General features: G+C 38.0%; 2 protein-coding genes, 1 long non-coding RNA gene and 1 other non-coding gene across 4 annotated transcripts; 2 read left to right on the top strand and 2 right to left on the bottom strand.

The window, feature by feature from the left end:
* Positions 1–35206: 35206 nt before the first annotated feature.
* LOC118487307 lies at positions 35207–36370 on the bottom strand. The gene is made up of 4 exons (XR_004881298.1): positions 36125–36370; positions 35782–35868; positions 35452–35601; positions 35207–35323 (listed from the first exon to the last, which is right to left on the bottom strand). It is a non-coding gene; the product is annotated as an uncharacterized LOC118487307 (long non-coding RNA).
* A 2853-nt stretch (positions 36371–39223) lies between these two features.
* LOC110911227 (monodehydroascorbate reductase 4, peroxisomal) lies at positions 39224–44120 on the top strand. The gene is made up of 7 exons (XM_022155828.2): positions 39224–39498; positions 39990–40041; positions 40425–40505; positions 40601–40719; positions 42095–42314; positions 42880–42998; positions 43209–44120. Exons 1-7 carry the CDS (start codon positions 39379–39381, stop codon positions 43947–43949), a joined length of 1452 nt encoding a protein of 483 aa, XP_022011520.1. The 5' UTR covers positions 39224–39378; the 3' UTR covers positions 43950–44120.
* Positions 44121–44123: 3 nt separating this feature from the next.
* Positions 44124–44195, top strand: TRNAP-UGG. Its single transcript has one exon. It is a non-coding gene; the product is annotated as a tRNA-Pro (tRNA).
* A 2154-nt stretch (positions 44196–46349) lies between these two features.
* LOC110911228 (cinnamoyl-CoA reductase-like SNL6) lies at positions 46350–50207 on the bottom strand. Its single transcript, XM_022155829.2, has 5 exons — positions 49767–50207; positions 48841–49037; positions 47701–47895; positions 46774–46927; positions 46350–46702 (listed from the first exon to the last, which is right to left on the bottom strand). The coding sequence occupies exons 1-5, from the start codon at positions 50029–50031 to the stop codon at positions 46419–46421; spliced, it is 1095 nt and encodes a 364-aa protein (XP_022011521.1). The 5' UTR covers positions 50032–50207; the 3' UTR covers positions 46350–46418.
* Positions 50208–72089: the final 21882 nt, after the last annotated feature.

Below are 72089 nucleotides of genomic sequence, written 5' to 3'. Positions count from 1 at the left end.
TTAAAGAAAGTTGGTTGCTGTCCAGGAAAGCTTCAGAGAGTCTTGAACCAAAGTCCTCAAAAGAGCAAATGAAATGGTCACCACCTCAAGCTCTTATATAGTGAACTAAATGGTCCAAGATCATGACAAGCAACTCTACAAAGGTTGGGGGATCACCCCAGGTGTCCCTAGAGGGCTAAATACTGCCTAGCAAGCCCCTGATTTCAAAAACCATCGTTTTAAGTCGGTGTAACGGGCTGGACAGACAGCTATCCATTTTCTGCTGCCAGCTACTGCCTTACGAACCGTAAGCTTAAGGCCTTGCGGTCCGTAAGCATCTCTTGCGGACCGTATGCTGAAAAGGCTACGGTCCGTAACCGACCCTTGCTGAAAGTGCCCAGGTACCCTCCTTACGGACCGTAAGCCTAGGGCCTTGCGGTCCGTAACCGATGGTTAGAGGACAAAAATTTTTAAAATCTTCAAGTCTTGACCATGCAACCTCGTGAATTCCGAACTTCATGTTAACTTTTCCAGATGTGGGACCATTTTGCTCAGCCATTGCATGCCCTGCATGCTCTTACAATTTTGGCTTCTTGCAAAGGTTTTAAATTGACGAAAATTTCAAAGTTCAAGTCTTTGGATCCTCTTAAGGTTTGAACAAACTACATAACCATTTTGATTCCTATTTACAAGGATTTTATTTAGTATTCTCAGTAGTAACAAGCCTATTAATCCGAAGTCCTTAATAAAGATTGAACTTTATTTATTTGGAAACAACCGGTTACCATATAAGATGATTATCAAATGATTTAAGGATCTTGGGATTTATAAAAATCCGGGTCGCTCAGAGGTGATTTATTAACATGTCGCCCTTGGGTCGTTCAGACGTATTTTAAATAACATGACGCCCTAAAAATCCTACCAAACATCTTTTATTTAAATCCGGTTTTTCTGACACGTCTGTCCCTCATGACACGTGTCTTTATTCTAATAGACAGGCATTTTCGAGGTGTTACATCCTCACCCCCTTAAAAGAAATCTCGACCTCGAGATTTACTGAAACAATTGAGGGTATTTCTCTTTCATTGTGGATTCTAACTCCCACGTATAATCAGGACCTCTGCGTCGCTCCCATTTGACCTTTACGATGGGGACATGCTTCCTTCGAAGCTTCTTTACCTGTCGGTCCTCAATTAACACAGGTTTTTCTACAAATTTTAAGCTCTCATCTATATGCACATCCGTGTGTGGTATGACTAGCGACTCGTCAGCTAGACATTTCCTCAAATTGCAGATGTGAAATACATTATGAATACCATCGAGCTCCTCAGGTAAGTTTAGCTTATAAGCCACTGATCCTACACATTCGATGATCTCGAATGGTCCTATATACCTTGGGCTTAACTTACCTTTCCTACCAAATCGCATCACCCCTTTCCAAGGTGACACCTTGAGCAAAACTTTATCGCCAACCTCAAACTTGAGAGGTCTTCGCCCTTTATCCGCATAGCTTTTCTGCCTGTCTCGAGCAGCTTTCAGGCGATCGCGAATTTGAACAATCTTGTCTGTTGTCTCGAAGACTAAGTCAGGACCTGATAATTGGGTATCTCCTACTTCTACCCAGCAGATGGGCGTTCGGCACTTTCTACCATATAGTGCCTCAAAAGGCGCAGCCTTAATGCTAGTATGGTAGTTGTTATTGTAGGAGAACTCGACCAACGGTAAATGCCTGTCCCAACTTCCTCCTAGATCAATTACACATGCACGCAACATGTCTTCCAATGTTTGAATAGTACGCTCACTCTGCCCATCCGTCTGAGGATGGTAAGCCGTACTGAAATTCAATTGAGTTCCCAGAGACTGTTGGAAACTCTTCCAGAAATGTGATGTGTATCTAGTATCCCGATCTGAGATAATAGATACTGGTACGCCATGTAAGGCCACAATCTTATCCATGTACAGTTGGGCTAGCATGTCAGAGCTGAAGGTTTCTTTAATGGGCAGGAAATGTGCTGACTTAGTCAGCCTATCAACTATGACCCATATAGTATCATTTCCCTTCGGTGTCTTAGGCAATTTGGTCATGAAATCCATCGTCACCATCTCCCATTTCCAAGTGGGAATCTTTGGCCGTTGAAGCAAACCAGACGGCTTCTGATGTTCGGCCTTGACTTTAGCACATGTCAAGCATTTAGCTACATAAGCAGCTATAGACTTTTTCAAGCCTATCCACCAATAATTCGCCTTTAAATCCTGGTACATTTTATCAGCTCCAGGATGGACGGAATACTTGGAACTGTGGGCTTCCTTGAGGATAACATCTCGAAGTCCTCCATATACAGGAACCCATATTCGTCCGTTCAATCTCAACATTCCGTTCTTATCGTAGGACAACTGTTCTTCAGTTACTCCTAGTTTTTCCTCAGGATAGTTAGCTTCCAACACAGCTTCCTTTTGTGCAGCCAACAACCTTTCATTCAAACTATTCTTAATTTCAATGCTCTTGGCATTGATCCTTATTGGTTTCACTCTTTCCTTCCTGCTCAAGGCATCTGCGACTACATTGGCCTTGCCTGGATGGTATCTTATTTCACAATCATAATCGTTTAAGGTTTCCATCCATCGTCGCTGCCTCATGTTCAAATCCTTCTGATTGAACAGGTGTTGAAGGCTCTTGTGATCAGAGTAGATTACACATTTAGTCCCATACAGGTAATGCCTCCAAAGCTTAAGTGCAAATACGACGGCACCCAATTCCAATTCATGGGTGGTGAAATTCTTCTCATGCACCTTTAGTTGACGTGAAGCGTAGGCAATGACCTTGCCCTTTTGCATTAACACACAACCCATTCCGGTGTGTGATGCATCACAGTACACCACAAATTCTTCAATCCCTTCAGGTAGGGTCAACACTGGAGCGTTACTTAACTTCTGCTTCAAGATATCAAAAGATTCTTACTGCTTAGGCCCCCAATTAAACTTAATGTTCTTACGTGTTAACGACGTTAAGGGTGCAGCAATTCTTGAGAAGTTTTCAATAAAACGCCTATAGTATCCAGCCAAACCTAGGAAGCTACGAATCTCTGAAGGTGTCCTTGGCTCTTGCCAGTTCATAATGGCTTCTATCTTCGCGGGATCCACTTGGATTCCACGTTCACTGACAACATGTCCAAGGAACTGGACTTCTCGAAGCCAAAATTCACACTTTGAAAACTTGGCATAGAGCTTCTCTTGATGGAGCAGCTTAAGAATGCACCGAAGATGCCTCTCATGGTCAGCTTGGTTCTTTGAGTAGATGAGGATGTCGTCAATGAATACGATGACAAATTTATCCAGATAAGGCTTACATACGCAATTCATGAGATCCATGAATGCGGCAGGTGCGTTAGTGAGCCCAAAAGGCATCACCAGGAACTCGTAGTGACCATAACGAGTCCTAAACGCGGTCTTATGTACATCCTCCTCCTTAACTTTCAATTGATGATAGCCTGACCTGAGATCTATCTTAGAGAAGTAACTCGCTCCCTGTAGCTGGTCGAATAGATCATCGATTCTAGGCAAAGGATATCTGTTCTTGATAGTAACCTTGTTTAGCTCACGGTAATCAATGCATAGACGCATTGATCCATCCTTCTTTTTAACAAACAGAATTGGTGCTCCCCATGGAGACGAACTAGGTCTAATAAAACCTTTAGCTAGTAAATCATCTAGCTATGTCCTTAATTCCTTCATCTCCGTGGGTGCTAATCTATATGGTGCTCTGGCCATTGGTGCAGCTCCGGGAATGATGTCAATCCTAAATTTCACTTGCCTGTCTGGTGGCAAACCAGGTAGTTCTTCTGGGAAAACCTCGGAAAGTTGGAAATGACTGGTATGTCTTCGATACTGGGCTTCTTCTCGTCAAGGGTCACTTGTGCCATGTAAATGACACAACCCTTATTCAGACATCTGGATGCTTTGAGCATAACCACTTGCTCAGGCAATCCATGTTGAGTATCTCCCTGAATAGTGAGTGGCTCACCTGATGGAGTCTTGATTATCACTTGCCTCCTATTACATACAATCTGGGCCTGGTTATGCGATAACCAATCCATGCCTAATACTATATCGAAACCGGCGAGCTTAAAGGGTAGCAGGGATAGAGGAAAAGAGTGGTTCCTAATGGATATGACACATCCATCTAATACAGTCGAGACGGGTTCTAAAGTTCCATCCGCTAACTCTACCTCATAATTTACATTCAAGGCTTTAACAGGCAATCTTAGCAATTCACAGAATTTATCATCTACGAAGGATTTATCTGCTCCGGAATCAAACAATACTCTTGCGTAAACGTCATTAATGAGAAACGTACCAGTTATAACGTTATCGTTCTGGATGGCCTCCTGTACATTCATCTGGAAGACCCTAGCGTTGGTCTTCTTTCCTTCTTCCGCCTTCTTTACTATCTTTGGGCAATTGGTCTTGATGTGCCCTTTTTCGTTACAACTGTAACAGGTTGCATCCTTCAACTTTTTGCACTCAAGAGTTCTGTGCTCAGTGGACTTACATATCCCACACGCCTTGGGTTGAGATTTCTGTTCGTACCTGCACCTCCCAAAGTGGTGCATCCTGCAAACCTTGCACTTGGGCCTATCGCCTGACTGTTGGTCATTCCTCCTGGCTTCAGACCCCTTCTTACTGTCACGGTTCCCCTTATGTTTCTTGCCTGAGCGACGTGAGTTGTCATCTTCACGTTTTCTCTTTTCAGAGTCCGCGTTTCTTAATGCTCTTTGTCTCACTGCATCTTGAGTGAGGGACAGAGACAAATCGGTTACAGATCTAAATGTGGTAGGTCGGGAGGCTTTTACGCTGGCTTTGATTTCCGGGGCCAAACCCCCAATGAAGCGCGCGATCCTCTTGGGTTCCGGGGTTACCAGGTAAGGAACCAACCTGGACAAGGTGTTGAAACTGGTGAGGTATGCCTGGCAGTCTAGGTTCTTCATAACCAGGGATAGAAAATCAGACTCTATCCGCTCAACCTCATGCTGAGGGCAGTAGTTATCCTTGATAAGAGCAACAAATTGCTCCCATGACATATTATACAAGGCAACCTTTCAAGAGGCCTGGATCAAAGCTCCCCACCAAGCTAGAGCCTCACCTTTGAAAGACTGGGATGCAAACTTAACCATATCCCTTTCAGCGCAACCACTGATGTCTACAACTGTCTCTATTTCATTAAGCCATGTCATACAGTCTACTGCTCCTTTTTCCCCAGTAAAATCCCGGGGTTTACAAGACACAAAATATTTATACGTGCAACCCTTAGCACGCGGAGCATCGTCAAACACAATCTTCTTGGGGTGAACACTGTTTTCATTTGAGGAAAGTCGGTCATCATCTTTCTTAGATTTGGGTGGAGTAGGTGGTGGTTTGTTGTGAGCCTCAGAATGATTCTTTGGTTTAGCATGCGGTGTAGGTAGGGTTCTACTACGGGTCTCACTGTACTCACTGTACTGTCGTTCCAAGGCTTTTGCAACCGCATCATTCACAATTGCTTTCAACTCAGCACCCGTTACTAAGAATTTAGCATCATCACGATTTCCTACCGGATGGCTATTGACTTCATCCGATCCAGCCATGTAGCTTCAATTGCTACATATAAATGATGGACAAGGTTTTTACTTAAAGGCTCTTACAGTATTTTATGTTTTATTAACCAAGGTTTTAAATTGCCATGTCAGGTTAATTTGTTAGAATCTTAGGATTTTGTCATCATCCTATGATACTCTATTGTTAGCACATAAGGCCTAGTCACAGGGACAGTTTTTAATAAACCAGGATTTTATAGTATCTAGGTGTTTTAGGTTTGAATCATAGTTCATTACCATTTATTAACAGGGAGTCATAAGTTACCACTGTCCTTAGTCACGGAGGACATTCAATTATTGCCCACAGGCACTTCGCCTCAAAGAAGTGGTTAAATAATTAAGGGAATTTAAAATTAACCCTTTAATAAGGATGGCCTGTGTGACTTTACTGATTCACAGTTTGCCTAAAAGGTTAACATACTAACAGATGTTAACAATAATTGGAATCTATTATGTGGGTTATACCATCTTGGCCATGTTTGCAACAATGCTAAGGCTACGTCTTACCCCTAAGATTCTCTTAATAATTAACGCGGAATAGTCCTAAATTGAGATGTTAATTATGGATCTTAACCTAATTATGGAACTACCATTTTGGCCTTGTTCTATTAATCAAATGGCTAGGTCTCTGTTCTCTTTAGATTTTACCAATTCAATATAACGGCAGATCTTTTTAAATTTTCACTTATTTTCAAGTTTTATGCATATAATTATCAATAATAAATAAAGATGAAAATTTAACTAGAACAACTCATAATTGTTTCAAACAAGTACAACATTTGCCCAAAACGGGACTTCTACGAAAATAAATGCCCACGCAGGGGCGGGGAATGAAACAAACCCACGCAGGGGTTAACTAACCAAACATGCTCACGCAGGAGCAGAGTACAAAATGACAAGCTCATGCAGGAGTTGAATACTGAAACAAAAAGTCCACGCAGGGACTGAATTACAACTAAATAAAAATAACAAGGATCTTCAATAGTCCCTCCTTTTGGACTTTCCCTTGATCAGATCTGATAGTCCTTTGAAGAATCCTCTGTTGTGTCTGTGCTCAGTCTGAATCTCCCGTTCACAACGGTCTAATCTCTCAAGGACTTCCTGCTGGCGCTCTGGAGGAATTATCTGTGGTTGCGGCGGCTTATACACAGGTGGAGGAGGCGGCGGATGCTGGTACCCATAAGTCGGGTAGCCAGTGGTCCATAGACCACCATAAGGCCCTTCTGGGTGACTAGCGTTGTAATCCCATGCTTCCTGATATGGATCCACACTAGCGTAGTTGTAGTTGTAGTGGGTATGCGCCGGCTGCTCAAAAGGATTATACGCCGCTGAACCGGCGTATGCAGGGATTGGGTTATCGAAACCCAACGGTGGTGCCGTAGGTACTGAGTTGATTTCTGGAATGGGGCTTGATGGACCTCCCATCTGTGGGTCTTCTTCCTCCTGTAGTGGCGGGTAATGGCTGCCACTTGAAGGCTGAGGAGTACTGATACGAACTCCTCCTCGCACAGACATTCGTGCATTCGACCTTCTCTGCCTCGGTGGCTCTGGAGGCGGTTGCTGCTCTACTGGCGGTGGTGGTGGCGGAGTGACTGCCACAAATCGTTGATCCTCAGAAGGATCCTGCTGCTGTTGTTGCTGCTGCTGCTGGTATGGGGACGAGTGCTCAGAAGGCGTGAAGTACCAGTCCCATTGCTTGAATCTCTCTTGATAACTGTCCGGACCGCGATACGGTGATCCGTGGAATGATGACCCATCTGAGATCTCGATAGGGTGGTTCGGCGTCCCTGTAGCAGGCTCCATGGGGTCAGTATCTTCGTCCATATCGTTTTCCCCAGAGAAGTGGTCTTCCGGTCCAAGTGGGTTAAAACCCATGGGTTTTGGAAGCATGTTGGCCGGGTTGAATCGGTTTTGGAAAACTGGGGTTGGGTCACCAAAGGAATGGTGGGAGTTGGATCTCTGCAAAGGTATGAAAGAGGGTGGTTGTTCGTTGGGCTCATTTTCCGATTGGGGCCCAAAGGAGTGCTGGTAAGAAGGTGAAGAGCTGAGGGACACTGATCGTCTTCCAGGTTCAACATAGAGCCTCCACGGCTCTTGTGGACTAGTGCTCATGGTGATGGACGGGGTGTGCCGGTGCGAAGGCCCGGCTTCGTGATCGTGACCCGTGACTGGTCCTTTGCCTCATCGCGAAGAAATCTTGGTGGCATGTTGACCTGCATACAAGTTTTAGATAACAACAACAACATATATAAAATAAACCCAAAATAAAATAAAACGAAACAGAGTTTGTCCTATGTTCTTTGCCTAGACTCGGAACTCGAAGAATGTGCAATTTGTGCACTGAGATTAAACACAAAAGGCTAGTGTTTAATTCACTCAGTGTTGGCTCTGATACCAACCTGTCACACCCCGAATTTCCACGTGTCACCGGTGGGCCCGGTTTGGGATTATCGTGACGTTGTTGATATCATCATTGTCAAACAACACAAATTATAATGCACAGCGGAAGCAATAAAATAGATTTACTTCAACCATCAAATGTAATATCTAAGTATCACAAGTAGTCGAAATAGATCCACAGGCGGATCGAAATAAAAAGGAGAAAATTGTTCAACAGATAAATGCATCCCAAAGTTTGCGAGACTCTATGATGCTAAGGAGAAGCCAGCCTATTCCGTGTAGATCCTGCACTTAATCTTTTTGGGGAAAATACGTCAGTTTGCACTGGTAAATACAATTTAACCGACTCATTTTGAAAAAAAAGTTTAAAAATTGATTTGAATGCACAAGGCACAAAACATTTTATAACTTGGGAATAATTAATCAAAGTTAAACTTGTAAAAGAATTACATGTTAGTTATGCGTTCAGTCGCCCGGGTCGTGTCGGGTTTAAGGTTAATTGACACACCACTCAGTATAAGTCCGCGGCGGGAAGCCAACGTCTATACCTTAATAAAAATGGACACATTACCGGGTGTACGTGTCACAGCCCCCGATCCCTATCTCCCGGGAACGGGCGGCCGTGAGCCAGTTTCGGTGGTATCACATTTTATTTATCCAATTTGGCAGCAGAAATTTTCATCAGGATCGTAGTTAGGAAATATTTTAATCAGAGTAAACCACCATGTTTATAACATTAAACATATGGGTAAAAACCCAAGTTTTCAATACACACGTTTCATAGGAATAAATCCTATTTATTTAATAAAAACATCCATTTTATTCTTAGGTAACTTTATTGCCACTTTTCCAAGCCTTCAGTGCTGTCCAGCTGGCTTTTATTTGGCTTTCACATTTTGTTACCTGAAACGCGTTTTAAAAACATTTTGTCAGTGGGAAATACTGGTGAGTGAATCCCAGTTTAATCAAGTTTAAGTAAAAACCAATTTGCAGTATTGAGGGCACATCCGCAATTACATTTGTATCCAAGACATCACAATTAACATCAGTGGTACGGTCATACTCAACTTATGGGATGTTACCACGCCAGTAACCAATTTTGTATACAAACCCCAACATAACCACTATAATTGTATTCTTCACAAATACTCAATAACTGCTTTATATATTTAATTAAGTGAGGTTTTGTAAAAACTGTTTATAAAAAGGAGATTACTCACAAAAATGAGTACATAAAAAGAAGGATCAACTCACTTTGCTGTTTTAGGTTTTTCGTAAGGGTTTCCTGGAGATAATCCATAAATTACACAAATGCACGTGTGTTAGTATAATAACCCATTTTAACATTAGTAATACCCTCCCCGAGACGGCATTCCAACGACTACGTCGGGCAGAACCACGACAGCCGTTACGGAACCCTAGATCAATCGGGCAGCGTATCTAATACGTCTCCAGGGGTTATAATACTTACATCGTAGCAGAACCTCGCTATTTTAGGGGGTATAATGCCCGGGTATAGTGTATACTACTTCAGAAATTTAGAAAGAAAGAAAGTTGTGAGCGACGAAAACCGAAAGCCCGTTGCCTTCTTATATAGGGCTGTAATTGGACTTCCTCGCGGCCCGCGTGAAGTTTGGGCCGGGTCTACGCGGCCCGCGTCAATGCTAGTCAACGGACTAGCTTGTCCGGCTCATCTACTAGACTCGCCACGATGATGACACGTGGCCGCACCGGGTCACGCCACAAATTGGGTCGCTCGCGGCCCGCATCAACTAAACTGAATAGGTACGCGGCCCGCTTGGGCTTATGGTTTGACGATATCTGGTTCTCCTACTCGCGCGGCCCGCATGGACTTGAGGTGAGGCCCTACGCGGCCCGCCTCAACTTAATAATTATTGTTTTTATTTATTTTATATAGTATAATCTATCTTGGGGCTCGGTTTTCACATACGGGGTGCATATAAAGACAAGTTGATATATTTACAATATATATTAGAGTGTCAGAAATATTATGAGGATGTCGGTTTTACCGAGGGTTGTTATATCCTCCCCACCTTGTTTTAGAGCTCGTCCTCGAGATCTACTGGAACAAGTGTGGATATTTCTTTTGCATTTCTGATTCTAGTTCCCACGTGTATTCAGGTCCTCTTTTGGAGTCCCATTTCACTTTGACCAGAACTAATCTCTTATGCTTGAGATTTTTAATTTTTCTATCTTCAATCTGTAGAGGCTTCTCTACAAATTTGAGTTGTTCATTAACTTCTATATCCTTAAGAGGTACTATGAGTGATTCATCAGCTAAACACTTTTTAAGATTGGATACATGAAACACATCATGTATTCCTGCCATTTCCTCTGGCAGTTGTAGCTGATAAGCTACAGGTCCTATTCTTCGGATAATTTCAAAAGGTCCAATATACCTGGGACTTAGCTTTCCTCTCTTGATGAATCTTACCACTCCTTTCCAGGGAGAGACTTTCAATAACACTTTATCTCCCACTTGAAATTCTAATGGTTTGCGTCTGTTATCAGCATAGCTCTTTTGGCGATCACGTGCTGTTTTCAGTCGTTCCTTGACTTGAATGATTTTATCAGTTGTTTCTTGTACTATCTCAGGTCCAGATAATTGTTTTTCCCCAATTTCTGCCCAACAGACTGGGGTTCTGCACTTTCGTCCATAAAGTGCTTCGAATGGTGCAGCATTGATACTTGTGTGATAACTGTTATTATAAGAAAATTCTATTAAAGGTAAGTGTTCGTCCCAGTTACCTCCAAAATCAATTACACAAGCTCTAAGCATGTCCTCCATTGTCTGAATTGTCCTTTCGCTTTGTCCGTCCGTTTGAGGATGATAAGCTGTGCTTAGATTTATCCTGGTTCCCATTGCTTTTTGGAAACTTGACCAAAAATGAGAAGTAAAACGGCTATCTCTATCAGAAACAATTGATAAAGGAATGCCATGTAATGAAACAATTTTATTTACATATAATTTGGCTAATTGTTCCATACTAAAGGTTTCCTTCATTGGTAAGAAATGAGCTGACTTGGTTAATCTATCTACAATCACCCAGATTGTATCATTACCTTTCCTTGTTTTAGGCAATTTGGTAACAAAATCCATTGTTATCCATTCCCATTTCCAAACTGGTATTTCTAATTGTTGTAACAATCCTGAGGGTTTCTGATGTTCAGCTTTAACTTGTGAGCAAGTTAAACATTTAGAAACATAAGCTGCTACGTCCTTTTTCATTCCTATCCACCAGAAATTTTTCCTTAAATCCTGGTACATTTTATCACTTCCTGGATGCATCGTATATTTAGACTTATGGGCTTCTTCTAATATACGGTGACGTAAATTTCCTAATTTAGGTATCCACATTCTCTTTTTATGGAACCTCCAAATTCCATCTGTTCCTTGTTCTAATTCCTTAATCATTCCTTTTAACTTTTCAGTATCTTCCTTGATTACTGATTTTTGTGCTTTTCTAATCTGATTGTTTAAATCTACTTGTAGATTTAATTTAAGAGAACGTACCCTTTTTGGTTTTTCGTGATATTTTCGACTTAAAGCATCAGCCACCACATTGGCTTTTCCTGCATGATACTGGATATCACAATCATAATCACTAAGCAATTCCATCCAGCGTCTCTGTCTCATATTCAACTCTTTTTGCCCGAAGACATATCTTAAACTCTTATGATCTGTGAATATGGTAAACTTACTACCATAAAGATAATGTCTCCAAATCTTAAGGGCAAAAATTATGGCTCCTAATTCCAAATCATGGGTTGAATAATTTCCTTCATGACTCTTAAGCTGTCTAGATGCATAAGCTATAACCTTTTGACGTTGCATCAATACGCATCCATAACCTAATTTAGAAGCGTCACAAAAGACTACAAAGTCTTCAGTTCCTTCTGGTAACGCTAGTATGGGTGTATGGGTTAATCTTTGCTTAAGGATTCTAAAGGCTTCTTCTTGTTTTGGTCCCCATTCAAACTTAACAGATTTACAGGTTAACTTAGTTAAAGGAATGGCTATTCTAGAAAAATCTCGAATAAATCTTCTATAATAACCGGCCAATCCTAAGAAACTTCTAACTTCAGTTGGTGATTCTGGGGTTTTCCATTTGGTAATTGCCTCGATTTTCGTTGGATCTACATGAATTCCTTCATGATTCACCAAATGTCCGAGAAATTGCACTTGTTCTAACCAAAATTCACACTTTGAAAATTTAGCATAAAGCTTCTATTTTCTCAATAAACTTAAAAGTAAGTGCAAGTGCTTTGCATGCTCATCTTTACTTTTAGAGTAAATTAGAATATCATCTATGAAGACAATTATGAATTTATCCAAATATGGCTTACATATTCGGTTCATCATGTCCATAAATGCGGCTGGGGCATTGGTTAAACCAAATGGCATGACAGTAAATTCATAATGACCATACCTTGTTCTGAATGCGGTTTTAGGAATATCCTCTTCCTGTACCTTTAATTAATGATATCCTGATCTTAAATCGATTTTAGAGAAAAATCGAGCTCCTTGAAGTTGATCAAACAAATCATCGATCCTCGGTAATGGGTACCGATTCTTAATCGTGACTTTGTTCAATTCACGGTAGTCAATGCACATACGCATTGATCCGTCCTTCTTTTTAACAAATAAAATCGGCGCTCCCCATGGCGATGAGCTTGGCTGTATGAATCCCTTTTCCAACAACTCGTCTAGTTGTTTCTTCAGTTCTTGCATTTCAGCGGGTGCTAAACGGTAAGGTGCTTTGGCAATCGGTGCTGTTCCGGGTAACAGATGAATTCTAAATTCAACTTCCCTGTCTGGCGGTAGTCCTGGCAATTCTTCTGGAAAGACATCTGAAAATTGGGACACTACTGGGATATCTTTTACTTCTTTTCCTTTAGTGTTAGTGATTATTGAAATCAAATACACTATAGATCCTTTTCTTATACAACTTGCAGTTTTCATCACAGAGATGAATTTAGTGGATCTAAAAGGTTTATCTCCTTTAATTGAGATCTTTTCACCTCTTGGTGATTTTATCTGTATTGACTTTTGATCACATAAGATATTGGCTTTATTGGCTATTAACCAATCCATTCCTAATACGACATCAAATCCTACCAGATTCATTGGGTAAAGGTTTGCCATAAATTTTTGATTAAAAATTTCTATTCTTGCTCCCTGCAAGATTTCAGAAATCTTAACAGTTTCTCCATTTGCGGTTTCCACTAGACATTCTTGTGGTAGTTTAGTTAATGATTGATTTAGGAGTTTGCAAAACGAAGTATTAATAAAACTTTGGTTTGCACCAGAGTCAAATAATACTTTAGCAAAAATATCATTAACTAAAAACGTACCAGCAATGACGTCTGGAATCATCCTGGCTTCCTCTGTAGTTAGCACGAATGCTCTGGCATTTTTAGGATTTTTGTTGGTTGCAGCTGGAGCCAATTTCGGACAGTTTGTCCTAATGTGACCTTTTTCCCCACAATTGAAACACATTCCATTACTGGATTTCTTCTTGCAATTCTCTTCCTTGTGTCCTGGGGCCTTGCAAAAATTACAGTAAGTAGAGCATCTTCCAGAATGCTTCTTTCTGCAGGCTTTGCAGTAGGGTGCAGAGGTAGAACCTACATTCCTACGATTGGAATTCCCAGAACGGAATTCTTGAGTAAGCCTTTGGGTTAGGTTTCTCCTCTGATCTTCTTCTCTAGTACGGATTAACTCATCTGTCAAGGTATTAGCTAGTTCTACAGCTTCCTCTATGGTTTGAGGTCTAGCTGCCTTGACTACATGTCTAATTTCTCCAATTAATCCCCAGATGTAACGGGAGATTAACACTGGTTCAGGTGATGCAAGGGTAGGTACTATTCTAGCATATTCAAAGAATGTGGTAGTGTAACCCTTACTATCTACCCCGGTCATTCTTAGATTCAGAAACTTATTTGCTATCTGTTCTTTTTCATTGGGAGGGCAGAATTTCCTTTCTACCATGTTCTTGAATTCTTCCCATTCCATATTATAAATCCTATCACTTCCTCTGGATTGGAGGATAGTGTTCCACCATTCTAAGGCTGCATTTTTAAACAGATTTGAAGCAAACATTATTTTATCTTCTTCAGCACACTTGCTTATTTTCAGAACTGCCTCAGTTTTCTCTATCCAGCGTAAAGCTGCAATGGGTCCTTCATTGCCCGAGAATTCTATTGGTTTGCAGGACCAGAATTCTTTGTAAGAACAACCATGTGGCATGGTTCTTCTTCTTTTGGGAACGGGCGCTTGAAGTATGGGTCCATTGTTCACGCTGTTTTCGGGTTCAGTTGGTCGCTTACTGCTATGCTTACTTTTATTATTCGCTTCCTGAACTGTTTGAATAATAAATGGCATCGCATCTATAATTCCCTGTGCCACAATATGCTGAACGGCACTATTATCCATTTGATTTCCGTTGTTATTATTGTCCGAATTCTCATTAACCACGTTAATGTTACTCTGGTTATCGTTATTCAGATTTTCTTGATTTCCCGCGTCGGCCATCTGAATTTTAGACATTTACCAAATATTAATATCACAAATAATATTTATATATAGCCAATCACATGACACGCACTTTTTAACCAAAAGCGTCGAGCATTGCGACTTTTACTCTTTTTATATAGTATGCATCAGTACACACCAGTACAGAAATAAAAATTTACAGTACCGACTGAAATGTAAAGCTACAATACTAATAGTATGCATCCGTAGTTTTTTTTTCTAACACATACACACATATATTATTTTATTATTATTATTATTACTGTTTCTACCATCACCTTCACTGATATGGATTCATCCAAAAATCCATATTACGCTCATCGTATTTCCATACGAGGCGTTCTCCCACCTGTCGCATTCTATCACTGCTTTCTAAAATTTCCTCCCCAAAAGTCCTAAGTTCCTGGACATTTTCTGCACTCATTGGGGGTGCAGGTTCTAGGACTGGGTTTGGAAACTGAGGTACGGGTTCCTGATACGGAGGCATAGGGGCTTGGTACGGGTATGGATTTTCTAAAATTTCCCTAACATATGCGTCACTAATGTTGTAGGGATCTTGAGGATCTAACCCTGGATAAGCTCCTAAGTTGGGTATTGGCACATTTTCTTGAATTGGGTTTTGTTGCACGTAGTCCCGAACATCGTCCCACCAGGGGTCGTAATTGTTTGGGTCTAAAAGATCAGGTGCAGGTACCCTAGGTATCTCCTCCGGGTTGTACTCAGGTATTTCTATCTGGTCTTCTATTTCCATGGGTTGATCAGGATTTTGTGGTTGTGGTGCTAGCATTTGTTCCAGGTTTGGGTCAGCAGCAGTGGTTGCTAAAATATGGATATTAGCGATACCCCTATTGAGCATATCCTGATTATAAGCATCAGTTTCTCTTTTTGCTGCGGCTAACACTCGCTGTTCCTGCAACTTTTTCATTCTTTTCCTACGCTCGTGTGCTCCCCTACTGAACCATCCCCTCTTTTTCTGAGGAAATGGCTCTTCAGACTGAGCCTTAAACACAAAGATCCCTTCTTCTGTGTCAGCAGAATACCCTGAGAGGGCAGGCTGAGAAGAGGAGGTGCCTTCGCTCCTAGGCGAACCAGACAGTTGACGATAGGCGTCAGAAGGTCCTTGGTCACTCATACTGTAAACTAACAAATAGTCAGATAACACATAGCAAGAAATACAATTATACACGTATTTCCATAATTTATTTCCTAACACTTTGAATTTTGATGTCAGCAGAACACTTCTGTGGCTGAATCAGTGGCATAGCTCTGATACCACCTTCTGTCACAGCCCCCGATCCCTATCTCCCGGGAACGGGCGGCCGTGAGCCAGTTTCGGTGGTATCACATTTTATTTATCCAATTTGGCAGCGGAAATTTTCATCAGGATCGTAGTTAGGAAATATTTTAATCAGAGTAAACCACCATGTTTATAACATTAAACATATGGGTAAAAACCCAAGTTTTCAATACACACGTTTCATAGGAATAAATCCTATTTATTTAATAAAAACATCCATTTTATTCTTAGGTAACTTTATTGCCACTTTTCCAAGCCTTCAGTGCTGTCCAGCTGGCTTTTATTTGGCTTTCACATTTTGTTACCTGAAACGCGTTTTAAAAACATTTTGTCAGTGGGAAATACTGGTGAGTGAATCCCAGTTTAATCAAGTTTAAGTAAAAACCAATTTGCAGTATTGAGGGCACATCCGCAATTACATTTGTATCCAAGACATCACAATTAACATCAGTGGTACGGTCATACTCAACTTATGGGATGTTACCACGCCAGTAACCAATTTTGTATACAAACCCCAACATAACCACTATAATTATATTCTTCACAAATACTCAATAACTGCTTTATATATTTAATTAAGTGAGGTTTTGTAAAAACTGTTTATAAAAAGGAGATTACTCACAAAATGAGTACATAAAAAGAAGGATCAACTCACTTTGCTGTTTTAGGTTTTTCGTAAGGGTTTCCTGGAGATAATCTATAAATTACACAAATGCACGTGTGTTAGTATAATAACCCATTTTAACATTACTAATACCCTCCCCGAGACGGCATTCCAACGACTACGTCGGGCAGAACCACGACAGCCGTTACGGAACCCTAGATCAATCGGGCAGCGTATCTAATACGTCTCCAGGGGTTATAATACTTACATCGTAGCAGAACCTCGCTATTTTAGGGGGTATAATGCCCGGGTATAGTGTATACTACTTCAGAAATTTAGAAAGAAAGAAAGTTGTGAGCGACGAAAACCGAAAGCCCGTTGCCTTCTTATATAGGGCTGTAATTGGACTTCCTCGCGGCCCGCGTGAAGTTTGGGCCGGGTCTACGCGGCCCGCGTCAATGCTAGTCAACGGACTAGCTTGTCCGGCTCATCTACTAGACTCGCCACGATGATGACACGTGGCCGCACCGGGTCACGCCACAAATTGGGTCGCTCGCGGCCCGCATCAACTAAACTGAATAGGTACGCGGCCCGCTTGGGCTTATGGTTTGACGATATCTGGTTCTCCTACTCGCGCGGCCCGCATGGACTTGAGGTGAGGCCCTACGCGGCCCGCCTCAACTTAATAATTATTGTTTTTATTTATTTTATATAGTATAATCTATCTTGGGGCTCGGTTTTCACATACGGGGTGCATATAAAGACAAGTTGATATATTTACAATATATATTAGAGTGTCAGAAATATTATGAGGATGTCGGTTTTACCGAGGGTTGTTATAGTATGCCTACACCCGGGTGTCAAGGTCGTGGCCATTTCTTAAAATGATGCCATGGATATCCGGGACATGGTCATTAAGCTCCCAAAGGCGTAAAACAAACAAAACCAGTTTTTCAAACGGGTCACATTGATAATACCCAACTACTAATGAGTTAGGGTCAATTGCCCGACCAAGCGGTATTTTATACACCGTACCCCCAAGCCCGTATAACGGAAAATAAGTTAAAAGTATTTACCTGAGCAAGTATAAACCACAAAAGCAAAATGCAAGTGTCTTTTACTGGGCCCCTATTCTGGAACGAAGGTTTTAATAATCTATTAGAATCCTAACGGGTCTTTTATCATAGCCTAAGCTCAGACCGGTTAGTTTCGAAGGATAAATATGGTTTAATCGCGAGGAAGGCGAAAACCGAAAAGGAATGTGACTTAGACCCTACAAGCTTAGATACTTGTATGATATGGGTAAACTAAACACATTCTGAATTTAGAGACTAAGATGATACGGTTTGACCCGCTTCGGCTAATGTGCATAAACTAGTCACATATGCCGATCCGAACGCGAAAGTGCGTAACGGGTAACCATATAAATCATATACAAGTTTCCTGAGATTATATGCACCAATTATGTTGTAATATCAGTAAGATATGTCCTATTATGCCCCAAATGATTTTGAACTCCAATTACGCCCCATAAGGGCATTTTGGTAATTTTACATAAGCTTAAAAGGTTAAAACCAGAAATCTGAGTTCTCAACTTTAGTTTACTGTTATAATATGAAATTTTACAAAATATATCAGTAGGTATTAGACCTTATGTATAAAAACTAGTTTTGACATATACTATGTCGTAAAAATGCCTAAAAAGGCGATTTGGAGCCATTTCCGGGTTTTAAAAGGAAAGCTGATATTTTTATAATTCCAGAAGGCTCAAAATAATATATTTAACAAAATAAATTGGTAGAAAAAGGTTTGGGGTCAAAAGGTTTTGTAAAACTCATTTTATAGCCGAAAAGGGCAAAACCGGCATAAGCCGAATTAAGCTTAAAACCTTATGTTATGCTTAGCCTAAAAATAAATAAAAATCTTTAAAATTCCCAAGATATTATTATATGACAGTGGGTATAAGGTTTTGATATAAAATTTGGGTCTAGGTAGGTTATATGCTAATTACGCTAACTATTTACTAAGAAAGCTTCCAATTACGCTAATGAGCATAACTCCTAATCTAGACCTCAAACTAATGTCAAATTTTGGGGACAAGTCTATAATTCAGTAACTAAGATGTCTACCCTTTTATATTTTCAAAATTTTGATTTTTGGACATTTGGGCATAATGGTCAACTTATGGGCATTTAACGGAAACATGCATGCGAACAAGATATCTAATGAACCAAGTTGTATAATCACAGGAGGATATACTAACATGTTATTATGTCCAAAAGAAGCTCTAAGGAAATCTTAATCTAGACTAAAACGGGTCAGAACTGAAAGTCAAAGCGAAAGTCAAACTATGCGACTTTCGGTTCCAAACCGGGTTTAAACAGAAAATTGTCGAGTTGAACATGTTGGAACATGTTCTTACATTATTTACCACGTTATATTAATGATAAAACAGGTTGCATGCATCCTACATTGCTAATTATAAGTTAATTTGAATTTAAGCGTTCTGTTGACTTTTTATAGTTAGCTTTGACTCGACAATTGACATGCTTAAAGTGGGAATCTGGAAATACCCTTTTAAGGGTTTGTTACCCACATAATTACCTACTTAAAGGTATCTTTAATTCGTGATTTGACAGAGCACATTTTAATTAATCATGAAGTCAAACCTTAATTACGACGGTTTGACTTTTAACTAATTAACTAAGCTAGAATGGATTAAGGGAGGTTAAGGTCACTTACAAGGATCCTAAATAGGATTAGAGACTTAAAGAAAGTTGGTTGCTGTCCAGGAAAGCTTCAGAGAGTCTTGAACCAAAGTCCTCAAAAGAGCAAATGAAATGGTCACCACCTCAAGCTCTTATATAGTGAACTAAATGGTCCAAGATCATGACAAGCAACTCTACAAAGGTTGGGGGATCACCCCAGGTGTCCCTAGAGGGCTAAATACTGCCTAGCAAGCCCCTGATTTCAAAAAACCATCGTTTTAAGTCGGTGTAACGGGCTGGACAGGCAGCTGTCCATTTTCTGCTGCCAGCGACTGCCTTACGGACCGTAAGATTAAGGCTTTGCGGTCCGTAAGCATCTCTTGCGGACCGTATGCTGAAAAGGCTACGGTCCGTAACCGACCCTTGCTGAAAGTGCCCAGGTACCCTCCTTACGGATCGTAAGCCTAGGGCCTTGCGGTCCGTAACCGATGGTCAGAGAACAAAAATTTTTAAAATCTTCAAGTCTTGACCATGCAACCTCGTGAATTCCGAACTTCATGTTAACTTTTCCAGATGTGGGACCATTTTGCTCAGCCATTGCATGCCTAGCATGCTCTTACAATTTTGGCCTCTTGCAAAGGTTTTAAATTGACGGAAATTTCAAAGTTCAAGTCTTTGGATCCTCTTAAGGTTTGAACAAACTAAATAACCATTTTGATTCCTATTTACAAGGATTTTATTTAGTATTCTCAGTAGTAACAAGCCTATTAATCCGAAGTCCTTAATAAAGATGGAACTTTATTTATTTGGAAACAAACGGTTACCATATAAGATGATTATCAAATGATTTAAGGATCTTGGGATTTATAAAAATTCGGGTCGCTCAGAGGTGATTTATTAACATGTCGCCCTTGGGTCGTTCAGAGGTATTTTAAATAACATGACGCCCTAAAAATCCTACCAAACATCTTTTATTTAAATCCGGTTTTTCTGACACGTCTGTCCCTCATGACACGTGTCTTTATTCTAATGGACAGGAATTTTCGAGGTGTTACACTACTAAACATTTAACAACTCACTTACCAGCCCAAACATAATAAATATTTCAATCATTCACACATCGCACTCATGTTATAACATAAAATGAATCGTGACAGCAAGTTATACATAGAAAAGGACCATGAGATTTCGGGTTGTCACAATCTGCCTAATGGCACTTGTCTTAAAACTGCCCCTTAACTACCATTATTTTGATGTTTCGAAATTATGGCATTTTCCAGAAAATAAAATTTTCTGATGCAATTTTATTATAGCAATTTAATTAATGTAAAATTTTTCCAAGCTCGACCCCAGCCAGGGGCTCTGCCCCTTGGACCCTGCTCCCATGGGCGCTGCCCCAAACCCCGCCAGGGGGCGTTGCCCCCTAGAACCCTCGTAGAATACGGGCTTCGCCCGTACACTTCGAATTATAATAACTCAAATAAGCGTGCACTCCCACACCTCCTAACTTGCTTGATGTGTATTATTATTCGCTTTGATCACCAAGTCAATCCCGATTACACTAAAATATCTAACAAAACAAAACATAAAAAAGGTAATGAATGAGGTTAGATAGTCCCGACGAATCTAATCTCTCATGCTTATATACGAGGACAAGATTGATTAATTCCATTATTTTAATAGACTACAATACTGCAAACACAATTTTTTCAGACAACAAACAAGGTATATGATAGAAGCCGATTTGAGATGGCTAATCTCCAAAGAAATTAGACAAGATGAGACACTTGTTTAGAGCAATTTTCTTATATTTCATTCATAACATTCAATCAAGTGGTTCAATCTTTTTAAAGGCTTACAATGTGATATAACCGAAAAGAACATGCACCGTACCACTAAATCTACTAATGCAGAAAAAGGAAAACAATGTACCTAGATAGTAAAAAGGAAAACATACAGAGAGCAAAAACATGCATGGCATCATGGAAACGTGGGTGGTGTGGTTATCAGGTTCGTATTAGTGTACGCTTGATCACTTGATGCGATTCTTAATAACATTTTTAGAGTATGAATTGTATAAGCACACCTCAAACTATATTAACATGCATTGTTTAGTGACTATATTGTAATTAAAATAAATGCCAATGAGGTGGTGATGGAGTGGTAAGGGAGAGACTTGGTGTTCTAAGGGACTCCTGTTCGATTCCTGCCCTCCCCATTATTTTCTGCACCACCTGGTGATGATGGGAGACTAGGTGAATAGGCGGAGATCGCTAGTTCGATCCTTGAACTGAGCTGGTTTTACCTAATAGCATTGTCGTGCTTTCGGGCGAGTGTTCACGGGCTTCGGCCCTAGGTAAGGGTTTTCCCCGGTTCGGAGGCGAGTATATCCCGATGTGGTGAATTTCGCCAGTAGCCCATTTGCAGGATTCATTAGTCGTTAAAAAAAAAGAAATATAAATGATCGAATTATTGGGAGTGTTTATAACTTTATAGGGTAAGGTTCCTCTACAAAGTGTGTTTTTCTTACAAACTGTAGGAAGTGATTTGGACCATTGGAGGAGTGTTTTTAATGGTTGAGATCATCTTGGATGCATTTTAGTAATATTTGTATTTTAAATAAGGAATGATTTGATTGATGAAGGACAACAAAAGTCATTTGTCGTGTTTTAAAAAAGGCAAGTAACCGTCATTCCATAAACCACTCATTCAATCTCGCAAGCTTCTCTCTCTCTCCCTCTCTCTCTCTCTCTCTCTCTCACTTATCACCTTCTATACTAAAAAACAACCAAAAAATCCTAAAATCATGGATGTAAATATAACATAACTAGGTTAATGCCCGCATAATACGCGGGCTTTAACCAAAACCATATTATTTACTTTGAAATGAAATATTCTGTACAATACAATGAAAGAAAAATACAGAAAACTATTCAAATGCCGAAATATTTTGTTTTTTTTTTTTTTTTTTTTGAACGGAAACTCACTATTTATATATATAAATAGAATCAGCAAGGGGCTGAAAACACAAAACAACTACAAAGAAACGGAAAGGAAGCAGAAAACAAAAGCACAGCCATTACAAAATTTCCGAAACACTAAACTCAGCCACTTATCCCAGTCCAGCTTTGGTAACTTCGTTCGATGAGAAATCCAAAGGAAAACGTCTTCTTTTATGAGATCGACAGTTCTCCGGGTTGAAACAAACTGCCCCTCAAAAACTTTAAGATTCCTTGCATTCCAGGTTTGCCACATCGTAGCCAGAATAACCGTGTAGACGATTCTCTTCCATCTAGCAGACCCTATGTTGCCAGTCAAAGCTTTCACCACTTCCTTTAAACTGCACATATTAGTCAGAGGGGGTAGGAAAATTTAATTTATATTAATCAAATTATTTATATTGTTTTCACTGAATTCAATAAAACTCGTATGTGCGATTGTCTGCCTTTTAACACTTGAAGTATGAGTGTCTCTTAGAGAAATCATATAATTCAAAAAGATATGGTCACTTGTTTCCATGGACAGGTCACACCCCACACTAAATATTCTGAATACAGATACCTCAGTCAATCAAAGCCTCCATTTTTCGCTCTCTAGCTAAGTAATTCGCCTTCAAAGGAGCCCCCAAACAAACTGCTTAATACCATCAGGCTATGCTGGTTACCTTACGCCACGATCTCCAACCGTTTGTTTTTCGGTGAAAAACCCACCCCAAATTATTACTCCAGGTCTGTTTATCCTTAGCCTCAGCAATCACCATGCCCCGTAACACATTCATGAGCGTCTTGGCCTAAGTCCATTTATCAACATATACAGGATCTCTAACCCACTATCACTTCTAAGTAAAGTTCCACCAATTCTTTTGAAGCAAGAATCAACCAAGGCCTGTTTATTATTAGCTAACGAAAAAAACAATTAGAAATTAGGATATTGGAGCATGTTGGATCATTATCGCAAGTAAAAGAAGATAATCTAAAATAATTTCATTAAAATTAGTAATATTAGCATACCCATGATGATTGTTGAAAGTAAAAAGTGTACCGGAATATACTGAAAACATACTGGCTAGTAAACAATCATGAGATACGAAGAAAACTCAATCGGCGAGTAGAGTATGAGAAAGTGTATGGGAAAAAGTGTTGTAGAAACACTATCACATTCAATCTACACATTAGTAAAAGCCAAAGTTATGCCAAAATTTTATCACCCATTCTTCAAACCAATAAAATAACAATCCCTTAGCCTACTAACTCCCCATCCGCATTCATCTTTTCATTATACATCCAAAAAAAATTACTTGAAGAGAACAAACAAATCTGACAAACGACTGGACCATGGGAATTAAACTTATCTCTTTCATAGGGACTATGCTTGAGATCAAGGATTATATATTTAGCAAAAGACAGCCCAAATAACACCATTGTCACACAAAGCATTACAGTAATGTGTAAAAAATAAAAATGTGCTCAAATCAAAGAAGTATAAATTCATAAGATGTCTTAGAACATATTTTTCTTACTTAATTAACCCTACACCTCCTAGGGGTGGCTTAGCGGGCAAACCAATATAAAAAATAACTACACAAACAAAAGAACATTAACCTTTTTTTCAGCTGCATTGCTAAAAGTTAAACGTGTTGGGTTTCAGTGGTGTCAATTTTACTTTTTATCAAAACAGGTTTGACATATTTTATTAACTAAATATATAATTAATAAATACGCAGCGGAATAAATATATAATCAACACCAAAAGTGAACCGAACAGGATCATGGTTACAAACATGCAAATACGATACATAAAATAATTAATCTACCGATGAGAAAAATTATACCCTTGTGGTTAATAATTAACCGTGTGAGACACCAAGGTACAACGAATGAGTGCTAGACACGAACACGAACCGGGCAGCGGCGGCTTTGGCTTGGCAGTTTGTCACAATACAAAAGAAAAGGAAATAGGGCAGCACCTTCTACAAAGTGGTGGCCGTATTTCGGTTTTGACAGCAACTTCTTTTTTTTTTTTGATTGTCTCAAAATGAATTCCTTTCTTTTGTTTGTGATTTCTTACGGCAAAAACTCATATGATATTCATTAAGGATAATTAATTAAATATATATAGTAATATATTTAGGTTAACATTCCTAATTATCTCTTAGGCCCTAAAGCCCAATATAATAAGTTTAAGCCCAGATGCGATACGAAGCCCGAAAAACAAAATTTAATTAAATAAGTAATTAAACGTTACATTATTTATAACCCGTATAAATAATAAATTTCGTTTCTCGTGGATATATAATTATTCTAGATAATTAAATATATCGTTCCGTTAATTGTTCGTGGTCACCAGTAAATCGAGTTAAGTGGATTTAATGTTCGTTGCCCAAGGTGTAACTCTTACGGGTCATAGCTCGGTCAGCAGCGTTGACTTATCGAACCCGTACATATAAATCCAACAATCTCCCACTTGGACGGCCTTCAATAAAATCCTCAACGCAGACAGTCAGCGGCGCTCTAGCTGCACATGGCTGCCCCCAACAAGGTATGACACTTTAAAGTCATTAACCAAAACACTTTGCCATTAGTAACAACTTACTATTGCAAGACAATAGACTTATGGTAATTGTTGTCATTCATCCTTTCTGTAAAAGACATAAATTGAATCAATGAGACATGGATTAAGTTCATTCTCATATGGTGTTCAATTATTATTGTTCTCGATCAAGAGTCAAAGTGGTCCGAACAAACACACAGTAAGTTTGGGTAAGGCCTTACACTTCACCAGTTTGAATCAACGAGGGCGCCACAATGTCTAACTGTTACATATCATGTAAGAGTACAGAATCCCATATCGACTACATACAACTCCCACTGAACTTCAGAACTATTCCCAATTAAAGCCTTTATGACTGGCAGTTACGCGACAGCGGTTGACAGTAATCAAAGAATAATCCTTGGTAAACGGAAGTTCTAATATGTATCTCAGGTCAAAGGATACTAAATGAGTATACCAATATCAAATCATCTTATGACTAAGATCCATGAAGATGATTTGATGCGAGTTACATCCAACGTCATTCTCAATGAGGTCTGTGAATTTGGAAGTCAACTCCTTGAGTCCAAAGTCAGAATAGTCTTAATTCAGAATCGTTCCCACGAATCTGACCGACTACGGATAGTTTAGAATGCAAGATTCATGGATTAAACGTATTAAAATCGAACACAGTTATAAGATTCAAAATTGCATTTAACCAGTAAATCAAAATTGAATTCAAAAGTACAATTGTTAAAAGTTCGTACATCCAAATACTAAATCAAAACATACTACTAGCTAATCTAAGCCCGATAGCACCCATGTGCTGATCATGCTTGTCCTGAGTCATGGGCTTAGTAAACGAGTCTGCTAGGTTTTGATCTGTGTCCACTTTACTTATCACGATGTCTCCACGTTCCACAATTTCCCGTATATAGTGGACCTTTCTTAAAATGTGCTTGGCCCTGTGATGAGACCTGGGCTCTTTGGCTTGAGCAATAGCACCAGTGTTATCACAGAATATCTCGATGGGTTTCTTAATGCTTGGAACCACATCGAGGTCGGTTATGAATTTCTTCATCCAAGCAGCCTCCTTTGCAGCATCTGATGCGACTATATATTCAGATTCGGTGGTTGAATCTGTGACAACCCTCACTAAACCAGGTATCCGTACGATTTAATTAATAATTAATTACTGCTTGATTACTGTGCTTACTTGAACTTGTGAACAAACTGCTACTTGAAGGTTGATACATGCATATTCCTGCATCATACTTTACATACTGTCACTACATTATTTACATGCTGAACCTTAGTGACAAACATGATGCACAAAAGCACAGTAGCACTGTGAACGGATAACCTATTGAACATGCTGATAAGCCAGCATCAGGCAGATATTGCCTCTAAGGCCTGTATGAGCCAGAAATATTTCACTACACCCATAGTGAGTGTAGGGATACAAGGGTTGTAGAACTGCGTCTCTAGGAATAAGATACAATGACAGGATGTGCCTAGGACATACACTAAGCACAAAACTCAGCACTTTAATTAACAATTCAGCTTTTAGCTAACTAATAAAGTGCCAACATGAGAAAAATATTACTAGACACTTTCCAAAGTGTCGAGAATAAGTTGTGTCACTAAAAATAATTATAACGACACCTTAAAACTTTGTCAAGCACTTTAACGGATTACTATCCAACCGAACAACTGGACTTTATCCGGAACATGAAAATATTGCCATTAACATTATTAGTCTTTTTCTGAGCCAGATAGGGTCCCTGAACACCCTAACACCCACTGTAATGCACTACACACTAGTAACGGGGTTAATCCCTAAACTAACTAACTTAACCTAACTACTATCTAATGATTAGTTGGAAATGAACCGAGACCCCCCCCCTTAACCAACCGTCCCCTAGAGGGGGACATACCTTGTCCTTCTTGAATATTTTATTTCCTCTTGTCTAGTATCTAGAGTGCATTGCATCCAATGGTTAAAGGACTTGGTAATTGTCTATAAGAACAAGTCATGGCACAACATAATCATCCAACACCCAACTCACAACAACTCTCTCCCTCTCCTCTCTACAAACTCACGGCCAAGCACCCCTAAACATCCATCAATTTTTCGAGCCTTGATCTTCACATTCCAAGTCCATACAAGTATCAAGGATCACGTATAAGGAGGTTTGGTGCAATCGGAAGGCGAAGGACCTCATTCTCTTGCTTTTATCCACCCTATTTGCGTCTAGATTCTTCCCTAGCCTCGAGCTAGTGGTATGTTGCTTAAAACACCTTCTCGAACTATTTTGAAGGGGTTAATATGATGTGTAACGGTTAAAACTCGAAATCTTACAAGTTGATGCTTTAAAGTCTACTAAAAGCACAAATAAAGATGGTTAAAAGCTTATAAGTTGTGTAAATGTTGTAGTAATTGATTTGTGTGGTTATTCGGACCCGATCTATGTTGTGGTAGCTCGGATCATCATTTAACCCGGGTTGGTCATGATCATGAATCGTGACATAAGGTTGTTTTGAATGAAACAAGGGTTAAAGGGTGAAACTCTACCACACACGAATCATGAACTTGTGTAAAAGCATTTTTACTTGTAAAATAGTGTTTAAAACTAGTAGATCTACGGATCTACGAGTGGTATTTTCAAAGGACCAAGTGTCAAGAAAATCATGTTTTCTAAAGACGGATCTTACGTTAACTAGAATGATTTTTAGAAACCACAAGTGTGTAAACACTTGTGTAGCACAAAAGTTTCGACAAAATAACAATTTTTGTAGAATTTACAAGAAGATGTAAAGATGGACTTTCTATAGAAACGGGGTTTTTATGAAATCGGTTTGACTGGTATAAAGATCCGCTAAAAGTAATGAGGTTACTACATAATTTTAGAAAACTACAAGTTCATGAAACTTTTGCGAATTATATGCTTCCTAACTAGTTTGTTGATATATTGAATATTGTTTTGATTTAAAAAGAAAATTGTTGGATTGATTTGTAAAAGAAAATGATACGCTTGAAAGCGTGGCCGCCTCCAATTACAGAGGAAACTCTGGCGAAATTTTTCCAAAAACCTAACACTTAGAATTATTTTCACTACAAGTGTTAGACATACTTTTCGACATGTTTTCAAAATATATAAATTTCGCCACGACTTTATTTACAAATATCGGAGGTGGGATTTTCACAAACTTAAACGTGATAAATATATATTTGGTAAATATATTTTTCACAACGTCACTTGTCAACTATTTTGTGAAGTGAATAAATATTATTTTTAGGGTAAAAATAATATTATCAAACGTTAACGAATCCAAAATAATACGAACGCTTTCACGATAAATATATAAGTTACACCGGTAATTATTATTACCACTCGATCGTTAAAACGTAACTTACGCATTTTACGGAAATATTTATGAACGCGTATTTTTGTTAAAGTATTATTTTGGGAAAATTATGTGAATAAAATATAATATTTTGAGAAAGATAATTATATTTTGGAGTCAGGAATAAATATATATTAAGTGAGACTTAACAATATATTACGAACGCACATGTATTAAATCCCCCATCCTTGGGAAGGAGAATAATTACCAAGTATGCGCCAAATGTAAACACGAAATAGTTGTCTAACTATCTCCCAAAAACTTAAACCATAAAGTTAAGGCACGGCCGTCCGTCTAATAGAGTTAGCACATGTAGGTCGTTGCACAGCTGCTTGACTTGGAGCATTACTTGGTAGAGACGCACCACTGTGAGTTCATGTCCCCCTTTTCTCTTAACTGTTTTCAGTTTTCTAAACTGCGGGGGTGAAATACATGTTACTTTGATTATGAATACTTTATACATGGTATGGTTAGCGTAAGGAGGGTTATTACCTAGATCATGTGAATGGGTAGGCTATTATCGTAAGACCATTAATCCTTGTATAAGGACCGAGAGGCATGAGTGATAGATCTATCGGGTGTTGCGAGCCCCACGCATGAGCCAGCGTATGGCTGCATGTGGTGACTATGTCGTTCCGCCGGAAGGACCAGTATGAAATTCGCGTTACAGGTTTGAGTGCTTCCTAGGCCATTTCACTTATTAATGTATTAGCTACACATTAATTGATCTCTTTTTCCTTATTGCTACATACCAGGAATTTTCATACATACAGACATTTTACAAAGGTTTTACTTACTCACTACACATGAACTCGCTCAACATTATTGTTGATTTTTCAACTTACATGTATTTCAGGGAATTAAAGGATCTGGCACGGTATGGCACGTTTTCCCGCTGCACTAGTACGAGGTTATCCGGGTTTAGGGAATGTGACTCTTTCCTGGACAAGTCACAGTCCTTAAACTGTGTTTATGTTTATGTTTGCTGAACAATGTTTATGTCGTTGGGGTGTGTTTCCGTTGATACAATGTTATTGTATTTGGTTTTAAAACTTAAATGAATGGATGATCTTGCATGGTTTTTATTCATATAGCTTTGTTATGGTTAAGCTATGGTATTAAGAAGTCACACCAAATTAACCACGCTTCCGCAAAGCCAGGGTGTGACAGAATCAGCCACCACACTCTGCTTGGAGCTCTTCCATGAGACAGCTCCTCCATTTAGAGTGAATACGAAACCTGATTGTGAGCGAGAATCATCTCGGTCAGTTTGAAAACTAGCATCAGTGTAACATCTTACAGTGAGCTCTTCTTCTACTCCTCCAAATACTAAGAACATATCTTTAGTTCTTCTCAGATACTTTAGAATGTTCTTGACAGCAGTCCAAAGGGCAATGCCAGGAGCTTGCTGATAACGACTAGTCATGCTTAAAGCATGCGAGACGTCAGGTCTAGTACATAACATAGCATACATGATAGAGCCAATCGCTGAAGCATATGGAACTCCTTCCATTCGCTTAATTTCAATGTTCGTTGAAGGAGATTGCGATTTGTTCAACACAGTACCTTTAGTCATAGGAACACCTCCTTTCTTGGAGTTTTCCATCTTAAAGCGTGTCATCATTTTGTCTATGTATGTACTTTGACTTAGCCCAAGAAGCCGCTTAGATCTATCCCTATAGATCTTGATTCCTAGAATATAAGCTGCTTCTCCAAGATCTTTCATTGCGAAACAAGTTCCCAAATAGTGTTTAACTTCGTTAAGCATAGGGACGCTATTTCCAATGATCAGTATATCATCCACATACAGGATGAGGAATGATATAGTGCTCCCACTAGCCTTTCTGTAAACACAAGGCTCATCTTCATTTTTGACAAAACCAAACTCTTTGATCTTTTGGTCAAAACGAAGATTCCAGCTACGAGACGCCTGCTTGAGTCCATAAATGGACTTATTCAGCTTGCACACCCTATTAGGATATTTTGGATCAACAAAACCGTCTGGCTGAACCATATAGACATCTTCAGAGAGATGCCCATTAAGAAAAGCGGTTTTGACATCCATTTGCCATATCTCGTAGTCATAGTACGCGGCTATGGCAAGCAATATCCTGATCGATCTGATCATAGCAACGGCGAGAAGGTTTCATCATAATCAATACCCTGAGTTTGAGTGAAACCCTTCGTAACTAGCCGTGCTTTAAAGGTGTGTACATTTCCATGCATATCGGTTTTTCTCTTGAAAACCCATTTGCTCCCTACTGCCCGAGATTCGGGGGGTAGCTCAACCAAGTCCCAGACTTGATTATCACGCATAGATTGCATCTCAGCGTTCATGGCTTCCAGCCATTTCGCAGATTCAGGATCTGAGATAGCAGATTTGTAGTTAGTAGGTTCGTCATTAGACTCATCTACTACCAAGACTTCAGCACCTTCGAGATGCCAAAGGTATCTGTCAGGTTCTTTACGAGTCCTGCTACTTCTGCGAACGCCTGTGTTCATGTCTGATTCATCAGCAACAATTTCTTGTTGTTCAGACGTTCCGACTTCATCGGCGGTTGTTGTTGGTTCTTGAATTTCTTCAAGATCAACCACATTATTTCCAGTTCCTCGATTAAGAAGTTCTTCCTCGAGAAAGTGCCCCTTCCTTTTGATGGAAATAACATTTGCATCAGGATGGTAGAAATAATATCCGCTTCTTTTATAGTATCCGACGAAAACAACCTTTTCGCCTCGAGGATCGAGCTTATCATCAGCATCACTTGTGATGTATGCATCACATCCCCATACTTTTAGGTATTCCAAATCGGGTTTACGCCCATGCCATATCTCATATGGGGTTTTGTTTACCTTTTTAGTTGGAGCCAGATTGACAATGCGGGCGGCAGTCATAAGAGCATGACCCCAAAAGGAGTGAGGCAAGTTAGTTCTACACATCATCGATCGAACCATATTAAGTAGGGTTCGATTTCTCCTCTCGCTCACGCCATTAAGTTGGGGTGTGCCAGGTGGAGTGGGTTCTGAAATTATTCCACACTTTTTGAGATGATTGAGGAACTCTAAGCTGAGGTATTCGCCACCTCGATCTGATCGAAGTATTTTTATCTTTCTAGTAAGTTGGTTTTCTACTTCGTTTTGAAACTCTTTGAACTTTTCAAAAGTTTCATGCTTATGCTTCATAAGATAGACATAAGCATATCGACTATAATCGTCGATGAAAGTAACGAAGTATCTTTCATGGTTTCTTGTCATGGTTCTGAAAGGGCCACATACATCTGTGTGAATGAGTCCTAGCAGACCATTGGCCCGTTCACCAACACCAGTGAAGGGACGCTTTGTGAGTTTGCCAGCTAAGCAAGATTCGCAATCATTAAAGGAGTCTTGTCCAGTGGATTCAAGAATCCCCTTGGATTGGAGCCATTTTATGCGTGCCTTACTTATGTGGCCAAGTCTACAATGCCATAGAAAGGTTTCATTAATACCAACTTTGTTACGCTTAGAAAGATGATATATGTTATTACATGTTTGAACATCAATCTCAAAAATACCATTTCGAGGTTTAGCCTCAAAATAAAAGACATCATTCAAGTAGGCAGAAATAGAAATACCATTAAAAACGTACCTGAAACCTTGTTCAAACAAAAGGGAAACAGAAATAATGTTTCTGGTTATACCAGGTGCAAACAAACAATTGTTTAAATTAACTACAAGGCCAGAAGGACATGAAAAATGAAATGTGCCAGTTGCAAGAATTGGTACTCTTTTCCCATCACCCACGATGAGTTCCATGTCGCCTTGTTTCAGTTTCCTCCACTTTTCAGGCTCCTGCAAAACATTAGTGATGTGGTAACCACACCCGGTATCAAATACCCATGTGTTGCTGGAGACAGTAAAAAGTTCAATAACATAAATGAGAATACCTGAAGAAATGCCAATGTTATTGGCCTTGTTCGCCTTCAGCTTGGCTAGATACTGTGGGCAGTTCCTTTTCCAGTGCCCCATTTGGTTGCATTCAAAGCACTGACGCTCCTGAGGAGGGGGTGGTTTAGCAACCTGTTTGTTGTTGGTGGCAGATTTGGCAGCAACAACAACCATTTTCTTGCCTTTGCTGTTATGAGCCCTTTTCTTGTTGTTGGGCTTCTTAACACCACCAGACTTGACCATCAGAACTTGGTTGGTTTTATGTGGAATGTTCATCTCAGCCGTTTTGAGCATACCATGTAGCTCAGGCACAGTCTTCACCCAAGCATTCATATTATAGTTCATAATGAACTGGTCATACGAGCTAGGGAGAGAGTTCAAGATGAAGTCCGCTGCCATTTCATCTTGCAGGGGATAACCAAGTTTGTTCATCTGGTCAATGTACCCTTTCATCTTAAGCACATGAGTACTGACACACGATCCTTCTTGCATTTTACAGCTTATGAGCTGCTTCATGGTGTCATATCGCTCCTGTCGGGCTTGTTTCTGAAACATGCCTTTCAGTTGCTGGATCATGTCATAAGCATCTTTATCTTCCGTGTTCTTCTGAAGTTCAGGAGACATGGTGGCTTGCATAAGGCAGGCTACCTCAACGGCATCCTCGTTATGCTTTTCCAGTGCCTTACGAGCAGCAGTAGTGTTACTTTCAGGCTCGATAGGGACTGGGCCATCTAAGATATATAGCTTTTTCGCCATCTTGAGAACTATTCTCAGATTGCGGTGCCATTCGAGAAAGTTGGTGTTATTCAGTTTTTCTTTTTCAAGTATAGACTTGAGAACGAAGGAGTTGTTTTCATTAGACATCTGTTACATAAGCAAAGAGATTTTAATTAGTATTTTCGATGTATATTTCCTTATTTAATTAATGACCCATTACAGTAATTAGAACAAGGAATGAGAATCTGGCTATGTCAGTGGTAAAGACAGCTGTGGCATGCACTCTAGTAAGTGACTAGGCAGACTGACAACGTGTGTCAATTGTGAGAATTGCACAACTCTCGAGTATGAGGCCGCTAAGACAACTCTTGTCTATGCATTGATACGTTTAGCCTCATCTATGCCGACTTTTACTTTCGAGACAGCTGGAGCATGTGGTGAGAAAAGAAAAGGTAATAGTCGTCCTAAAAGAGGTACTTGTGGAAGGGCCGGATGTCTCAACGAAACCCTTGCACCTTGGAAGGATATGCTAGACATCAAGTGTGGTGCTGTGGCTCCAAACACTGATGGTTCGCTTTTACGTTCCAAGTGTAGCTTGTGATAGGATGGCATAGACTATTGATTTTAATTATGGGTTAATTAAATATTTACCAAATAGGGTCGTAAGAGCCAATTTTAGTATATATTTAGTCGTGACATCTTGATGAACCCTTTCATCTCTCAGGACACTTAATTTTAAATAACCTATTAAAATTAAGTTTGTCGCGACTTGTATAACCATTTAAAGTTAATAGTTTTAAAACTATTAAGTTATGAGTTTTAGAAAGTTAAAACTTGTTAAATTTCAAAAAAAAAACTCTAATGGTTATTAATTATTTTAAAATAAACTATTTGTTTTATAACAAATATTTACAAGCTGTAAAAATCAATTTAGAACTTGTTATAATTGATTGTGAGCATTTTAAAACACCTTTTAAAAGTTTGGTATTAGGTTGGTTGTAATATAACAATTTATATGATAAAAGCAACCATAATAGCAAAAATAAATATGTAAATCTTTAGGCCATTTTGTTTGTTCTTGCTAGAGCCAAATAGCAAGACCAAACTGGGTCACGGGGTAACAAACAACCACAAGGATGGACCTAGTGCATCTAGTTGTCTTTAGCAGCTCCTTGATTCCTGTAATGTCTTCTGTTTTTGCCTTCGGGACTTCAACTTTATATTATAATATAAAATATAACAAAATTGAAACCCTAATCTATTACAACTTTGAGCCACAAAGTGGGCCAAAACCATAAAACAAAACAATAACAAAAATACAAGTACAAGGTCGGCCAAATTTACATATTCAACACAATCATATTAAAGTGGGCAATCTTTTGGTCAAATAAAACAAATAAAACTTTTGACCAAATAACTTTTTGCCCAAGAAATATTTAGATCTGAAACTTTAAACAAGTTAAAGTTTGAGATCTATAACCGGTTAAAAGGACCGGTTCCGATTTGCATGTTGTAAGCGTGGCTCTGATACCACTGTTGGGTTTCAGTGGTGTCAATTTTACTTTTTATCAAAACAGGTTTGACATATTTTATTAACTAAATATATAATTAATAAATACGCAGCGGAATAAATATATATAATCAACACCAAAAGTGAACTGAACAGGATTATGGTTACAAACATGCAAATACGATACATAAAATAATTAATCTACCGATGAGAAAAATTATACCCTTGTGGTTAATAATTAACTGTGTGAGACACCAAGGTACAACGAATGAGTGCTAGACACGAATACGAACCGGGCAGCGGCGGCTTTTGGCTTGGCAGTTTGTCACAATACAAAAGAAAAGGAAATAGGGCAGCACCTTCTACAAAGTGGTGGCCGTATTTCGGTTTTGACAGCAACTTCATTTTTTTTATTGTCTCAAAATGAATTCCTTTCTTTTGTTTGTGATTTCTTAGGGCAAAAACTCATATGATATTCATTAAGGATAATTAATTAAATATATATAGTAATATATTTAGGTTAACATTCCTAATTATCTCTTAGGCCCTAAAGCCCAATATAATAAGTTTAAGCCCAGATGCGATACGAAGCCCGAAAAACAAAATTTAATTAAATAAGTAATTAAACGTTACATTATTTATAACCCGTATAAATAATAAATTTCGTTTCTCGTGGATATATAATTATTCTAGATAATTAAATATATCGTTCCGTTAATTGTTCGTGGTCACCAGTTAATCGAGTTAAGTGGATTTAATGTTCGTTGCCCAAGGTGTAACTCTTACGGGTCATAGCTCGGTCAGCAGCGTTGACTTATCGAACCCGTACATATAAATCCAACAAAACGATCTTCTAGCAAGTCGTCACTCAAATCATCATCCTCTACAAGAAAACAACAAATCCAAATTCAAGGTTACATTTCAAAACAACTTCTATGTAGAAAACAGAGAGTAACTTGGGAAAAAGATACTAAATTTTATACAAAATATCGAATACCTTCTCAATGAAAAGAAATTGATTGCATAACCAACTCTCACCAACATCTTTTGTTTGTGAAAAATAACTAAATGGAAAATGGAAAATAGAACTTATACAAATGTTCATGTGGGTAAAATTTGTTCACAATTTTATGAAGATTTTTTCTCACCATTCTCACAAAAAATGGAGTGTTCTTGATGAAAAAAGTCTTACCACCAAATGCCAAGTCCATTGAGCTGATCATCAACCAGCAACCCAGTAAGATAGTGATTCAAAGGGGTTTTTACGAGTCAAGCTATGCCACAAAGCTAACTAATAGTGGATCAACCTATTGTAGCATGACTAACAGAAATCTAAGTAAAACTACATCAAAAAAATAAATTAGATTATTTTAGTCTCCACTACATGTTGGACGTATGATTGTCCTAGACATTGAATCATAAAAAAAAATATTTTAATCCAGCTTTTTTAAAAGCAATTCAGTTTGGAAGTAAAAATAAAATACTTAATAAATATGGTTTAAAGAAAGTAGTTCTTATTTACCTTTCGTCCAAAAGGACCAAATCGACCAACACGATGAATGTAAAGCTATCGGTTACTTGGAGGTCACGATTAATCAGCAGGAAAAACCTGAAACAGAAGATTAAAAAAACATATTATATGGTATGCACATGAATTTAATCCTCTCCAACTACAAAAATTGTTAAAACACAAAGTTGATCAGTATCTTGTGTTATGATCATTTATGAAACCAGAATTTGTCCAATTCAAAACGGTTGGAACCAAGCAGGGGTGGTTCAGTTAGTTCTTAGTTCTGAATAGCCCATAATAAATGATTCATGACGTCCACTTTTTACATTTATGCTTTCATCTGACAAAAGATTACCACTAAAGGCTTCATGTTCTGATGCCTTCTCTTTCTCATCAACATAAAACTTCGGGTTGAAATCTGAATCGAACGACCTGAAAGAGGAGTCCATTTGGGTTTCCAATGGATTTACGGAAGCATAACATCCTGCAAATATAACTAACGATTATTCAAAAGCGCAACGACTACGGTATGCATTTTTATTTCAAGTCAACATACCTCGCCCGGATTAACAGTAACCATGTAAGGCGTAAAACTTCCACCAGATGCAATCATGTCACCTACAATTTCAAATATTACTTTTGTTAGATAAGTTGATTCATCATGTCTTTTAGGAAACACATCCACATTACTACTCTGCATATACCAAACCATTTCATTTTCAACATAATAATCAAATACGAAAACTGCCCTTGTTTTGTCATTTTTTTGCCCTAATTCCTCAAAATTAGAGATGATGAATTATGAATTAAGATTACGTACGTAAAACGCCACCACAATGCCTGCTGTATTCTCCGTCGGCAATTTGATTTTGGCACTGAAGAATCCATATTCAAATCTTACGAAAACGTAAAATAACAATCAGTTACAGTTTATATTCAAATCTTACGAAAACGTAAAATAACAATCAGTTTTCAATTCGAAAACAATAACCGCACGTACCGGATTACGATTATACTACTGAACCTGAAAATCCGTTCTTCCACGTCCACGTATTAACAAAGCATCACCAGTAAATGTTCAATCACAATCTTTTCTACTTCTTCCAAATTAGATTCTTGAAGTCTGCAAAATAAACATTTCATAGTAAAAAACAGTGTTGAAAATCCATTTTGAAATTGGCTTGTTATGTAAGTGGTCGTCATCTAACTGTCAGTTATGAGAAAAAGATAAACTTAACATAATATGTTGGCGAAGAGTGTTTGGGATAGAGAAAGTGTTGTCGCAGAAGTGGTGGCACTGCTAGTGGTGGGTAAAAAACTTCGTTGATGATGAGGGAGGTTAAGTCGTGATTGCTTTCTATACCGTATTCGTGCTCTTAAATAGGAACAATTAAGCTTGAAAATCAAAACAACCATCTGTCCCAATTAAAGTATAAGTTACTATAAAGACTAGAAACAAACTAATTATATCTAGACAAATAAACAACTTTCGTGCTATTAAATAACAATACGGTGCTTGAAAAAATGATCATATAAAGTTCAAAATAAATGAAATTTATCTCAGACATTTCATCAAACAGTTGCAGTGCATCTAACACCTTTCCATCTTAAAGTACACACAATTCACATTACAAATCAGTACCAGTAAGATAAGAACAATTAAGGTTGAAAATCAAACATTTTACAACCATCAGAAACATTTTATAGATCTTTCCACTACATTCTTAATTTTCCATACCTGAAAAAAACGTGGTCTCCAAAACACCCTTTCTTAAGGCTTCAATATGCGTTTCCGGTCAATCAATTCCATACACTCAAACCTCCATTTAGATCCGCAACACTAAATAAAGAAATCACATTGTTGCAAAATAATCAGCAAGTATGTGAAAAAAATCAATAACCATACAAAAGCATAAACCTCAATTACGTGATTTTGCAAAATAATCAGCAACTTTCCTTTAAACCAGAGATAAATAATGCATGTCGAATGGATTGGCACTTTGGCAGAAACCTACAATAACTATCTACATGGAAACAGCACTCATTTAACACAATTACGCCTAAAAAAAAAAAAAAAAACTTATAGAGATAAGCAACCCTAGGGTTGCTAGGCTCAACTTCATTAGCAAAACGCAGAATCGGAGCAATCTCCACCAACGACGACGGCACCACCTCACTATCAAATATCGACTCTCCGAGATTCCCTGCCGTCTGCGTCCGCATGATCCGCCGCTGCGGTGTCGGCGTCGGTTGATCCGACGGTCCACCAGCAACTGTACTGCACTGCCAAACTTCAAATCTACTTCAAAATCAACAAAAATCAGCCGATTAGGGTTGCTCAGTAGAGGAATCGCCGATCAGGGGGAATCGCCGATTAGGGTTTCAGAGCAATCGTTTGATGGATTTTGAGAGAATGAGAGAGAGTAGAGATAATTATTGTGTATTCAAGAATGATTGTACCTCTTCCCAAAAGATCGATTGAAACGGTGAGGAAAGGAATCGCCGATTAGGGTTTGGAGGATATCTCTCAAGATGTTTTGTGAGAATGGAGAGAGAGATGAGACAGCGTATGATTGAAGCCAATTCAATCCCAATCTGAGAGTAGTGCCACTTGTCCAATTATTTGAGATATGCCACATCATTGCCTATGTGGCTGCTTAGTTGGCTTCAACCATTGGGTGACATGTGTCCCCCAATGGTTTGCTTTATTAGAGATATAGATGTGAAGAAACCATAAACTGATAAAACACAATATGATGGGTAAAGAGAACCAGAAACGTGTTATAAATGTTTGGTGTGTTTTATATTGTGTTTTTCAGTCACTAGTGTGTTTATGTTTAAGGGGTGTGTTTAATTGCGAAAACTGATATAACACGATGTGAAGAAACAATAAAGTGATAAAACACAACGTCAACAAATAATTAATATGTTTCATATTTTGAACTCCAGATGAAGGATGAGATGAATGTGCCATGAAGGATACTATGTTTTATTGTGAAAACTAGTATAACACGATGTGAAGAACTCAGAAACTGGTAAAACACAACGTTAAGAAACAATTAATGTGTTTTAAGTTTCAGACTTCGGATTCGGATGAAGGATGATATGAATGTGAGATGGAAAATGCTATTAATGTGGTATACGTAACCGAATCAATCGTGAGTTTAAGAAATAAAGGTTTCCATAAAAATCTTAATTAATTATCCATAATTACCTCTCTCATAAATAACTTATTTAATATCATGCCCTTTTAATTAAATTAACTAGTAACTCCTACCCTAACTTTATATTGTTAACACACTCCAAAGTAGAGGTGTTCTCTTCAGCATTCAGTTACAAACCCATTAAACTGAAAATCGAACCTAACCGAAGATTTTCCCACCAAAAAAAAAAAAATCTGTAACGGCCACATTTGAATTTTCATTCAATATCATGTTTCCCCTATTGTATATTCAATATCAAAAGGAATTATATACTTTCCTTTTCTTCCATTAAAGAAGAATGAATCATTTGAGAATCCATAAATGGAATCGCTTGCTCTGCAATCCAATTCAATCGTTAAAAGTCCGCTCGTACCAACGAAATGCGGAAACAGAGAATTGAGTAGAAATGTGGAGAGATTTTGTTTATGTGATAGTTGGTGGGGGTGTCGCCGCGGGTTATGCAGCTCTTGAATTTACAAAAAAAGGTGTCTCTCATGGTCAACTATGTATCATCTCCAACGAAACTGTAATGTTTCTTTTCGGTCTAACTAATTAAGGGTTTCGTTTATGTTTATATGAGGTTTAGATTTGATAAGTTGTTGAGCATTAGAACTATGCACACCTGGTGTTTGATGTTTTGCTTCTTCAAGGGTCATGGGGTTTAAATGCTCATTTTATGTTTATTTGCGGGTTTGATTTGATAATTCCGTTAAATACTTATAAATTGTTGAGCATTCGAAGTATGCACATAAGGTGTTTGATGTAGGGCTGGCAATTTCAGACTCGAACATGTTAACACGACACGTTCTTAACAGGTCTCGTGTATGTGTATGTGCTTTACAGGTTTCTTGACTTAAACAGGTCGACACGTTTAGGACACGATAAAATTCGTGTCTAAACAGGTTAAAGACCTATTAGTGACATGTTTATATTTGTAATAGATGTTATGATTTGATCCTTAACATATTAATCATTTAGCAAACCTTAACCAATGAGTTTATAAACCTTGTTTTGCAGGTGGCTCCTTATGAGAGACCTGCACTAAGCAAAGGTTTTCTATTTCCAGAAGGTATCAATTATCATCTTGAAATCTTCTGCTGCAATTTGTTTTCTTTTATTGTAAATTACAAATTTACAATAAAAAAATATAAATGTATAAATAGTTACAGTTATATAATAAGTTGATGTCAATTTTTCTTTTAATTTTTAAATTTCAGAATACAGTACCCAAACGACCATTTTTAGTCATGACATAAAAAGACAATGTTCATTTTTTTCTAAACGAGTAAACCTGTGAACCCACCAGGTCAAGTCAACCTGAACCCAACCAGTTTAGCTAAACGTATTCACAGGTTCAATCTGAAACTGACCTGAACCCGTTTAGATGAAACCCAAATCCTAAATTTCGTGTTAGGTTCGTATTGTATGAAGTTTTGTGGTTGTGCCATTCAGCTCCTGCGCGCCTTCCTGGATTTCATACATGTGTAGGTGCCAATGAAGAGAAATTAACACCAAACTGGTACACTGAACATGGTAAATGTTCTCGAATCTTTGATTATACGCGTATTATTATCCATACATGAAACTTATGTTGGAAGGATGGTTTATTGTTTTTAAACATTTATTAGGAATTGAATTGATACTGGGAACCCGAGTTATATCTGCTGATACGAGGCTTAAGACGCTACTGACAGCAACCGGAGACACCATCACCTACAAATATCTCATCATTGCAACCGGTGCTCGGGTACTGAAACTTAAGGGGTGCTTAGATGTGCGATATGAGAGTCGTACTGATCAGTTTTTAGGAAGGGGCACTCAAGGGTAGCACCCTTGCCCCAACCAACCAAATCTCGCCGTGTCTATTTTCTTTCAAAGTACCAATTTGCCATAAAACACTAGCGGCGCCTACCATTGCCATAAACTATATTTTCTTTTTTTTTTCAAATTTAATATAACACTAAATAATTAAACATAAAACTTAAACATTACATAAAAATAAAACATAAACTTAAACATTACATAAAAATTAAACATACATCCTAATAATTGGCCACGCCAAAACGTGGTCAAAGTCCTCGTCATAAGTGTATTTCTAGTCCACAAGGGCCACTTGAATGACTTCAGATTCCGCGAGGTTGTTGTCGGGATTTTCCACATTGGTGAACCTCCCATGAAATCTTGTACATTTGAAACGGATAAACGCAAAACGTGAGTTAAGTTGATCCATGGTTCGGTTGGTCTCACCAATATGGAGACAAAATTGGTGGAAAACCCGGTTCCAAAACGAAACCCTTCTACTAGTAGATGCTTGTTCATGATGGGTGGCAACCCAAGACATAGCCAACGCAATGTCTTCCTCTTCGGTCCACGAATTCCTTGACATTTTGAGAGGAATTTTTTTGTAGATAGACATAAAAAAAAAATTGAGAGAGTTTATGTGGATGGGGTATATTAAAATAATGGAATGGGTTGGTTAAATAGAGAAAGCTATTTGATTTTCAGAATTTGATTTTTTTTAAAAGCAACGGTTAAACTTCAATTTTAACGGTCATATTGACCTTGGAAATGTAAATCTCACACGGGTTTGGGTTGTGGCTAGCCGAACCCGCCCACCTAACCCGCATGGGTGGCGGCGGTGTTCTTGTTCGGGTTCGAACCCGTGATAGCCTAACCCACAAGTGCCCCGGCCTACCTTAGTGTGTGGATGAATCAGTTCTGATTCATTTGAATCAAATAATCAATATTGGATAACCAGTTTCATATCATCTAAAAGAAACTATTTATTTAGGGAAAATAACTCTTTTTTACCTTATTTTTAATACATTCAATATGCATTTCTCATTGTTTATAGAGTGCACAGATGGTCCCTGTGGTTAACCAAAATTTTGGATTTGGTCCCTAGCTTTTCAAAAGTACATGGATGGTCCCTGTGGTTTGCACTTTGTAATGCTTTTTAGTCCCCTGCTAACATATCTAAAGGTTTCGACAGGTCCAAGTTAGGGACTAAATGCGTTATACTGTCATTTGGTTGCTCATCTCCCACTTTGATGGGATTCTTTGTTATTACTACAATGAGTTGTTAGTTCATTTACATAAATTATTTTACGGTTTCATTATAGGCATTGAAACTTGAAGAGATTGGTATAAACGGATCCAACGCTGAAAATGTATGTTATCTGCGTGATCTAGCTGATGCAACCAAGCTCGTGAACATGATGAGAGTGTGTACGGGCGGAACCGCCATTGTCATAGGAGGAGGTTATATTGGAATGGAATGTGCTGCTTCTTTGGTGATGAACAAGATCAAGGTTACCATGGTGTTCCCCGGATCGTATTGTAGTAAGCATTTTCGATCAAACTATTTCTTATATTAATTATGTTCATTGCCTTGAATATAGATAATAGATGTTATAAGTTATATATTTAGGGGTCAAATAATCAGGAGTGAAATGCCATTTTCGTCCTTGAGGTTCGGCCAGTTTTGCGACTTTTGTACAAAGGTTTGTTAGAAATCTTGTCATTTTCATCCGGCTCGTTAACTCTATCTATTTTTCTCTGTTAAGGCAGGGGTATTTTCGTCTTTTTTGTTAACTTAAGGGTATTTTCGTTTTTTTTTTTTTTTGAATATTTGTACATTATGCTAAATCCTTGTACATAAAGTGAAAATTTCCGAATTGCCCTTTACGTTAACAAAAAAGACGAAAATACCTCTGCATTAACAGAGAAAAATGGATGAAGTTAACGAGCTGGATGAAAAGGGCAAAATTTCAAACCCTTTGAATCCAGATGCGGAAAAACAAACCTTTGGACGAGAGTCGCAAATTTGGCCAACTTCATGGATGAAAATGGCATTTTACTCAAATATAATAAGTTTTGATAATAGTTTCAAACTATTTTTCTGCAGTGGATCGTTTATTCTCCCCGAAAATAGCGCGCTATTACGAAGATTTCTACAAGTCGAAAGGGGTGAATTTCATCAAAGGCACAAGCTTGTCATCTTTAGTTATTAACTTAGATGGGAAGGTAAATGTAAATCCCAACTTATTCAGCTTCAAGAATATGGATGTTAAATGGGTCGTGTTCATGGGTTAACGGGTTGGACTCGAACACAACACGAAACCGAGTACTGTGTCAGGCACATGAACACGATTACAAATTTACTACAAAAAAAAAATATAAATGTATATAAAATAATCATAACTCAAATTCACCTAAATGAATTGAAATAAACAGGTCACGGGAGCTAAACTTAAGGACGGACGTTACGTTCACGCGGACATGGTTGTCGTTGGGATCGGGGCCCGCCCCAACACGAGCCTATTTGAAGGCCAGCTCACTTTCGAAAACGGAGGAATTCAAGTAAACAGCCAAATGCAATCAAGTAAAACCTCAGTCTACGCAGTTGGAGATATTGCATCATTTCCCGTTAAGCTTTTTGGCGACACTCGAAGGCTCGAGCATGTTGACGCCGCTAGAAAAACCGCCAAGCACGCTGTGTCTGCAATTATGGAGCCAAAAACCACTCCGGATTTCGATTACATGCCATTCTTCTACTCAAGGGTGTTCTCATTGTCTTGGCAGTTTTACGGAGACAATGTTGGGGAAGTAGTTCATTTTGGTGATTTTTCGGGGACTAAATTTGGAGCGTATTGGGTGAATGATAACCGGTTGGTTGGATGTTTTCTTGAAGGTGGAGGGAATGAAGATTATGTGGCTATAGCGGATGCAATCAGGCTTAAACCGGTTGTTTTGGACTTGGGTGAGCTTGAGAGGAAGGGTGTGGATTTTGTGTTGGCGGTGGGCCAGAAACCGCCAGTATCGCCCACTGTTTGTTGTGGTGGTGGTGATTCTAGTATTCCTTTGAAGAAAGGAGGTTACTTGTGGTATGCAGTTTCTGGCATTGTTGTGGCTGCTTCGGCAGCTGCATTTGCGTATTGGTATGCTGACTCTGGAAGCCTCTACCGATATGGATAGAGGTAAGGTGTGGCTACATCTCACCGTTCCTAGACTTTTCCAGTAGCTTTGCTATTTGTGGCATTTATTGGTTGCGGTTGTTGTTGTTGTATGCTAAGTAGGCTGTGAAATTGATTTATTTGTTTTAAGTTGAATATTGGTATATAAATAATAATGTTGGATTTTAAAGCATGTGGGCATTTGGTCTAGTGGTATGATTCTCGCTTTGGGTGCGAGAGGTCCCGAGTTCGATTCTCGGAATGCCCCTTACATCTATATTATGATTTTCTTACCTTTTTTACATAATGAAATTTCATAACACAGGAATGTTTCTTTTTTCTCAAATAAAATGCACGTTAATTCAACTTTTTTTTTTCTATGATGAAACACTAGTTTTGTTGCAATAACAATAGCTACTATGTTGTCAGGGACTCAATGATGATGATAATGATGTTTAAGATGAATGAGGAGACCAAATAATTATATGAGTGAGATTTAGATGATGTCACTGAGCCAAAGGGATAACTAATTCATCAAGAGTGACTTAATGAGAGAAGGACATTTAGCGGACCAATCAAGTAAGATAATCTTTTGTGTTCTAGCTTAAGCATGTAACAAACCTCGAGAAAGGACCAAAATGGATGACTGTTAATCCCAACTGTATGAGTCTCAAAAGGACCAAATTGAACATTAGAGTTTTTACATCAGTGACTGTTGCAAGTTTAAATCTTTGTGTGTGCAAAAAAAAAAAAAAAAAAAAAAAAAAAAAAAAAAAAAAAATCCATACCTAAATAAAAATACTACCAAAATTGTATTTTTATTATAATATAATATTATAACTAAAGTTGTTCCTATTTTTCGATACACTTTGGATAAATGACTTCAACAATGTTTGTGACACGGAGCTGAACTAAAAGTTAGTGTACATATATTAAGACTTAACAGAGGTAAATGGTCTAATTTAGAAAAGATATAATGTTTGTTAATTCTGTCGTTACAGCCCGTATTGGATGAAAACGTCTCAACAAACCAAATCATGTGACAAACAATCTTAGACGGTTTGCCCGAAGAGATAATTCTTCTTGACCCCTAGGCTATAGCCTAGGTGGCAAGTACATGTAAATACTTAATTATTTTACACATTTACTTAGTCCTTTAATTTCACTAAGGGAAAATTACCAAATTAGCCAAGAATAAACTTTGACCACCAAATTAGCCATTTGATGCCTCCTTGAAGCAGGGCATCACGGATTTAAATGTGTGGGATGCCTCTTTCAATGTGGAAGTGACACGTGTCTCAATGATTAGTAAACTCCTCCAATGCCCCTCAACAGACTCATCCAATGCCTCAGCAGACTCTTCCAATACCCCTCAACAGACTCTTCCAATGCCTCAGGCATGAGTTAAAATTTTATGTGGGATCTACCACCCACTTCATCTTCACCACCGCCACCGCCACCGCCACCACCACTTCATCGTCTGGTTTGACCATTATTCTTTTGAATAAGAAATCCCCAAATTTACAAATCAGAATGTAAACAGGAATCAAACTCACGAACACTTAACTAGAGCTATACATAATAAGTAAACAAGAAGATATGGCTGAAGAGAATTGAGGGTGAATTTGGGTTGAACAAAATTAGGATATGAAAAAAGAGTTATTGGTCTGTGAGGTTTATCTGTTGTACAGGGAGAAGACAGAGAAAATAGGGAAGAATCTATGGTGGCCATGGTGTTCATTGTTAAATGGGTAGGGGTGTGCAAGGTTTAACAATCCAGTTAAGTTTCGTTCAGGTAACTTTATGTTCCGGGTCCACCACCACCACGTTGACGTTGACGGTGAGGGTGAAGGTGGCAGTGGCGGCGGTGGTGGCGGCGGCGGCGGTGGTGGCGGTGGTGGTGGTGGTGGTGGCGGTGGTGAAGATGAAGTGGGTGGTAGGTCCCACATAAAATTTTAACTCATGACTGAGGCATTGGAAGAGTCTATTGAGGGGCATTGGAAGAGTCTGCTGAGGCATTGGATGAGTCTGTTGAGAGGCATTGTAGGAGTCTACCTAATCATTGAGACACGTGTCACTTCAACATTGAAAGAGGCATCCCGCACATTTGAATTCGTGATGCCCTGCTCCAAGGAGGCATCAAATGGCTAATTTAGTGGTCAAAGTTTATTCTTGGCTAATTTGGTAATTTTCCCTTTCACTAATTAGGTGTCAATTTTATATTTAAAGATTTTACAGTACGTTATACAAAATTTAGAAATCCCCTGTAAAAGGGTTTTTTTCTGATCTTTCTTAGATGATTTCTCTTTATCATTTGTGTTACAGCTATGCATCATTTGGATTCAATTTAACTAAATCCTATGGTATTAACTAGTTAGATATAAAACCAAATTTGATGTTGACGTTATCGTTATCGTTATCATGTTCCAACGCCCCTTTACCATGATAAACCCGCATCTTATCGGTCAAAATCTTATAATCGACGTGCTAGCTAACATACATTCATGCATCTGTGCGTTTGGGACATTAATCTATCAAGCTTTCTATTTGACAACTCAAATCTAAATGTGGCATCGTGTGAACTCGTGTCTATGTAAACTCCTGTCTCTTGTTCTAGTCTTTGAACCTCTTCTGGGCTACCAATAACGTTGTCAAAACAAACGTATCGTCCACCACCAGTTTTGTGCATTTCCTCGTATACCTTTACATGTGCATCAGCTAATTTATTAACATCAACTGTTGCCAGTAAACCATGTGCATACATATCTTTACCACCTGCATATTCTCATTATTGTGAGTTATGATTTCCCAAATATTTGAAGCGATTTTAACTAATAAAATGGCACCTTTAAGGTATGCTATGGTGGATGATGGATTTGTACAGAAGTAACGAGGGCCGGTGATAAGACCCGAGCATATTGTGGTCAACTTCAACCCCTTTTCCTCGGCTATCCGCCATGACACTCGTTCGGCTTTTAGCTTACCCAATGCATACCATAACTGTAATATTTCAAACAAACACCTATTTCAGACATGTTTCCATCTTAAAGGTAATGTTTTCTTATTATATGATCTTGTTTTGCATATTTTTTACAACAGTAATGTTATATCATCCGTCATGGTTAGATGATGACATATGTTGACATAACTTTCTTTAATTTGTCTCGTGTTTTCATTTTGTCATGTGTCACAATCATATTAGGACGATAATTATTTAATTATGCATAAATTTGGTTATGTGTCACAATCATATTAGGATAATTTTTTAATTATGCATAAATTTGAGGGATTATATTATTATTTTAAGAAAGCAAATATAAAATCTTTGTATGGGATTTGTAGTGGAATTTAGATAATAGTTGTTAAGTTGTTTTCATGAGATTGTAAAACACTAATGGTCATTACATCCAAATGGAGTTCTAAAGCGAGCTCAAATCGATTGCCCCATTTTTGTACCTCGTACATTGTATATACTGTATAATCCTACAATGCAAGTAGAACAAAGATATCCCAGTTTCATATCTCCTACATTGTAGGGTTATATTGTATAACACAGGTTGCAATATTATGTTGTACATATGTACAATATGACCATATAACCCTACAATGCATGCATATATGACAAAGATGTCCCGACAGTCTACGGTCCCGATCTTATATCCCCAACATTGTAGGGTCATGTTGTATAACACAACATCCGTATGCAATATTATGTTGTATATAGGATAAAAGATTAAAAGGTCTAACACAAAAAGTGGGTAGAGTTTCCTAACCTTTTTGCTACTGCAACAGGATTCATCACTCCAGCTATTGTGGTCTACTACTGTAGGGAGGCTGCCATTGGAACCATCTCTCCATATGCATGCCAATAGAGAAGATGTAAGCACATAGTTCCTAACAGAGGGAGTTGCTGCGCAAGCCTCTGCTACATTTTCCGCGGCCCTTGCTTCTATTTCCACCATCGATTTCTATCATTTTTCATAAAACAATAATCACATTTCATGTACTTTATGGATCAAATTCACACTCATTTGATAATATTTTTGTGTGTAGTCAAATAGTGATAAGTAAACAAAATAAAATTATAGGAAATCTTGATTGAAAGATATCATATAAAAAACAATAATATCTTGTGAGAAACGCTAGGGCCATCCTCAACAGTTGGACAATGACAGGTTGTTATTGGTTTCCATTAGAGTATGCGTAGTGGGGCTTCATATGGCGCCATTTTCTCTCATAACGCCCCTAACACCACTACGGGCGGCGTTATGAGGCAAAAAAAATTGGGCAGCGCTATGGATATCGCGGCGTTGTGGAGGGAGCTTTCAAACCTTGGACCAATCAAAAAAAGGTTATTGTTTTTATAATTAATTAATAATATTGAAAATTATTAAATAGGTAATGATGGGTAGGGGCTTTATGACTACGGGCTCTAGTGATATAACGCCCCATAAAACCCCCGTGTGACGTGGCACGACACGTGTCGCATAACGCCCCACAAAGGGCTTTATGACTACACATGGCCTTAATGGAGTTAAATAGAATTGTAGAATGCTTCTAGAAGGAAAAGAAAAGTAGAATAATAAAACAAATTGATTTCAGCCGACTGTTTAAGTCGAATTAGTTTATTATATATTTTTAAATTTGTATATTACTCTAGCTGATGTCGTTTTATTATTATTGGCACTCGCTAGTCAGTTAGCTTTAGCATTAGGTTTTCATATATTCAATACACACAAAACTGGAGCATTTTAGGAGTACTTTTAAGTGAGGGTGTATTTGTTGTTGAAGAAAAAGATAAATTATTATTTACCAATACACTTTTTCGGCTTTTTTGCGTCTGTTTTACCGTACGATGGACTATGTCTAGATGCAATAAAAAGGTGATCAACTCACAGAACGTAGAGACTCACCGAGTAACCAGACAATCCGCTTGGATCAATGAAAGCGGTGGTGTGAAATACCGCACAGCATCCATCAAACGCTTCAATTAAGCTTCTGCGATCGTCGAATTTTGCCACAACAACTCCTATCAGATTGTTGTTTGTGGCTCTCGTTGATCCTTCAATCTCGCCTGAATTTTCGATCTCCCTCAGCCGCACTATGTCTTCTGTAATTTCAAATTCTCCAGTTAATTCAGGAACAATTAATTGCTATGTAAATGTGTTAAAATTTTCAAAATACTCAATTTATAAGTCACTACACAAAAATTATTACTGTTTATTGTTTTTTTTCTTTTGGCCGTTAAAAAAAAGCACAAAAAACAGAGATAATTTCAATCATAAAAGCTAAAACCTACTACAGAGTTCGCTAGGCTATGTAAATGTATGAAGTTCTTGATTCAACTAATCTACAACATAGATGTCAAAAATTTCAAAATTCTCAATCGACACATCACTACACAAAGTCAACATAACCGCTTCTAAGATCTACACATAAAACACTGATAATTACAATCATATAACCTAAAACCTAACACAGAGTGCTCTGTTCTTCATACTTATCAGTTAATATTTAACAATATGCATATACAAACATTAGAACGAACAAGTTATACCTTCGTTATAATCAGAAGCTGTTTCACACTTTCACGATAGCTATGTAAATGTATATACTATCAAGCTCATGATTCAACTAATGTAGAACACATATGTCAAAAATCTCAATATTCTCAATCAATATATCAGTTCACAAAGTCAACACAACCGCTTCTAAGATCTACACACAAAATCACCGATAATTTCATTCATAAAACTTATAACCTAGCTATCACAGAGTTCATTGTTCTTCATACTTAACAAAATACATACAAAAATAAGAACATACAAGCTTTAATTACCTTCGTTATCGACGATGATCCGAACGGCATAGCCTCTGATCAGAAGCTGTTTCACAATAGCTATACCGAGGAACGAGACACCGCTGGTGACGCAAACGAGCATCTGATCTACTGCGTGTTCGTTTCGGTTAGCGGCGGTTACTCGCCGGTGATTGCTGTCGTCTTCCGTGGTGACTTTGAGGACGACGGCGGAACAGGATAGTAGCATCCGGCGGAACTCTTCGATCTCAGATCTCCGGCTCTCATCCGTCCGTACGACGCCCATTGAAGAAGTGTAAAAAAGCAGAAAAGACGGTTAGAGGAATCAGAGTTTGTTGATATCATGCTTAAAGCGCCTTATGTGTTTATATAACAAACTTACAAATGTAGTTCGGCTTACTTTGTTAGAGAATAAGCTGGTGCGGCTCAGCCGGCTTCTTATTTCTTTTTTATCTATGTTTTGTATCTTTTGTTTGTATGGGAAAGTTGTTTTTATGGTATGTAATCGGTATCGTAATGAACTGAACTGTATTGGTGTTATAAGAACCAGTAATAGTATTTTTTGTGGTTTTCGGTCAATGTAAAATGGTTATCAACATCATTTTGGGTTGTACCGGTAACGAACCGATACCGAACGAACATCATTGGTATCATTATATATCGGTATTATTGAAAGTGTATTTTCCTATGTTTTTGGAACTTAGTAATTCAAAAGTAATTGTGTGTTTATACCTTTATATACATATATATATATATATATAACTAGTTAACTACATTAACCGACTCATGATAAACCGGTGTCCAAATTATTGGTCTTGCTAGTTTTGGATCACGGTGTTCTATTTGGGTTTCCGGTTTTCGTAACATCTCTACCATGTAATTCATATCTATTCATTGGATAGCGTAGTTAAATGAACATCTTTAAAATAAAATTTTAGTCTTTTTGGCAAATGAATTTAGTGGTTCAAAGTGGAAAAAGATTATCTTTGTCTCAAAGTAATCAAAGAGAAGCATGATTGTGATGGTGATGGGTTTCAAGATGCAAATGGTGCGACTTTGAAAAAAGGTGTTAAGAATTCAATAATTGGTTGCTGTTTAGATTTTATAAGTTAAATATACCATTTTTGATAAATAATTTGTCAAACATGTTGTAAATTGATTGAGTATTGGTTTTTAGAAACATCCTTCTCTTGAGTATGACACTCCATAAATCTTTAAATTGTTATGTTCGATTCTATGAATGTTCTGATACAGATCGATAATAATTAGTTTTTTTGATGAAACTAAATTTACATGGTGAAGGGTATGGTCTCAAATGTCGCGCAAGCCATGCGCTGCGCAAGACCATACCCACATTTAATTCCCAAAACACGCAGCTTGTTCCAAGGTTCTCACGTGGGATCCTCCTGCGGACGCGTAACCATGGTAACTCATTAAAGTACGACCAATACAAGTGGCAGTAGCCTGCAGCCAATCAGCGTGCACCAGACTCTGCCACAACCATTCTCTACGATGATCAATCGTGCAGGGGACAAACAGTACAAAAGGACAACGATGTGTAACCAATTAGAATGTTTCATTCACTGCTCCATGATCTTCACTAACAGCTAATGACAGACATGTCATACATTTAGCAGACGACGTGTAACCAATCATGATGTGCCAGCATTCCTTGATGGTGACACCCGACCCATGAGCCTATCTCCTTCTCCAAACCCTTCGGCTATAAATACCAACCTCTACCAAAGGTTTAAGGATCCGATTTCTCGCTCTCTTACTCTTAACAAACACTTGTTTTCTTTCTTCCTTGTAAGAATAATACTTATTCTCATGCTAGAGGGTGGTTACAAGAAGAACCCCCCCCCCCACACCTCTCCTTCTCGTAGCAAGCTCGCGGTGTTTTATTTTGCAGATCATTCAAGCCGCATTAATCAAAGAAGGGATTAACAAGATATCTCCCTTGTTGAGATACCACTTTTAGGTTCAATCCCCTACGAATTAGAACTAATGTTTCTTCACATGCCAAAATTAATTTTACAACCACAGAATATGCACTATTATTTCACATATCTATTTTATGTTTGTGTATCATCAAATATGTTTTGCACAAACTTGATTGATTTTTTTAATTCCATTTTCGCATAAACTCTTTGATATCTCCTTTTTTTCATTTTTAGTTTATTTTCATGTTTACTTTGTTTTCTTGAAGTAGATATTTAAAATTTGTTCTCCTTATATAGCTAAGATTATATAGCAAAAAATGAAAAGAGAAATAAAATGATAGGGATAATCTTCTGATTTTCTATAATTTTTGTACATGCTATTTGTCATGTTAATTTTGCAAAAAATGAAAGGGGAGACCGGAGAATCTTGGCTTGACGGCTCAGCTAGAAAAAAAAAGGCTTGGCTTTGAAGAGATTGGTTTGAATAATTGAATGTTAGATGGAGAAGAAGAGTGGCTAAACTTACAGCCACATGCTTCATGATTTATATGAAGGCTACCTCTGATTGGCTAACGTACTCGACGTCCAGTAATATTATATTATTGTGACTGTCGTTGAGGTTTCCAGAAGAAGTCAACGAAAATGTTATAAAAAAGCTAATTGAAAATTGAGTTAATCTAAAATCTTGGTACCAACTTCATAGTATGTATATAACTTGACTGAATTAACCACCGGTGCTCTAGTGGTGGTCACGGCTATTTAAGTTCTACTTATGATGGGTCTGGGTGAGTTTTCCCCTCAAGGTCTCAAGTTCGAGTCTTGGTGATAGGGGTTTCTCATTGAGGAATTTAAATTGGGGATCTATTGTGCGAGGGGGCTCTCTAGCGCGGACCCGATTAAGACAACGTATGCTAGACCTCCCGAAATTCGCAAATAATTCACACCTTTCAAAAAAAATATAACTGACTGAATTGTAACTAGGAATGACAATTTCATTCCGGATACTAGTATTGGTACTGAATTTTTCATACCGAATTATTTTCGGTACTTATTTTATGATGTTTCTCACACTGTTTTGGTACGATACCAATATTTTAACGAATTTACATTCAAATATCGGTACAGAAGTTGTACCGTACCGAGCGTTTTTTTGTGCCAGTATCCATATTTGACAATTTTCGATACCGGTACTGATATATATCAGGTTCGGTTACTGAAATGGGTTAACTGAGTCACATTTTTACCCGCATCCGATCCCCAAGACCCGCCATGATCCGACCCATCTGTAGCAAATTAGAGCCTTGTTTGTATTTCCAATTTATGCAACTTAATTCCCATGTTTCCTTCTTTTTATTTTCCTGCATTTTAGTTCAAAGTTTGTGGTAGTGGTCAAAGTCACTTTGCATGTTTTTTTTAGGTAGTGGGTCAGTTAGTTTTTTTTTTTTTTTTTTTTCTATATGTACGAGCAAATGGCAAGATGCAAAGGGGTGGTTTTTGTTTTGTGAAAATATCTATGTTAATTTTACTCATTGGATTATGAGTTTGAGTTAATATTATTCCTTGCTAGTTCAAAGTTGGCATGTGTGAATGGTGTTCTTAGAGCCTAGATTAGAGTCAAGTGGTGTATCTGTATCTTGATTCTCATTTAGTTTTGCCCTAATCATTTTCTTGTCTGGTGATTCTGTATCACAAGAAACCGTTAGATCTATCCGTTTTATTTAGAGTTTTAATTTCCTAGCCATTACCGAACCGTTTGCTATCATTTGGTATCAGAGCCGAAGCGATCCGTTTCGATCGCTATCCTTCAAAACACTCTACTTTGGATTGTTTACCGTGTCACAAAAAAATGTTCCTTACTTTCATCATGAAATATGAGAATTATGAGTTCGAAGCCTCTGGAGAGTTCACTTATGCCCAATATAATGAGGGGTCTCAGTACGACGAAGACATGTTTATTCCTGATGAACCAAAACGCAAAACCAATATTTGCACTCTCCTCGAACCAGAATTACAATCATTAGAAAGGAGTACAACCGTTGCAGAGCAGCACATGGGTGCTATCTTAAATACAAATTCTACAATCAAGTCTAGAAAATCTGTCCATGGATATCTACTAAAAGAAATGCAAGGAATGAAAATCAAGGAAGATAAATATGATGAAATGGAAGTTGAGGCTGTTGTTGTCGATGGAAAAGAAATGAGCTATATATTAATTGTTAGTTTCATCGGGCCACTGTTACCATTTGAACAACCATTATGTTGGTGCCTCACTTGTCCAACGACCGATAATCACCTGTATCCACCCAAGTTATATCTCCCTCCATCAAGACCCAAACCTCCTTGGACAGAAACACCAAACACAAAGACCAAGCGACTGATGGAACGAAGAAGAGCAATTCGCACAGTAAGCATTCAAGTTTGAGGACAAACTTCGTTAAAGAAGGCGAGGAAAAACAAGGCTCTAATTTGTTGCAGATGGGTCGGATCATGGCGGGTCTTCGGGTTCGGATGCAGGTAAAAATGTGACCCAGTTAACCCATTTCAGTAACCGAACCTGATGTATATCAAGTACCGAGCTCATCCTTAGTTGAAACTAAAAGTGTGATGTTATAGTTGTGAAAACAATTGAAACCGTAAATGTAATTAAAACATGCATCAAAATTGTAATATAATTTTACCATTAACTTAACTATATTACAATTAGCAACTTTCATGAATATGTTTTATTTTTTTAGCTTTAACTAAAAGTTATGTTTGACTTTATTTTATATATATATATATATATATATATATATATATATTTTAGTTACACACCTATACTATAAATATTATACGATTTTTACACAATAATTTTATTTTTTCTATAACTTTCGTTCGTTAGTTTTTTTTATAAAAACTAAACACGCGATTACGTTAAATTGTTTCCTCGACAATCCGATATAAATTTATTTAAAATGGTGTTGTATTCGAAGGAGATTCAAAGATTGTTCCAAATTGAATAAAAGCTGGTAAATCGGATGAGATTCAAAGATTGTTCCAAATTGACGAATCACTTATGAATTTACCAAAACAAGTAGCAGAAAGCTTCGATTTTGATTTGTATAAAAGAAAGATCCAAAATTTAAAGGTTAACAAGAAGCATTAGGAAAATCTATGGAAGTGTTAATAAAAACTGAATTCAAAAGGGGAAAATACATGGAGATTGGAAATCTAATACAACTTCATTGCTTTGATGCATGAGCACAAAAGAGAGATGAAACACTTGAGAGAGAGATTGTGTGGAGAAGATGTTATAAAAGGGTATTTTTGTCATATAATTTCTTTAAACAACCAATAGAATCAACCTCGATCGCTCTTGAGGCACCCACTGGACAAACGAAGTACTGCAAGAGTAACTCGAGTCCACCATCAATTCCGGGGGAAACCCGTTAACTCACCCGCCCGTAGGCACGACGGTTAAATTACCGGTTAAACCCGTTTGGCTCAAGGATCCAACCCAAGTTTCCCTGAGTCTCCTATCATTGCCCACCAATGCCTCACTCTGCACCAAGTGGGAGTTGAATCTGCATCTTTCAAGAGAAATGCAAGTCTTCCACCACTTGATCTAGAAATCATTGGCGCGGGTATTTTTGTCATATTGGGCAATTTTATAGAATAAGGGGATATATGTAATTTATGTTTTGGATTGGGTACATATGTCACCAAGTCGATAATCCAATAAAAACGAATATGGTATATAATTTAAAATTTAAATTTATTTTTGTAATTTAATATCGACAATGATTAAGTTAAATCTCAGTATTGTTGAAGATATTTAATAGCTCTTTAAGCTCACATTTGACCGTTGATATAAATTAATGGGGTGGGTTTATCTGGATTTAAAAAACAATAAATTAAATAAGTAAAAAGACAAAAATGCCCCTCCTTTAACTGACTTTTTTGATAAAGTTAATGGGCTGGATGAAAATGACAAAAAAAAAATACAAACCTCAGGGACAGATAAGAAAAATTGTTATTGCTATTGTTATTATTATTTATTTGTAATTATTGTATTATTAGAATTATGAATTTTATCTAAGTCACTAGATTATCGTCTCGTGTGTTACATGGTTTACGTAAGTTATTGTCTTTATTCAACCCATGTAATACGCAGGTCTATAACCTAATATATATATATATATATATATATATATATATATATATATATATATATATATATATATATATAGAGAGAGAGAGAGAGAGAGAGAATTTTTAATTCATGTACAAACAGCCTTATCGTACAAAACGTACGAAAGACATGATAAAACAAAAAAATGCGGTGTCATTTTCGTAATTATTTGCTCGTAGAGTAATTATCAAAATTACTATACAAATGATCTTGTAGAGTAATTTTGATCTTGTAAGGTAATTTTTGTAAAATGTTCTTGTAGGATAATTTTGATCTTGTAGGGTAATTTTGTAAAATATTCTTGTAGTGTAATTTTGAAACTTGCAAAGTACTTTTACTCTACAAGATCAAAATTACCTTACAAGAACATTTTACAAAAACATACAAGATCAAAGTTACCATACAAGAACATTTTACAAAATTACCTTACAAGATCAAAATTATCCTACAAGATCATTTATAGGATAATTTTGATAATTACTATACGAGTAAATAATTATGAAAATGTCATCACGGTTTTTACATTTTCATCATATTCGTACGTTTTGTATAATAAAGGTATTTGTATATGATATTTTGGGTTATAGTTATAAATAATGTAAGAAAAAAAAGTAAGGTGAACACGTGGTTGAATGTATGGCACACAATAGACCCACCCTCCAGTCCAATTGGAAGACATTTCTAGTTGATAATTATCTTCCGTGATCTATTTCTTTGTCACGTGACCTTTTTATGTCATCGGTTTATAATGTTCTACTAAATAAGGGTCAAATAAATAAAAGTTTCTAGAAAAATATTGAAATAGTGCTTTTGCTAGTCGGATTAAGTGCGAATTTGATTGGTATTGGTTTAATTTACTACCGTTACAATACTGGCAATCAATGTAGTTTATGACATAAAAGCAAACTATTCTTAACATAGTTCGTATGTAAGTTTATGACATAAAAGCAAACTATTCTTAACATAGTTCGGTTTATTACGATACATGTTATCGTATATTATATATAGTGTATGATACAAAAAGAATATTTACAACTGTTTATTGTCTGGTGTAAACCAAAAATTAAAGTTGTGTTTTACATCGTTCGAAAATCATAAAAATGAATACTATATACATGTTCTCATAATGCCAACATCGGTACTTACGTTGTTCATTTGGTACCGGTTTTATTTGTTAATGCACCTATACAGTACCGGCACTCAGCATAGCCTACTATACTAAAAATACTTTGTGTATGCATGTCGCGTGTCTTATCAAACTCCGGTCCCTACCTTTGACTAGTACTTAAGAGCTTCGATGTGTTGAGCATTAGCCTGGTGAGATTCGATCCGATCACGATGCCTTGTGTTCCGGTCACGTACCTACATCTCACATGTCAACTATATGATATAACTAAAAAGAGAAAATTATTAAAAAAAAAGTAATATAGTACCGACAAATGTGACCCGACTGCTAAGGTCATCTAATATGCCGTATTTGTGGGCATTTGATAGACCAAAAATAATTCAAAGGAAAAATACAAGCGTCAAAGGACAAAAGGAGTTAATTTTCTTCTAGAACCTTTTGTCTCTTTCTTTCGATTATGTATGATGTGGTAGTAGGTATGATAGGTCCAAATCTAACCATGTTTATGCTTATTACATTTAAAAAAAAAAAAAAACTAATAAATCTAAGGGTTGCTAAACATAACCCCTCTATATTAATTTTACTAGTCATACCCTCTTCTTTGAAATTTTCACATAATACAATTCTAACCTTTTATTATTATTTTTTTTTTGCTAAAATAATATAACAATCCTCCTATAACACCTCTAACACCCTAAATATACCCCGAATACTCGTAAACGGTCCTGAATAACCTTAATATTTATAAAAATCAAATAAAAACAAATATAAAGGTACCTCGCGGGCCGCGACCCAGTCAAGAGGCCGGTTCACGGGGCGCGACCAAGTAACACCAGGCGACACCACGTTGCGCCACGTGTCCCCATGCGTGTTAGGGCTAGAGTGTTGATTCGCCAAAGCTACAGCCCTAGTCTAGGGTCTCGCAGGCCGCGAAGGGCTGACCCAAGTTGGTCGCGGGGCGCGAGCCAACCCAGATCAGGCTATAAAAGGAGGTCTCGACCTCAGTTTCAATCGTTCAAAATTTTATTTCTCTCTCAAACTTCTTAATAGGCAAAATACTCGGGAATAATACCCCCCTAAAAAGCGAAACTCTGCCTCGTTGTAAGTATTATAACCCCCGATCACGTATTTGTTACCCTACTCGATTGATCTAGGGCTCCGTAACGCATGTCAAGGCTCTGCCTGACTCAGTTCGTTGGAGTTCTGTCTAATGTTGTATGGCTAATGTGATTTGGGTTATCTTACTAACACATGTGCATTGTTTATTTTAATAGATAATAATCAGGAGAATCATCAGAAAGCTATAATATTACCTAAGTCTACAATGTGAGTCGTTCTCTTTTTCTACCAAATTGTTTTACCAAAACCTCAAATGGTTTCAATTATACTTAACAGTGATTGAGTCTATATATTCTACAATTGCTGCCGGTATGTGGGGTTTTGTATACATTACTTGTAATCCGTTACTATTGGACGACGAGTCATGACCACAAGTCATGGATTTGACAAAATACTGAATGAGTATATTGGTAGATATAAACATTGTAATCGCTCTCAATACTGTAAAGTTATAAAAAAAACTATTTTGATTAAACTGGGATGTACTCGCCAGTATTTCTTGCTGATAAAACCTTTTTAAAACGCGTTCCAGGTAACTTAATGTGAAGCTAGTAGAAGCCAGCTGGAGAGTACTGAAGGCTTAACGAAGTGGCTATAAAAGTTACCTAAATAAAAAGGAGATTTTGTTTTCAATAATTAGGGTTTATCCCTACAAATGTATTGTGTATGAACCTTGGGTTTTAACCCATGTGTTTGTTATAAAATCTTGGTGTTTTAAACTCTGATAAATATTTCCTAACTACGGTCCTAATGTATAAATTCCGTTGCCAAATTAATAAACACCGATACCACCCGCTCTGTGTGCTCTCGCGGCCGCCTGCTCCCGGGGTAGGGGTTGGGGGCTACGACAGAAGGTGGTATCAGAGCCAATGCCACTGGTTTAAGCCATTTAGGTGTTCTATTGATACCTAAATTTTAAATCAATTGTGTTAGGAAATAATTTATGTGATTCTGTGTAAATATGTGTATTATTATTTTGTGTTATTTGAGAATTTGTTAGTTTACAGTATGAGTGAGCAAAGTACATCCGACGCTTACCGTCATTTAGCTAGTTCCCCAAAGAATGAAAGAATCTCATCCCAGCCAACCCCCTCAGGATACTCTTGATATTGAGGAAGGAATCTTTATCTTTAAGGCACAGTCTGAGGAACCATTCCTTCCGAAAAAGAGAGGATTGTTTAGTAGAGGAGCGCATGAGAGGAGGAAAATAATGAAGAAACTTCAACAACAGAGAGCGATAGCAAAAGCCAATAGAGAAATGAACGCCCAAACCTAGGAAGTTAATAGACCATTATGGGAGGAGGAACTTGATAGGCAGTTAGCTGATTTTCATATCTTAGCAAATACAACCGCAAACCCAAATCTGAACCAAGCAGCTGAAACCAAACTTCTACCCTTATTCCCCAACCAACCAATGGAGTTAGAACCGAACCAGGAGAACCAATTCCCGATCCCAGCATTTGACCCCAATGAGATCCCTAGAATTCCCACACCAATCTCTTTAGACCATGACACGTGGTGGGACGGCGATAGGTCATTTCAGGAATTATTAAGCAACTCAGACCCTTACGAAGAACCCATACCACACTACCCTGATCCAGTACCAGCACCAATGACCCACGAATATGTGCAGGAACTCCGCCAGTATGGCGAAGATTTAGTTGAAGAGGGAAACAGGATCAGTCAGATAGAAGATAAACTCGTCTGGAAATATGATGAGCGTGAAATGCAGTATTGGACAAACAACACTTAGCAACTAGAATAGATAAATTACAATACCTATCGATTCCTAATTACTGGTATGTTTAATTTTAGTTGTAAGTTGTAATCGATGCCTATATATAGATATATATAAAAAGAGTAAAGTTGCAATGTTCAACGCTTTTGGTTAAATCTGTTTGAATGTTTGTTTATGTTAATTTTATTGTGTGATATTAATATCTGATAAATGTTTACAATTCAGATGTCGAACGAAGTAAATCAGGAAAACCAGAATAATGATAATAACGAGAATCAAGTGAATAAAAGTGCCATTGAACATATCGTAGCACAAGGGATTATAGATGCTATGCCATATATTATCAAGATTATTAAAGAAGTAGAAAATAATAATTCTGCAATAGGCAGTAAACGTCAAATCACTGAACCAAGTCACAGCGTGAACGAAAATCACGGACCATTGATCCAAGCTCCAATTCCAAAAAGAAGAAGAACCGTCTCATATGGTTGTTCTTATAAAGAATTCTTGGCCTGCAAACCAATAGAATTCTCAGGCAATGAAGGAGCCATTTCAGCCTTACGTTGGATAGAAAAGAGCGCAGATAAAGATAAGATTATGTTTGCTTCTAATCTTTTTAAGAATGCAGCCTTAGAGTGGTGGAATACCATTCTCCAGTCTAGAAGAAGTGACAGAGTTTACAAAATAGAATGGACTAACTTTAAAGAGATAGATGAAAGAAAATCCTGTCCTCCTAATGAAAAGGAACAAATTGTCAATAAGTTCTTAAATCTTAAAATGACTGGAATAGATTGCAAATGTTATACTACCATATTCTTTTAATATGCTAGGATAGTACCAACCTTAGCCTCACCAGAGCCAGTGTTAATCTCCCGGTGTATCTGGGGATTAATTAGTGAGATCAGACACGTAGTCAAGGCAACTGGCCACAAACCATAGAAGAAGCAGTAGAACTAGCTAACACCCTGACTGATGAGTTGGTACGTATGCAAGATCAAAACCAGAGAAAGAACCTAGCTCAAAGGATTACCCAAGACTTTCGTTACGGTAATTCCTAGCGTGGGAAAGGTACAGGTTCTTCCTCTTCACCCACCTGTAAGTATTGAAAAAGGAAGCACTCAGGAAGGTGCTTCATATACTGCAACTTCTGTAAAATGTATAGACATAATGAAGAAGACTGCAGGAAGAAAGCTAGCAATAGGCTATGCTTCAATTGTGGAGAAGCTGGTCATATCAAACCGAATTGTCCGAAACTAGCTCTAGCAACAAGCAGCAAAGCCAAGATAACTGAAGGACCCAAGAAGAATGCCAAAGCATTCGTTCTGACAGCTGAGGAAGCCAAGATGATTCCGGATGTGATTCCCGGTACGTTTTTAGTTAATGATATTTTTGCTAAAGTATTATTGACTCTGGTGCAAACCAAAGTTTTATCAATATTTTCTTTTACAAACTTCTCAACCAATCATTGACTAAACTTCAAAAAGACTGTTTGGTAGAGACAGCAAATGGAGAATCCATTAAGATAGGTAAAATCTTGCAGGGAGCAAGAATAGAAATGTTAAACCATAATTTTACTGCTAATCTTTTTCTAATGAATCTATTCGGATTCGATATCGTATTAGGAATAGATTGGTTGGTAGCCAATCATGCAAGTATTTTATGTGATTAAAAGTCTGTGCAAGTAAGTACACCAAATGGTGAAAAGATCACAATTAAAGGATACAAGCCAACCAGGCCAACAAAATTCATCTTTGTGATGAAAGCTGCAAGTTATGAAAGGAAATGAGGAATAGTGTATATGATTTCAGTAATCATTAACACTAAAGGAAAAGAATTAAAAGATATTCCTGTAGTATCTAAATTCTCAAATGTTTTTCCAGAAGAGTTACCTGGATTACCACCTGATAGAGAGGTTGAATTTAGAATTCACCTAATACCAGGAACGGCACCAATCGCCAAAGCACCATACCGACTAGCACCAATGGAGATGCAGGAACTGAAAAACAGTTGGACGAACTACTTGAAAAAAGTTTTATACAACCTAGTTCATCACCATGGGGAGCACCGGTCTTATTTGTCAAGAAGAAGAACGGATCAATGCGTATGTGCATTGATTACCGGGAATTGAACAAGGTTACGATTAAAAATCGGTACCCACTACCGAGAATCGATGACCTGTTCGATCAACTTCAAGGAGCTCGATTCTTTTCAAAGATCGATTTACGTTCAGGATATCATCAATTGAAAGTACAGGAAGAGGACATTCCTAAAACTGCTTTCAGAACAAGGTACAATCATTATGAATTTACAGTCATGCCATTTGGTTTAACCAATGCCCCAGCCGCATTTATGGACATGATGAACAAGATATGTACGCCATACCTGGATAAATTCATAATTGTTTTTATAGATGATATTCTAATTTACTCTAAGAGTAAAGAGGATCATGCGGAGCATTTGCATATACTTCTGACATTGTTGAGAAAAGAAAAGCTTTATGCAAAATTCTCAAAATGTGAATTCTGGTTACAAAAAGTGCAATTCCTTGGACATCTGGTTAATCATGAAGGAATTCATGTGGATCCCACAAAGATCAAGGCGATTACCAATAGGAAAGTCCCTGAGTCACCAACGGAAGTAAGAAGTTTTCTTGGATTGGCAGGATATTATAGATATTTTATTCAAGATTTTCTAGAATAGCCATCCCATTAACCAAACTAACCTGCAAATCAGTTAAGTTTGAATAGGGATCAAAATAGGAAGAAGCTTTTAGAATTTTAAAGCAAACGTTAACCAATGCACCGATACTCGCGTTACCAGAAGGAACTGAAGACTTTATAGTCTATTGTGACGCATCTAAGTTAGGATACGGATGTGTCCTGATGGAACGTCAAAAGATTATAGCTTATGCCTCTAGACAGCTTAAAAAACACGAAGAGAATTATACAACCCATGATCGAGAGTTAGGAGCCATAATTTTTGCCCTTAAGATTTGGAGACACTATCTTTATGGAAGTAAGTTTGTTGCCTTCACAGATCATAAGAGTTTAAGATATGTTTTTGGGAAAAAAGAATTAAATATGAGACAAAGACGTTGGATGGAAATTCTTAGTGTTTATGACTGTGATATCCAGTATCATGCAGGTAAAACTAATGTAGTAGCTGATGCTTTAAATGAGAAAATTAGAAAGGTACATGAAACAACAATTAAGGACGGTGCTGAAGGATTAAAAGGAATGATTAAGGAATTAGAACAATGAGCAGATGGAATTTGGAGATTCCATAAGATAAGGATCTGGATACCTTCTCAAGGAAACCTGCAAAACCCAATTTTAGAAGAAGCCTATAAATCTAAGTATACGATACATCCTGATAATGATAAGATGTATCAAGATTTGAGAAAGAATTTCTGGTGGATAGGAATGAAAAAAGGATATATCAAACTATGTTGCTAAATGTCTCACTTGTTCACAGGTTAAAGCTGAACATCAGAAACCCTCAGGGTTATTACAGCAATTGGAAATGCCAATATGGAAATGGGAGTTAATAACAATGGACTTTGTTACTAAATTACCCAAGACACGAAAAGGTAATGATACAATCTGGGTGATTGTAGACAGACTAACCAAATCTGCTCATTTCCTACCGATGAAGGAAACTTTCAGTATGGAACAGTTAGCCAAGTTATATGAAAATGAAATAATTTCATTACATGGAATTCCTTTATCTATTGTGTCGGATAGAGATAGCCGTTTTACTTCTCATTTTTGGACATGTTTCCAAAAAGCAATGGGAACCAGATTGAATCTAAGCACAACTTATCATCCTCAAAAAGACGGACAAAGCGAAAGGACAATTCAGACAATGAAAGATATGCTAAGAGCCTGTGTAATTGATTTTGGAGGAAATTGGGTCGATCATTTACCATTGATAGAATTTTCCTACAATAACAGTTATCATACCATCATTAATGTTACACCCTTTGAAGCACTTTATGGACGAAAGTGCCGAACCCCAGTCTGTTTGGGCAGAGATTGGAGAAAAGCAATTATCTGGACCGGAAATAGTGCAAGAAACAACGGACAAAATTATTCAAGTCAAGGAAAGACTAAAAGCAGCACGAGATCGTCAAAAGAGTTATGCAGACAACAGACGAAAACGATTGGAATTTCAAGTTGCAGATAAGGTGTTATTAAAAGTTTCTCCATGGAAAGGAGTAGTCAGATTCGTTAAAAGAGGAAAGCTAAGCCCCAGGTATGTTGGACCTTTTGAGATTATCAAACGAGTAGGACCAGTAGCTTATCAGCTACAACTGCCAGAGGAAATGGCAGGAATACATGATATATTTCATTTATGCAACCTTAAGAAATGCTTAGCAGACGAATCATTAGTGGTAGCTCTTCAGGACATAGAGGTAAATGAGAAACTTAAGTTTGTAGAAAAGCCATTACAGATTGAAGATAGAAAGATTAAGAATCTCAAACACAAGAGATTAGTTCTGGTCAAAGTGAAATGGGATTCTAAGAGAGGACCAGAATACACTTGGGAGCTCGAATCGGAAATGCAACGGAAATATCCGCACCTGTTCCAGTAGATCTCGAGGACGAGATTTAAACCAAGGTGGGGAGGATATAACAACCCTCTTATAACACCCCTAACATCCTAAATATACCCCGAATATTCGTAAACGGTCCTAAATAACCTTAATATTTATAAAAATCAAATAAAAACAAATATAATGGTCCCTCGCGGGCCGCGACCCAGTCAGGAGGCTGGTTCGCGGGGCGTGACCAAGTAACACCAGACGACACCACCTTGCGCCACGTGTCCCCATGCGTGTTAGGGCTAGAGTGTTGATTCGCCAAAGCTACAACCCTAGTCTAGGGTCTCGTGGGCCGCGAATGGCTGACCCAATTGGGTCGCGGGGCGCGAGCCGATCCCTAATCAGGCTATAAAAGGAGGTCTCGACCTCAGTTTCAATCGTTCAGAATTTTCTTTCTCTCTCAAACTTCTTAATAAGCAAAATACTCGGGAATAATACCCCCTAAAAAGCGAAGCTCTGCCTCGTTGTAAGTATTATAACCACCGATCACGTATTTGTTACCCTACCCGATTGATCTAGGGCTCCGTACGCATGTCAAGGCTCTACCTGACTCAGTTCGTTGGAGTTCTGTCTCATGTTGTATGGCTAATGTGATTTGGGTTATCTTACTAACATGTGTGCATTGTTTATTTTCATAGATAATCATCAGGAGAATCATCAGGAAGCTATAATATTACCTAAGTCTACAATGTGAGTCATTCTCTTTTTCTACCAAATTGTTTTACCAAAACCTCAAATGTTTTCAATTCTACTTAACAATGATTGAGTCTATGTATTCTACAATTGCTATCGGTATGTGGGGTTTTGTATACACTACTTATAATCCATTACTATTGGACGACGAGTTAGCCAATGAGTAACATGACCACAAGTCATGGATTTGACAAAATACTGAATGAGTATATTGGTAGATATAAACATTGTAATCGCTCTCAATACTGTAAAGTTATAAAAAGCTGTTTTGATTAAACTGGGATGCACTCGCCAGTATTTCTTGCTGATAAAACCTTTTTTAAACGCATTTCAGGTAACTTAATGTGAAGCTAATAGAAGCCAGCTGGAGAGCACCGAAGGCTTAAATAAGTGGCTATAAAACTTACCTAAATAAAAAGGAGATTTTGTTTTCAACAATTAGGGTTTATCCCTACAAATGTATTGTGTATGAACCTTGGGTTTTAACCCATGTGTTTGTTATAAAAGCTTAGTGTTTTAAACTCTGATAAATATTTCCTAACTATTGTCCTGATGTATAAATTCCGCTGCCAAATTAATAAACACCGATACCACCCGCTCTGTGTGCTCTCGCGGCCGCCTGGTCCCTGGGTAGGGGTCGGGGCTGCGACATATAATCTTTTAAATTTATATATAATATTCTAAAATATTAAGATTCTTTTTAAATTTTGAAATAGATAATCTATAATTATATCTTCACATCAACATATCTTTTTTTTATTTTTTATCCAAAGCTGCAGTTCTATTAATTAATCAACATGGGTTCTTTATTTAATCAATATAATCAACATCGAGTTCTTTTATTTAATCACCCTACAAAAATTTGAGAAAGTGGGGGTATATGGAGAAAATTAATCTTCATATTCAAAGCTGCAGTTCTTTTATTTAATCAACATCCTACATGTTTTCTTATTCACTGTTGGATCATCTTTTGGGGTTAAAGCTAAAACTAAGCACAAAGTGCAAAAAAAAGGTATGCTTCTGTCAATCTTCGTTCATGATATTATATTGTTGTCATATAAACATGAATATTGTCGTAAATTTTTATTTACTTTTGAAAATTATTATGAGTTTATAGTCATGGTGTTGCATGTTTTATAGTCGGATATTACTACAAAGGTCTCTTCAAGAACCATTACCGTTTCTGCATAAACCGGCCATTTGACATTAAAGCTCATACAAAAAGATGTCTTATTTTTTTACCGATCAGGTTTGACACCACAACTCTGATATCTCGTTGCATGTAGATACTAATTTCGAATTTTTATATATTTTTTATATGATATGGAGTTTAAATCCCGTGAAGATGTTTGATTTTTTTACCGATCAGGAGTTCAAGTCTCGTGAAGATTTGATGGGATGGGTTCAAAATATTGCACACCCTCTTGGTTATGTGATTATTACTAAAAGATCAAAAGCTAGGTCGAGCTATGTTTCTTATGTCGTTCTTATGTGCGATCGTTGCAGTGTCTATAAATCGCTTAAAAATTCTACTAAAGCAACCGGCACCAAAAAAAAACCAATTGTTCATTTGAAATGATAGGAAAATATTCAAAAGTTAATAACACTTGGACGTTACGTGTGACAAAGAATGAACATAATCATCCACCTGCTGAATTTCTGGAGGGACATCCATTCGCAGAACGGTTATCAGTTAATGAGTTTCAACTGGTTGCAGAGTTGACAAAGAAACATGTGGAGCCAAAAGATATTCTGGATATTGTAAAGGAGTAGAAAAAAAATAATGTCTCTGAGATTAAAACCATATACAATGTACGCGACTGTAACACCTCGAAATTTTGTGTCCAATGATGTATAGACACGTGTCTTGAGTTTACAGGTGGCATTTAAATACTAAATAAAGGACTAAAGTTGACAAACCTTGAAAGTATGTAAATTCGAGGGTTATAAATGTCAACGGAGGGTAAATATACTGCATAGTAACCCTAAATGATGCTCGTACCTTCAAATGAATAAATCATGGATCGTACGGAGCGAAACGCGGAAGAAAGTGAGAGATTACAAGCTACAGGGGTTAATTGTGTCAACATGTTTAAATTATACCTCTGAGTGACCCTTTGACGAACCCGAGGCTTTGTAACAGTAAAATACGCTCACTAGAATATACGATATAAATTTCGCGAAGTTCCGTTTTAAAACGAGAAAGTTATGATCAAATTCGTATGCGAGGGGTTAAAAGCGTCAACAATAAAAGTTAAGGCTTTTCGGATAGTAATTAAACTAACCGGGGACTTAACAATGCGGGTAAAGGTCACGAGGCCCCTATTCGTAAATAATCGAGGGCCAAATCACAAAGTTACCCCTTCGAAACCGAAAGGTCAGGTTAATGATTACAAAAGATTTGAAAATCTTGGAAATCAGACCTCAGGCGGGCCGCGTTGATGAAATAAGCAAGCTAATGCGGGCCGCGAGCCACCTGTTGATTCGTTTACTGACATGAAGATTCAGGCGGCCCGCGCCCATGTTGCATGACCTCTAATGCGGGCCGCGTACGAGTCCCAGATGCAGAAACTTTGGACAGATTCACTGTTTAAGCTAGTGAACGACCTTGTGAGCATTTACTGAAGCATGGGCGCCCTCTACATGCCCCCTAGCACCCAGGGCCACCTGCTGAACATCCATGATCCATTGTAGGGTGAGTTGTAATGATCTTGAGCCTAAATTTTCACTATAAAAGGCACTACATTGCACACAATTGAATCACACCTCAAACCTGCTCTCTTGATCATCTCTGGAGCTCTCAAGCACTCTTCTAACATCTCTAGTCGTGCACCAAGCTTCTGTAAGTTGCCTAACCCTTTGGGGTTTCGTTTTTCCATAGTTTTAGCTTAAAAGTCAATCCGTCGTAATTAACGATTGACTTTGCAATAAATCACAAATGGTCCAGTGGTTTGTCGAATCAAAGATAGTTATATGTTGGTAATCATGTGGGCTTTAAACCCCTAAAAGGGCACCCTCTGATTCCCACTCTAACTAGTCCAAATATCGAGTCAAACGTGCTTAGAAAAAGTCAACAGAAATGCTATTTTGCGATTTCTTGCATAATCGGTAATGTAGATAATATGTAACCTGTTTAAACACTCATAAAACATGATAATAAGTATATTAACTAGTCTAAGCTTGTTTGATCCGACCATTTACTGTTTTGACCCGGTTCGGAGCCGAAAGTCGCAAAAGCTTTGACTTTTGTTTTGACTTCAGTTCTGACCCGTTAAAGTTTGATTTAGATATGCCTTTGGACTCTCTTAGGACCAGGTTACATGATGGCATAACCCTCTGTGACCGGTTCGTTGTTTGTCCGAGTCTTTTACACATTTCCGTTAAATGCTTAAAAGTTGACTGTAACGCCCTTTTTAATTTAAAACGAGAATTTCGGACATGTGAAAGAACCATAATGTTAGTTACAGATTTCTAAGCATGTCCCTAAAATTTCACGCCAATCCGAGGTCCAGAATAGGAGTTATGCTAAATAGCGCAAATTACGGGAACTTTAGTAATTTAATAGCGCAATTAGCATAACGCCTATCTAAACCCGGATTTCGACACCAAACCTTTTACTCACTGATGTAAAATAATATTTTGGGATTTTTAAAGATTTTTAATTATTTTTAACCTGCTTATAACCTGCGGTTATGGCAACGGTTCGGTAAATACCGAATATACCCTTTTCGGCCATAACTTGAGTTCTACAAGGTCTTTTGACCCGATTCCAGTTGCTACTGATTTTAAATAATAAATAAAGTATTTTAGACTTTATAAACTGTTCGGGAAACTCATATTTCCTGTAGAACTCAGAAACCTCTTTTATAATCTTTAAAAAGACCGAAATACCCCTACGGGGCATAATATGAACTTAAACTCATTTCGGGCATTATGGAAGGTATCCTACTGATACCACAACCTCTTTAAAGCATATTGACTTAGGAAACCAGTGTAGGACTCTTACGGTTACCCGTTGCGCCTTTTGCGCGCACGGTTCGGCTTATGTAACTAGTTTACATAAACTAGCCGAAACGGGTCAAACCATATTGTTTTGACCCCAAAATCCAGAGTGTGATTATTATACCCATATAAAACAAGTCTTCAAACTTGTTGGGTCAAAATCACATTCCATTCACGGTTTTCGCCTTTCACGCGATTAAACCGTATCTATCCTTGAAACTGACCGGTCTAAGCTACGGCTAAATTAAAAGACCCGTTAGGATCCTAATAGGTTATTTTGAAACCTTCGTTCCAGATTAGGGGACCAGTAAAAGCTATCTGCAATTTATTTCGATTAAGGATTTATACTTGCAAAGGTAAATACTTTTAACTTATTTTCCGTTATACGGGCTTGGGTTACGGTATATAGCATACCGCTTGATCGAGTATCAAATTCTCCACCGATTGAGTGGGTAATTGAATAAATTTGATCGGCTCGTTTAAACAGTCTTTTTACTTAAAAGCCTTTGGGGGGTTAATGACCATGTCCCGGATATCCCTGGCATCATTTTACGAAATGGCCACGACCTAAGCGCGGAGTGTAGGCGTACACTCGTCAGTGCATAAATAGATCGCTGTGGTGTGTCTATTGATCTCTAACCCGGACTTGATCCGGGCTACTGAACGCATAAGGAACATGTAATTCGTTCACAAGATTATATATTTAAATAATTCTCCCAAGTTATAAAAGAGTTTGTGCCTTGTGCATTCAAATCAATTTTAATAAACATTTTTCAAAAGTGTCGGTTGAATGTATTTACCAGTGTAAACTGACGTATTTTCCCCAAAAGATTAAATGCAGGTACTAAACGAAATTGGCTGGCTATAGCTCCTTAGCATCTTAAAGAGTCTCGCAAGCTTAAGATGTCTTCGTCTGTTGAACAATACTTATATTTTTATTTGATCCCCTGTGGATACTTTTCGACTACTCGTAATACATTTGATATTACAAGCAATGGTTGAAATATAATTATCTTTATGCTTCCGCTGTGCATTCATATATTGTGTGGTTTGACTATAATGTTGCCAACTACGTCACGATAATCCCCCACCGGGCCCACCGGTGAGACACGTGGAAATCGGGGTGTGACAGGTTGGTATCAGAGCCAACACTGAGTGAATTAAACACTAGCCTTTGTGTTTAATCTTAGTTACACAATTGCACATACTTGAGTCTAGACAAGAACATAGGACAAATTCGAATTGTTATTCCAGTTTGTCTTTTTATTGTTTATTGTTATTTAAAGTTTTGAAAGCAGGAAATATGCCACCAGCAATCAGACGAGGAAGAGGAGGAAGAGGCAAAGGGACGATCATTACTCACAATGATCACGAGGCTGGACCTTCGAACATGCGAGCTCCTTCCAGTACAAGGAGTGAAGAACCACAGAGACGAAGAAGAAACCTCTTTGAACCTACGAGACATTCTACCTCGCATAGCTCAACACCCTCATACCGTCATTCTTTTGGACCAGATTTGGAAAACAATCCCAATAACCCTCAACCATCGTTCATACCTCTCCAGCGATCTGCTTCGCATCGTTCTTATGGCGATCCTTCACCTTTCTTCATAGGACAGTTTAACCCGGCGGATTATGTCCAAGAGCCAATAGGGTATAACCCTTTAGGACCAGAGGATCACTTTTCTGAAGATAATGCCGTGGATATGGACGAGGATACAGATCCCGTCAAGCCTGCACGGGGTACTCCCAACCATCCAATCGAGATCTATGATGGGTCATCCTTTCATGGAACACCCTATCAAGGTCCCGACAGCTACCAGGCGAGGTTTGACCAATGTAATTGGTACTTTACACCATCTCATCACTTCTCGCCTCATGACCAACAACAACAACAGGATCCTTCTGAGGATCCGCGGTTTGTGGCAGTTACGCCACCGCCACCGGTTCAACCAGTAATTCCAGATCCGCTAAGGCGTAGAAGATCAGGCGCACGGATGTCCACCCGAGGAGGGGAATTCCATTCCAGCACCCCTCGCCACTCGAGTAATAGTCACTTTCCGTCAGTGCCTGAAGAAGAACCACAATTAGGGGAACCTTCTGGTCACCCTGCAGAGGTGAATTCTGCACCAGTTGCACCACCTCCGCCACCATTCGGATATGACAATCTGATACCAGCATACGGCGGTTCCACCGCATACAATCCGTTTGAGCAGCCGACTCACACGCACTACAACTATAACTATGATGCCGATCCATATGTGGTAGCGGCAAATTATAATGCTCTCCATGGAACCTCTTGGAGACCAGATTACTCAGCTCATGGGTATCCAATACCTCATAGACCTCCGGTTCAGCAACCATCGCAGCAGCCACGTTTTTCTCCACCGGAGTAAGAAGAAATACTCCACCGTTTAAACCGTGTGGAACGAGACTTCGAACAAGAACGCAAGAGTAATCGTGGATTTCTCAAGGGTCTAGCAAACCTACTAAAAGGGAGGAAGAAACGAGACCATTAGTCTCCTTATGTACTGTTGTATTTATCTTTTAGTCCCTGCGCGGACATCTATCTTGTATTGGTCCCTGCGTGGACTTGTTTTTCTATAAACCTCTGTGTAGGTATTTATGTATTTAAAAAGTCCCATTTAGGGCAGCGTGTAATCCTATTTGAAATTTGTGGAATGTTATGTTATAAATTTCATTTTTGTTATTACTATATATGAAATAAATCAAAAATCGTTCCTTTTAAATTTAAATCTGCCTAAATAAAGAATCTTAAGAGTGAAACCTAGCCAGGTGTCTTTATAAGACCCGGCCAAGATGGTAAGACCTGATTAAAAGAATTCAGATTCCCTGTTAACCTCTGTAATCATGTTAACGTTCATGGCAGATGTGATTCGTTAAAAATCGCACGCGTCATTCTTGTATAAGAATCCTTCTAAGGATTTCA

Source organism: Helianthus annuus, chromosome 15, assembly GCF_002127325.2.
Source record: "Helianthus annuus cultivar XRQ/B chromosome 15, HanXRQr2.0-SUNRISE, whole genome shotgun sequence".
Taxonomy (NCBI): domain Eukaryota; kingdom Viridiplantae; phylum Streptophyta; class Magnoliopsida; order Asterales; family Asteraceae; genus Helianthus; species Helianthus annuus.
Note: the sequence above shows the minus strand (reverse complement) of the source record. Positions and strands in the feature narration are given on the sequence as shown.

Coding starts and splice junctions, on each gene's coding strand:
- LOC110911227 (XM_022155828.2), top strand. CDS start 39,379: ATGTGGAGAGATTTTGTTTATGTGATAGTTGGTGGGGGTGTCGCCGCG. Junction 40,506..40,600: donor AAACTGGTACACTGAACATG/GTAAATGTTCTC, acceptor AACATTTATTAG/GAATTGAATTGATACTGGGA. Junction 40,720..42,094: donor TCATTGCAACCGGTGCTCGG/GTACTGAAACTT, acceptor GTTTCATTATAG/GCATTGAAACTTGAAGAGAT.
- LOC110911228 (XM_022155829.2), bottom strand. CDS start 50,031: ATGGGCGTCGTACGGACGGATGAGAGCCGGAGATCTGAGATCGAAGAG. Junction 49,038..49,766: donor GATCATCGTCGATAACGAAG/GTAATTAAAGCT, acceptor TTGAAATTACAG/AAGACATAGTGCGGCTGAGG. Junction 47,896..48,840: donor GCGGATTGTCTGGTTACTCG/GTGAGTCTCTAC, acceptor GAAAAATGATAG/AAATCGATGGTGGAAATAGA.